Here is a 69,330-nt window from a genome sequence, read left to right as displayed (position 1 = left end):
TCAGGCTGTGTCAATAGCAGGGTCACCATGACTCTCCCCCCTGAATTAAATGTTTTACCCAAGCAAGTCTGAGTAAACTGACAGCACAACACACACACACACACACACACACACACACACACACACACACACAAACACACCCACCTATTATCACCTGTGTTCTGTTTCTTCCAGTGACGCAAGTTCAGGAGACTGTTCAGTGAAATACATTGCATTCGGCACACTGCAGTCAACGTCAACTGACATCATTGTGTGTAAAACAATGATGTGTCCACACACACAAAACAGCCATTATGGTTTATGACCTCAATAAAACCTGTTAAATGCTGACAGCAGACTTTCCTCCTCTCAAGCAATAACACTGATGTCAATTTCCATTCTGTGGCTCCTTTGAAATTTCAATAACTCTCGCCTTAAACGATAACTACACAAAACTGTGCAAAATCATGGATAAGTCAAGGCACACAGTCTGTGTAAGCATTTTAAAGTGGGATAACACCATAGATATTGTACGCACTCTGAACACTTGAGAGCAAGCCTTGCCCATGCCAAGTGTCCCTCACCAACAGAAACAACCTTCACAACTTCATTACAAGATATCCAAAAAACAGAATTAATCACCTTCATAAGGAAGTTACACCAAAAACTGTGGCTCTCACCTCAAACGATAATAACAATGACAACAACAACAACGTCAACAAAGTCAACAACAAGTCACCATTCATCCCCCTTCCCCAAAACTGCTGCTGAGAAGAGGAAGGCCTGAGATGACTGATTAATAAGCACCTTTAATTTATACCTCACACTGTATGAATCATTTTGCATGTTCAGCGGAGCCTTTTCTTGGTGAAAAGTCCCTGCAGGGGGTGAGAGAGAACGTGTGAGCGCCAATCAGCTATAACACAGGGAACGCGGCGGCTTGTCTCACCAGTTTGTCTCGCAAACAGAGTGCCGGTCCTCGTAACTAATGGGGAAACTATGGCAACTGCATCTCACAGTTAGTCGTGGAGCTCTTTTGTCTCGAACCGCTCTTTCTTTACGAGGAGGCGCATGTGGTGTTGTGTGTATTTTTTTCAGGCTTTGAATGGCTGAGTCTTAAATCTTTTAAGCCTCCTTCAACGTACTGTTATTACTTCAGGTTATTAGGATGTATCGAACACAATATACAGGGTAGGGAGTCAGGGCGCGGCACACAGAAAGCACAGGAGATAGTTTACACAAACACACACACACACACACTCACACAGAGAGAGAGACAAACACCTTGAGTCAGAGTATCCTATCTTGATGGCTGCCAAACACAGCGCCTAATTTTGGCACGAGAAGAAGAAGAAGGAAAAAGTCATCTTAAGTCGCTTCAGAATTGTCTCCAAATACCAACACCTTGCTGACAGGTTGCGCACAGCTATTAAAAATGGGTTGACAGACACGCGCACACCTGGAAAAAGGTGGAAGCAGAAACCTGAGCAGCGGAGTAATTGCTTTCACCACCCACAAACTCTGTTCACATTGCCTGTGGTTTAGACACATGCAAATCCCCCCCCCCCCCCCCCCCCTCTCTCTCTCTCTCTCTCTCTCTCTCTCTCTCTCTCTCTCTCTCTCTCTCTCTTTCTCTTTCACTTTAGAGGATGGTTTACGATTTGAATGCCAGGCTTACAACCACGTCTGAAAATGCTCTTTCTCCAGTGGATATGCAAAAGAGAGTCAAAACACTTTGAGTCTGTTTTGAATGGATCCCACTTCAAAACACGATGACACGTTCTAAGGTGTGTTTCTGTGTGCCGTTTGATGCCACGCTGTACCTGTCAGTACCAATCCACTGAGATGAATGCTCTGTGTGGCTGTGCTTCATAACACCTGTCTTCCTATAGCTCACTTTGAACTTTTCCAATGGTGACACACTAATGCAGTCTATAGTACAGTGTTCACCAAACAAATGCACCGACGACACACTATATTGTGCGCTAATGTCACAGAACTTCTCTCCTGTTGAGGCCCAGGAGAATTTCTAAGTGCTACTAAGAAGCTCATGATGCGAGGAAAATTTTATGTTTGCTCTTTCTAAAGACTTCCAACAGGTCCACTCAACCAGACCCAACCCCCCACCCAACCCTCCACCCAAACCCCCACCCAACTCTCCACCCAACCCCCAACCAGTCCTCCACCCAAACCCCCACCCAACCCTCCACCCAACCGTCCACCAGTCCTCCACCCAAACCCCCACCCAACCCTCCACCCAACCCTCCACTCTCCGCCAGTAAAGAAGCTTCTCTCTTACAGCGCAGTGGTAGCACAGAGGGACAGCAAATGCCGCGGCCATCTAGCCGTTCGGCGGCTGTCGGCATGCTGCACCACGATGTCTCAGTGGCACAATGTAACACAAGTTGAGCGTAAAATTGAGTTTTGCATAAAAGACATGCCCACCCCCCCAAAAAATGAGAGGTTCCCCGGCAAGAGGAGCATATCCAATCACTAAGACAGCACCAGTTAACCAGCACTTCCTTCTGACTACTTAATTATTTTAACTTCTAAAAAAACCCCTCTTTTTCTAAAAAAAAACCCCTATCTCTGTTTTTCTTAAAAGCATTTTAGGAATCGTCTGTGCGTATGTATGTGCGTCTGCATGACGGAGATGACAGCCAATTAATTCAAAAGTGGGTGAAGGCGGTTGCGCAGACAGGGTGACTGTAAGTCGGCATTAGTCATGCAGGCTGCCACAGCGGCCACCAGGGAGCTCTCATACATTTTAAAGGTGACGCTAGCAATGTGTGTGTGTATTAGTGTATATCTCTGTGTGTATGTGTGTGTGTGTGTGTGTGTGTGTGTGTGTGTGTGTGTGTGTGTGTGTGTGTGTCTTGGTGTTTGTGTCTGTGTGTCTCGGTGTGTGTGTGTCTCGGTGTGTGTGTGTGTGTGTGTGTGTGTGTGTGTGTGTTAGTGTGTGTCTGTGTGTGTGTGTGTGTGTGTCTTGGTATTTGTGTGTGTGTGTGTGTGTGTGTGTGTGTGTGTGTGTGTGTGTGTGTGTGTGTGTGTGTATGTTAGTGTGTGTGTGTCTGTGTCTGTGTCTGTGTGTGTGTGTGTGTGTGTGTGTGTGTGTGTCGTGTGTGTCTGTGTCTGCACCGTGCCAGGCTCCCGGCTGCCCGCCTGTCGTCTCGTCACCCTCCGGCCCGCTGTGAGATACCCTTGTGGGCAAGACTTTGGCAGCAGGAGTCCAAGGTGTGGCGACTGCATGAGAGAAAGGGGAGGAAAAGTTTCTCCAGAATGCAGACTGTACTTCCTACACCCGCAGAGAACGGCCACGTGCAGACACCTGGACACACGTGCGACTACATGCACATATACACACACACTTCCCTTGAAGCAGTCACTATGAGTTATTTTCTCTCTTTCCATCTCTCTGTTTCTTATTTTCTCTCTCTCTCTCTCTTTCTCTCTCACTCTCTCTTCTTCTTTAGGTTTGCATGTTTGTGTAACAAGCAATCAGCACCACACCTAGGGAAATTTTAGTTCTCTTTGCAAAGGGAGATGAAGGTAAACAATTGGCTTGCATTCAAAAGCCCCGCTTGTACAATCTTATTATGGCCCAACAGATGCAGACGGTACCCAAAAGAGTATAAATTATGTTGTACAAGAAGACGGGGAAATGGTTGGCAACTGCAACAAGAAAAGCACTGGACTCTTTGTAACAGAGTTATAATCGTTTTTCCAACCCAGAAGTGGTATTGGCTTTACATCATCAACTGAAGCACCCGGCACAATCTCACACACTGATACAGACTGCCTCTATGCATCCTGAAAAGGTCACAACCACTTATACATGATGTTATGGTTCGTTAAATTTGAAATGTTTAAAATAAGACATCTGAAGATCACATGAGCATGTCCTGTCAGATCATATCTCTTCTATATCATGCCAAAGCTTGAGCCTGCAGTGTCATAATTGAAATCGATACCACTTTGAGAGCCTTTGAAACGTGTGTCAAAGCCGTATGGATGAAAGAGTTCATACTCAGAAGCATTAAGCCTGGCACGCTTCAAAAAGACGAGGACACCTATAAGCAGAAATGAGAAAGAAACAGTCGAAAGCAAGACTAGCTATTTCTTTATGTGTCTATTTACATGATGGTCAATGTGTGAGTCTTTCTATTAGTCTATCTATCTATCTATCTATCTATCTATCTATCTATCTATCTATCTATCTACAGTACCTATCTATCTATCTATCTATCTATCTATCTATCTATCTATCTGACTGTCTTTCTGTCTAAGAAGTGCAGTTGTTGAGCCATAAATTGAAGTGCTAGTGCACAAAGGCAAATTTCCCCAGGAGTCTATGATGCACACAGTGATTTACCATCGCTATGCTAAACACCACAGACTGATTATGGACATGGGAATGACAGGGACGGAGGGTGGGGTGGGGTGGTGCTTGTCCAGCCAGACAGTGGCATCTTTCATGGAGCGGTGTGTGTGTGTGTGTGTGTGTGTGTGTGTGTGTGTGTGTGTGTGTGTGTGTGTGTGTGTGTGTGTGTGTGCACCCATGCGCTCGCATGCAATAGAAAGAGAAAGAGAGATTGGGAATATATAAAGAGAGATAAATTAGCAGGGAGTGAGAGAGAATTTATATGAGAGGAGTAAAGATATTCAGAGAGAAAAGGAGAGAGGAGGAGGGCGAAAGAGAGACAGAGTGAGATAGACATGAAGGGAGACAGAGAGGCTAAAGCGGCAGAAAACATGAGAAAGAGAAAGAGAGAGAAGGAGGGAAAGTGAGAAGGAGGTGAGAGAAGGAGAGGGAGAGAGATGGAGAGAGAGAGAGTATGTGTGCGTGACAGAGAAAGGGAGAGAAAGAGAGAGAGGATGTGTGTGTGACTGAGAGAGAGAGAGAGAGAGAGAGAGGATGTGTGTGTGACTGAGAGAGAGAGAGAGAGAGAGAGAGGATGTGTGTGTGACTGAGAGAGAGAGAGAGAGAGAGGATGTGTGTGTGACTGAGAGAGAGAGAGAGAGAGAGAGAGAGAGAAATATAGAGAAAGAGAAAGTGAGGTAAAGAAGTGTGAGAAGTATCAGTGCCCTTTAGAGGACCTCTGTCCAAATCAGAAGCACATCCCCAACACCAACACCACTGAGAGCAGGGTGTGCTCCAAAAGCCTGGCTAAAGGGTGCCAGCGCAACAGAAATATCTGCAACCATTTTGGGACAAGGGGAGGGTGCGCGGGGGACAAGGTTGGGGAAGGTGGGGCGGAATTAGACCAGGCCGATCACACAGGGGGCCCCTTACCGGCCCCTTCTGATCCACTTACACGGCACTCCCCAGCTCACGGCTCTGCCAAAACAGGCCATGGAAATCGCTAAATGATCAGAACATTGCATCGGCTCCGCTCCGCCATGACTGAGCTCATTCCTCCACACACCTCCAACAACACAACCCCATTCTTTACTCACACACACACACACACACAGAGACATCTCACACCACATACAAGAGCACTGAACAGATAATCTCACACCACGATCTCACACACACCACATCACCACATCATGATCTCACACCACTCTCACACACACACATACACACACACACACACACACAGACACACACACACACACACACACATGGGTCCACACTTCTCACACCACACCACACCAAGTATAAGTATATATACTCTTTTGATCCCGTGAGGGAAATTCGGTCTCTGCATTTATCCCAATCCGTGAATTAGTGAAACAGACACACACACACACACACACACACACACACACACACAAACCTGCGAGCAATGTCCACAAGCGTTTCCGCTTCATCCCCCTCCACAGCTGCCTGCCCGCTCGGTCACGGCCTCGCTCCTCTCCTCTCGTCTCAGCGTCGTCGCTCAGGGCCAGATTATGGTCGCCGGCATGGCAGCATGGGCACAATTAGCAGACAGGTGCAGGAAATTGCACTCGGCGCAAGCGGTGTCATTCCGCTCACCTACCTGACAGCGAGGCTCAGGCTCATGCCAAATGAACACCTCTGACTGCCACTCAGAATCTACATTTTCAGACACACACACACACACACACACACACACACACACACACACACACAAAAGAGAAAAGAAGGTAGAAAGAAAGAGGAACAGGCAAAATAAAATAGTGTGGGTCCATGAAATTGCTCTTAGACTTTTGGGCAGAACCTTCAAAAAGAGGATTTGATACTCTAGGCATCCTGAGAGGGTCTCTAGGGCTTGACTCCTGAAAGTCAGGTGGGAGGGCTCCCTGTAAAAAAGGCAATGTCTGGGCTGTCTTTTCTTGGCCCACTCGCTTCCTGAGTGCGAGTGATTTATCACAGACGTGCTATTAATCGGTAAGAAAGAAAAATGTGCACTGGATCACACTGAGATTTCCAGTTCAGCTGGAATTGGTGAAAGACTATAACCTTCTAATCGCACTTTGGATAAGGATGTGTTCTTGGACCCAAAAATATAACAATAAATAATTAAGGGTGAGCAGCTTTAATTTTCACTGTGAATGTCACTTTGTTTTTCCGTTCTGCTAATTTCCCTAAGGATATCTACAATGACAGAGGTTGATGAGCAATTGTCGATAGGCAATTAAAAAATTATTGCACATAATTGAGGCCTCCACTGCGAGTGTGATCCTTTCTGATTAAGTTATTTCATTTTTATTCTCAACATCTTAATCATCTATGATATAGTCATCATTGTGTGTTTACAACTGAACCCTCTGTGCCCTCTCGTGTCGCCACAGTTATGTGGAATTAAACATCCGCTCCCTCTCTCGTAATGTGTTTACATGAAAATTAATTACGCTTTTCACTTGACTCCACCTTCATGGGTGGCTTTGTGAGGAGAGGTCAACCAACAGATGAGGAAAGTAAGGAAAATAAAGACAATAGATGATTTTGCTGGGCACACATCAAGAGATGAATGCGACTGTGTAACAATAGCGCTTTCATTGAGGTAACTGAATGGGTTGTAATTATCTATTTTTTCTGATTAACAAAGCATTGTTGCAGGACTTTCGTTTACTGTGCTCCTCATTACAGAGGTCACAAAGGTCAAATGAAAACTCAGTGTTTGCAAATCCTTGAAATCAGACGCTGGCAGTGCAGCATTGCCCTCTATTGGTCGCGGTTGTGACAGACATGTTTTTCCGGGGTGGATGCTGGCTCCTCAAACCCATTCAGCTCAGCTAGAGCTGCACTAAATAAAAACACTTCGTTTTCTGTTGCATATTGTGATCATTTTAAAACTTCATAGAGGTTTGTTTATATGCGCAGTGCATCAACTAAACCAAGGTCATGGGGAAACATTTCAACATCCATTTCAGAGTTGAATCAAAACAAGGCATTTCAACACACATTTCAGAGTGAGGCACCAATCAAGGTAAGATTATTTCACAGGTCACTTAGCATCTTTGGTCAATAACTGACTAAACCGTCTATGTCGGCAGATGCACAACCGATTAAAAGTTTACAAAGAAAAGCCCAGAGATGACGCCATCATATAGCCTATGAACAACATACCTCAATTTCCTCCACATGTAGGATCCCTTAAGCGGTGCATTAGCGGCATCTGGTGGCATCAAGTGATACTACAAGCAATTATACGTCCTCGGTTCGATTTCTTATCTCAGGCTCAGTTTGAGTACGCCATTGTTCTCCATGCCATGGGCCATTAAATCCAATCAAGATCATCACGATTCTCATAGATAATTTTGCTATTCCTCTTTGTTTAATCCGACAGTGACAGTGTCCCCTGTCTGCTTGCGTTAGGCCGTTGTTTGTTACAGGTTACTTGTGATTATTATGCACCGTTGGTAGGGTGGCACTCTTCGAGCTGTCTGCTGTCTCTGCCCGCGTGGCCAAGGTCACGGAGACTGCCAGAAACATCACGCCGGCCATATGTCGCTGAGCTGCTTATCTATTTCGGAACACACTCTTCTACATTGCAACATTATCAGCTGTAACATCGTTTTACTGTAGGCCATTACAAAATACCATCACACCATGGTCTTATAAGCTAGAGTAGGCCAACCTGTGAGCATTAGGCCTCGTATTTTGTATTTATCTAACTGGGGTGTGTGTCCGCACATTATTTTTTCCTTTGATGTGCGCACATACATTTAAAATACATACTGTAAATTTTGGAATTTTGACAATTTATTAATTAATTAGGTCTAGCCTACATGCTGATCTGTTAATACTAGCCTAGTCTACTGATGTGTTTTTTAGTGGCGGTCTGCTATCCAACCGCAGCGAACGTATACTAATTGCAGGGCAATTTCAGAGAGCAAATTATCAGAGTAGCCTACTAATAGTTGATCAATTACTCTCGCAGATGACGTTGATTTAATGAATACTTATTCCGACAAGTATATCTCTATAGTCAAAACTAATGAGGCTACTAATTTTCTTCATTTGCACTGGAAACCCCATATTAAACTTACAGTCACAACCCCTGCGCCCCGGTGCCATCTCCGTAGCTTTGGGTGATTAAAATAATTACATGCACTATGCGTCGACATCAAGGGATGTTTCCCCATAATCGGCCCGTGTTCTCTGTTCCTCTGATACTATCTATTGTGTGAAAAGTGGAAGCATTCGATCTTCTCAGGTCTTTAATTAAACCGCGCAAGGAAAACACACACGCTCCCGTGGTTAGAGGGATCATTTAGCGTTGCTTCACTGGGCTCGGATGAAAGGACCTACGCTCCCCCATCATATTAGCAAGAGGTTGATGGAGCACTTGCGCCTGGCTGAGCCGGCGGACACCTCATGCATCTTTTCCAAGAGAATTGCCAGAAATACAGATAGCCTTTTGCCATTAACTTTTTGCTGTGGTATGCTTAATTATAAAAGTTCTCTGGGTGTTTGCCAGGGCCACATTGGCGGTGTGTTCACACATCGACCCCGGCCATCGTCTAATGGATTAAATGGACTTTTTATTTAGGAGAGGGAGGGGTGTCCTCCTAAGGGACTGTGTGATCTTGTAAAAAAGTGTTCCAAGGGGGCCTCTTTTGGATGACCTTTGATGCTCCTCACACCTTCCGCCGCCCCAGTTGCCACCCTCACTCTCTCCCCACAGCAGATGGGAAGTGCGCCTCGGTATCCTCATTCCATATTCGGCAGGTCTACAGGCTGTTGCGTCGGTTGTGGGGTTGAGAAAATTAAATATTCATGTATAAAAATGAATGGGCACCCCTGGTTGAAGAGCGTGCCCATTTATTCAAGTCGCGCAAGGCTCATTAACCCGCTGACGGGATAGCAGGTCACGCTGATTTCCTTACCAACATTTAACATCTACCGCCTGTCTCTCTCTTTGTCCTGCCCCCTCTTCTTCTCTGTTGGACCCCCTCTTCACACACGTGCAAACACACACACACACACACACACACACGCACACGCACACATACACTAGCACACATATCACACCACATACATACAAAAAAGGCTATTTAGAGATAACACCCTAAATATTGCTAATTTATCTGTTGAACTTATCTCTTCTGCTATTCTTCCCTAAACAATTCAGATACGCTTCAGTGATGATGGGCTATATTATGCACAAGTGCACAGTGTTAATTAATCTACAGGAGTGTGTTTCAGCGAGTGATTAACTCTTCGTCACATGTCAAAACAGAGAAAAAGTGTGAAAGTTAAACTATCCGACGGCGCAGCATATGGGAGGCGCGAGAGTCTGCGTCTCACTGTGCGGCGGGTGCCAAGGGACACCAGCTGACAGAGCTGAAGTTAGCCTCTCATTCATCGCATTGCTCACCCGCAGTTGACTTCAGAAGTTTAGTATGCAGTTGACATGACCTAATGGGTTCATGGGAGTGTCTTTTTCTAGATCTAAAATATAGAAAGTATAAGTTTATTCGCCTACTTGACTATTTTTACAGAACACCACCCCTTATAGTATAGAATCCCGAAAAAAAACGTTTAACTTGATTCGACTCGTTTGCTATATTTTACCTCATGATATCATGATATAAATGATTCATAGCAATGCTAGACGTCAAAATATTTGTTATCCGGGCTCTCCCTGGCGACAGGTGTGTCTTACCACTTGCTTCCCACCTGTTCATTTTATTGCCTCAAACAACGTCTTTGAGATTACTCACTTTTACAGTTTATTTGAAAACGGGCTTATAAATGTATTGAGGTGATTGCTGCAACATCTACCACAGTTTAAACCATAATAACCAATTGTATTTGTTACAAATTACATGACGAAGTTTTTGGTTAAGTGAAGTAAGTTTAACTTCAGTTGTTAGCATTTTACAAAAATACCACAATGGTCTATTAAATCATATTTTTATTGTCTGGAGAGGGTACCATAACATGTGATAAGTGGCCTTTATTGGTGCGCCTTTGAAGTGTAGGCTGTCAACGTAAGCACAATCATATTATGCTTATTTACAAATGATCATTTAAATTAACTTTCGCTGTTATTTCTTCTTTCAGTTCAGCATGGCTTGAAGTAGCCTAACCCTTTATGCAAACAAACAAAAAAGATCAAAATCATGCACCAATTCACCTGTCTTGTGCACCAACCCATTACCTATGTGCAGTCGTTAATTACTGCTGTATTAGTAAAAGAGTTATAAAAGTCAACTTCCTTTTCCCCAGGGAGTCTGTCATTTAGCCTGGCAGATAGGGTGTCTCTGGGCGGAGGAGGGGGGAGGCAGCGGTATAAGGCAAGGGACTCCTGAGGTGGAGTGGGAACACAACTTCACTCAGGACTCAGAACAGACTAAAAGTGTGATCAGAAGAGCTGCGATAAAAATTCAACATTTCACTGGAATTTTGAGGATTTATCTTGGCTTGAGATAAGTCATCACTGCTCTAATTCACAGAATTCTACAGTTTTTGTTTTGTTTTTTAGTTTGTTTTGTTTGTCTTTTCTGCACCTGCAATGTCCTCCAAGGCAAAACATCTTAATTGGTCGGAGGGGAACATTCGGGATCGACTGGCTGAAGAACTTTCGGATCCATCCAGACTTGCACGCAGCGACTCTAGAAATTGGCTATCCCCAACCGCTCCGCTGCACACATACACGTCCACTGCGGGAGTTGCTGTAGGCCAGTATGGGCACGCTACTGTGGACGTCTCCCTGGAAAATTCGACGTCTGGAAATAAAATGAGCGAGAATCCTCTTGGCATTGCCGGGGTCCTGTCTGTAGGTCAGGGAGGCAATACCAAACCGCAAAGCGGGCCACAGAAGCACCGGCGCGTCGCGGCCAACGCCAGGGAGCGCCGGAGGATGCACGGGCTTAACCATGCTTTTGACAAACTTAGGAGTGTTATACCGTCAATGGAGAACGAGAAGAAGCTATCCAAATACGACACACTCCAAATGGCACAGATATACATCAATGAACTGTCCGAGTTGTTAGACGGTGTGGTGCAGTCGGACTGTCGAGGACCGAGAGGGACCTGCATGTCTCAAGACTGCCTGAGACGGGAGAACTCGATTCAGGCGTTCTCACCTGACAGCCTGACGCGAACCGGCCTTGTATACGCGATGGAGCCATCCCAGCCTCCCATACACCTGATGGGAGATGCCCGTGACGCCGAAGACACTGTCGGGCGTTTGCTCATACTGTCCACTTCCAAATCGGATTTTTCGAAGGACAAGAACGAATGTGGAGGGTCCAACGGCAGCGATGGTGAATCTTCGCTCTTAAGTGATGCCGAGGACGGTCACGGCTTGACTCACTGACAGAAAGCCATTTTCAGTGACTTTAAATGGACAAAAATAGAACAAAACTTTAAAATGAATCTGTCTGTGTTATAGTAGACAAAATAAACCAAATAGATACTGTAGAGATCTCTGAGGTTAGTTCACATTATCACATAAATCCGTCAATGGCTTAAAATGCAGTGCAAAACTCCACATCCTTTGAAATGTCTGGATATCTTGATTTAGTATAAATACTCTCATGAATAACCAGGCTCTTTAGTTGCACTTTATTGGCCTCACCATAGTCCAAACCTTAATATAGTCTTTTCTTTTGAAAGTAATGTCTATGGTCATGAACGGTTTCAAAATGAGCTATTTATGTATTTTATTGAGTTGAGTGTCTTTATGTCAAATCAATGAGTTGTTGAATAAAGTAAATCTCATTTTGTATTCATGTCTATCTCTTTTAAACATGTGCTTTACCATAGTGTGTGTCAAGTAGCAGACATATAGGAAGGTCAGGACACTCCTCACCAGTTACCACACAAACATATTAATTCATTTCTTATATCAATTAATTGTTATTTACAACATAGTTGTATTTTTTTATCATAATAGGTCACAGAGCATTGTTCTATAGTTTTTATTTCCCCTAGTCACATGTCAAAGTTTTTCGGATAAAAGGTGCCATCTGAATCTGTTCTTTCTGTGGGGAGAGTAGGTTGGATCTGGAACTTGGCCAGGTCTTTGAACAGGATGTTTGCGAGTGTTTGTTTGAAGTTGACAGGGATCTCGGAGGTGGTGGTGATAACGTGAGCGCCTCCTTCTTCCACACTCCTCGCCCTCTCCCCCTCCTCCTCTCCCTCCTCCTCCTCCTCCACCACCCTCTCCTCTAGTGTCCTGACCAGAGTTCTTCTCTGCGCTGGAGGAGGAGGAAGAGGAGGAGGAGGTGGATGGTCTGCCACTCTGCTGTAGACACAATCCTGCTCCTGGCTGCTTGGCGCCTCCTCGTAACTGTCCTCAAGACCGCTCAGCTTAGAGTAAACCAGAGAATCGTCGTTGGGGTGGTGGCCAGAGTCACTCCCGAGGGAGCTGTACTTCTCCTCCTCGCTCTCGTCCCTGCTGTCGCTGGACGGCAGGCTCGGGAGCATGCTGAGCGGCATCTTGGGCAGGGCCCTCGGCTTTGGCTGCATCTCGATGACGGAGTAGAGGTCCTTGTGAGAGCTGGCGGGTGGCGGTTGGGGTCTCGCGGGGAGCTCTGGCAGGGAGATGTTCCAGCGTGACAGCGCCGCGGGCGCCATCGAGCCCCTGAACGATGGGGGTTTGGGGATAAGCGGCAGAGCCACAGGCTCTGGGGGTGGGGCTGGCCTGGGGTCCAGTCGTCCGCTTTGACGGGCGATGGCCTCCTCCATGGCCCGGTAAATCTCCGGCCCTTGCTTTGATAAGAAAGTAAAGTGGCCCTCTCCAGATTCGGAGCGCCTGCCAGCCTCTATTGTAACACCTCCCTCCTAGGGGAAACATAGAGGTCAGGGGATCTTTTCAACTCCTCTGACAACTCCACAATTATATTTCTATACATGTACATCTTTTTGTTTATGTAAAGCACACTAAATGACCTCTGTGTATGAAATGCGCTATATAAATTAACTTGACTTGACTTGACATAAACAAACAGTCATACCTTTAAAGTCCCAAATCTGCGCAAGAGTCGGTAGGGCCAGCAATAGATGGTCTTTGAAGTCTCAAGGTCCAGGAGAGACAGGGAGTCTGTGTCAGGACAGAGAGCATAGCTGCCTGCCAAACAACACCGCGTCGCAGCCCCTGTCTGTTGAACTTTGACCTGATACTGACCTGGGGAAAGAGAGCAGTGCGGCCAGTTGTCAGAGGGATGAAGAAGACAAAACAGATTGCACAGGAATGATCAGGTCTCGGTAAGCCCAAAGTTGCAGCGAACGCCGGTATCTACAGACACTGTGACCTACAGCAGCACGGAGTGGGTGCCTCGTGCAACCAGTCACCTGATCATGATATGCCAAATGAATGATTTCCATTCATGCACGCTCAATTCATGCACGCCATAGTACATGTTTGCAGCTTCAAGGGTCTTATCAAAAAGCTTAGAGAAAGTTCAGTTTGTGAAGACAAGTGAAATACATGCAGTATGTGGCATGTAGCCCTACATTTATATACATTTCTCAGCCATGGTAACATTGAAAAAAAAGTGTGAGGTGAGCATGCTGTAAATATGAGCATGCTGTAAATGCATTATTTAGGCTAACGCAGGAACTATAAGAACACCCACTTCTAACAACTCCATTAATTCCTCTTTAATTGACTGATGTAAAATGTGGAGAGGATGTTGACATCAAAGGATTATCACCACTCATATTTTCCACTCTAGGCTATTTAGAAATATCCGGTTACTCAAGACAGAGATGTGTGAAACTTACAAGTGATTATTATCTAGCTGGATTCGTTTCCAACAAAATGGTATCTTTTTTTTTACCTGACTTCCAACTTGAATAGAGTTCGTTTTCTGCCATGGATGTGTCTTCTTTGAGTGTTTTCCTTGCATCTGAAGTCCCATCATTTTTCTGTGAATGCATGGAGTTGATAACTGCTTACCAAGATAAACTGAAGCACATCCTCTTTCGCTGCTGTACTCTATCAGTATTTTTTATGGAGAACGGCCAAGCTGGTCATTTCTCAAGACGAGCTAGATGAGGAAGTAAAATGGTTGGCTATCTCAACTTCCCCTATTTATATCAGACGCCTTTTGTAAAACAAAAAACAGAACCCTTAAAATCTAATCTATTCCCACTGCCGCAACCTTTAATTGGCAAACGTTAAAACGATAGATAGGCTATACCATGACCACCACCCCACATGTTAATGTTTAAAGAGAATACATATACAGGACATATAGGCCTTGTTTGCCTACCGGAAATGCCAGTTCACAAAGAGTCTGAAGCCAGTCTTTGACCATCGGCGTGGCGATGGTGTAGGTGCGCTGAGCGGTGTTCAGGTCGAAGGCGCCGAAGTCGGTCGGGCAGCTCTCCTCCGGGGCGAGGACAATGCTAAGGCAGTCGGAGAGACGGATGGCTCGCTTCTCCATCTTCTTCAGGCCCGGAGGCCTGGCTGAACTGGAGAAGCTCAGCGGCCCATCCCGCACATCATACAGCTCTATCCGGCCGATGCCAGAAGAACTGGGCTGGAAAAGTATCATCCAAGTCCTTTTCCAAAACTTCTGTTAAAGGCATAACCCACACACAAACAGCCAGATTAAAGTCAGATCATGTAAAAGGAAATAACAAGGTATTGAGAAATTTTGCCGCACTAAGTAGTTTCTCCAAAGGGACCGAAGAACCAGCCAGCCGAAGGAGGGGGGGCAGCAGAACACCCGTTTGGTCTCCGAACACATGCATGATTCATGCTCATTAAATGGAGGCAATTCAAAACCAATCACAGGAGGGGTTTATAATGTCTGCCTTCCTCCTTTTGCATTATTAATCGTGTAGCAATAACACTGCAGAGCCTTGAGACATTAGTCTCCAAGTAAAGGAGCATTAATTAATCCTCAGTTATTATTTTCCTCACAAAGCACCAAAGTTGGCTCACACACCCTTACTAGGTACATTAATTAATGTAGTCAACACAAGATGGAAGTCACCGATGCATTGCAAGAGCTGTTAAGTCACTGAAGCCACCATCCATATTTCCACCCTCACCATATGCGTTCAATACATCTACACGTAAGAGTAAGTATCTACCCACCTTTCCAAATTTCATTCCTTGAATCATTACCAGGCCTTCCTTTTCTACAACATCCATTGCTTGCCTGCTGTCGGTAACTTCAGCAAAGCGAAGAACAGAGGAAAACCCCTTTGAATGGTCACCCTTGCACGGCCCTCTTAAGCTGAGGGCTGAAGACACTGCAGAGATGTCTGAGCTTGCCTTGTCATGCACACACACACACTCACGCCTTTTCTTAGTGACTACCTCAGAAACTTTCCGTCACGTCTAATTGTGTAAGTCATGCTGATAGTGGAACAAATCATATCAGATTAGGTTACCAACGCCTACCAAGGACAGGAATCTATCAACAGCAGAAGAGGCACCACACATTGCTGTACTTAAAAACTTTATTTACATTTTATTAAGACAGCTTTTCATGAAGCCATAGGTAAGGACAAGAACACAATATGAAGATTAAAGAGATGTATTTTTTCACAATGTTTCACAGCCTGCGATAACTTGCACGGAGGTCAATAGCTTGGCGTTGCATATACACCACACCACACGACCTGAAACAAGCCACCCAAAATTACAAAACCGCAGTTTGCCCTAAAGACGTCACTGAAGTATATAGCCCGTGTGACCATGATCCTGCACTGTACACAACAATTGGTCCAACACCAAAAATACTTTCTTGGTTTTGACCTTGAAGTATTCGACACGACTGCTGACAGAGCCGACTCAGAAGTCCATAGAACTGTGAGCCAGGTAGTCTTTGCGGCCAATGTTGGTGACCTGCTTGGTCTGCACGGCCTCCAGTTTGGGACAGTCTGTAATACGATGGCCCAGACCACCGCAGAACGTACAACCTCTTTCTCCTGAGGGGAACAAACAAACACTTTCTTTCAGACATATTCACAACAAACAAACAATAAAGACAGAAAATTAAAGACGCGGTCACTGTACACTAACACGTTCTATAAGATATGCTGTACACCATATCTAACAGAGCAGGAGATATATATGTACTCACTTATAAACAAACAATCAAAAGAAATACTTTATACATTTCAGTGTAATTTCTCCAGGCAAACTCAGACTTACCTCCAATGTCGAGCATGGTTTCGTCCCCCGTCTGCAGAATCTGAAGAACTGGTGGGACTTTCTGCTTGGCTTCGATTAACAAGGCCTTTAGGTCCATGAGAACAGACTCATCTGTGTAAAAAACACAATTGTGAGTGAGTGTCATCTCAAACTGTAGGGCCATCTGTGGTGAGAAACCTTCTATAGGTTTCTATACCAAATATAACAGTACAAGTGTATTTCTGGTGTAATGGAAATATTAGTCTGGGGCAGGCGTTTAACCACAACCTAACATGCGATCATTTTACTTACCACAGCCCTTGTTGATAAATGTTGTTGCAATTCCAGTCTTCCCCGAACGTCCCGTTCTTCCTATTCTGTGCACTAGGAAACAGACAGGTACATTAATCACATGGCTTCAGCAGTTGACATTTTACAGAAAAACATAAAATGTGATCGTAACAGGTCTTCTGAATGTTTGAGTCATAAGGACCTACCATAGTTCTCAATCTCCTCTGGCATGTCATAGTTGACGACATGCTGTATGGCTGGGAAGTCCAGACCTTTGGAGGCGACGTCAGTGGCCACTAACACATCCTTCTTCCCCTCCTTAAATGCTTCAATGGCTTTGGTTCGCTCCTCTTGATCTGGAAGGCAGGGAAAAAGAAACAATAGAATCTTAGCAGTACTAGTAACAGACAAAAAGAGAACAAGATGTTGGGAACAGGGAGAAGATATGTCAGAGCGCCACCTAGTGACATTCCACCACCTATTTACCTTTCCCTCCATGGATTGCAACAGCTTCCACGCCCTTTAGAAGAAGATACTCATGAATGGCATCCACATCAGCCTTTTTCTCAGCAAATATCAACACCTGTGAGAAGTGAAAAATAAAATGTTAGAGACAAAGATCGAAAAGCTATGTTCAAGTGATGTTTTTGAGAAAGGAAGTCTTACTGGTGGAGGGGTTTTCTGCAGACACTCCAGAAGATACACCATTTTCGCCTCTTCTTTCACATACTCCACTTCCTGTTAACAGATAAAGACATATTTTGGTCATTCTTTCCCCTTCGTTACATCATGGTTTACTAGCATGCTAAGCCAAAACGGCAGAAGTGAACACTGACTGAAATGATGTGCTTGGTTGTGCACATTTGTTGTGAACATTTGCATACTTCTGGGTATGCCTTTGTGAGGCTATATTACCATGGTTTCATGTACAACAGCACAGCACAAAACAACAGCACAGATAAGTGCAGTCTGTGTTTGTGCTCACTAGAAACCCAGCCCATGACCTTGGAGAAACTAGAACTTTACGCTTCCAGTCGGGCAACAGGAGCACATCTATTCCAACAGGTATATAATTGCCCTCAACAGAATTTCTCACCTGAATGACGTCCAAGCTGGCAGCACCTGCTCGGCCCACATTAATAGTGATGGGCTTGACCAGTGCACTCTTGGCAAAGTTCTGAATCTTCTTGGGCATGGTAGCACTGAACAGCAAGGTTTGTCTTTGACCCTGAAAGTCAGTCACATAAAAAAATGTATTCAGGATATATTTGTTAAGACTTTCTTTATTAGGAAGCTGAAAAGTGTAAGAGCCCTCCCCCCTTTCAATGAATGCCCTGTTATTCATTCAACTCAACACCTACCTTGAAATAAGAGAAAATCGTTCGGATGTCCTCTTCAAAACCCATGTCAATCATTCTGTCGGCCTCGTCCAGGGCGAGGTATCGACAGATGTCCAAGCTTATCATCTTCTTCTGGAGCAGGTCCATGAGTCTACCTGGGGTGGCCACCATCATGTGCACTCCACTGTAATGAATAAAACACTTACATTTTACATTTATTCATCTAGCAGACGCTTATATCCTAAACGACTTACAAAAATTAGGAATAATATTCAAGCTACAATGCAGAGGAGACCTTAGGTAGGAATTTTGAAATACTACATCAAATACTTTTACTATAAGATGAGAGTGCAGAAGTTATAAGTAGTTGAGGAGAAAGTGGTAGAAGGAGGAGGTAGAGGAGGGAAGAAGGGGAAGTTCATGTTAGGTGTGTTAGGTTGTTAGAAGAGCAAACATTTCAATTCTGATTTAATGCTGATGCTGCTGCAAATTACATTTACTCATTTAGGCTACGTTTATACGGTGACGATGAAAAGAGAAGACGCAGAAGTGGCGTCTCGTCTGCATTTTTTTATTCGCGTTTAGACGAGCATTCTCAGGGGGAAATCTTTGTTTATATGAAGACGCATGAGTATGTGATATTCGATTGGGTATGCATTCCAGACCGCTGGGTGGTGGTGTGATAGAACCCCGGTACGTCACGCGCAGACATTCTAATTTGACAGTTTAGCCAGAGAGGTAATCAAGGATCTTTGGTTTAGCCGTTTAGACGGAGACGCAACCCGGGTCGTCTTCAAAACTCTACACTCTGGAAGGAGTCTTCAGATTTTTGCGTCTTCAAGCCCCGATGGCGGGGTCGCCGTGTAAACGAAAGGCACTTATGATGAAATATTTTGTCTTCCTCCTTAGCAATCGTTCTCGTATAAACGGCCCCTTAGTCAGAGCAACACCCGGTGTAGTGTGGAAGTCATGATTGTATGAGTGCTCCCTGTGCACTGAACCAACCTGACCAAGGTGGTTTTAGCATTTTGCACAGCAAAGTTTACAAAGCCAATGAGAAACAGATTAAAGATGATGAGAAAATGCATCATTTTTAGATGCATTCATCTAAACAAATTTATGTTATGTCTGAGCCAGGATTTTTATATTTTAGGAACCTCTGGTCCATGTTGTCACTAAGGCTTTTGTGGAGCTTCTACCTACAAAGAAACTTTGGCTCTGCCCTAGGTTGATTCGCATGGTTGGAGTGCAATTTGGTCAACTGTTGTTGTTTTAAATGTGCTATATAAATAAAGTGACTTGACTTGACCTGAAGACTTAGGGCCTGTTTTTTGCGCTGATAGCGCCCTCAACTTAATTTTTTAAAGCGCTTCGGTCAAGAGTTTACTGTTGCTAGGTTATGGTCATCGAGAGAGAAGTGACATTGACAAGCCCAGCACAGTTCTAAAAGTTGAACAGATTTCAACTTTCAGTGCTCTGAGTGCTGCGGAAGGAGGATTTGTATAGAAAACTAGAAAACAGCTGCTGTCGGTGCAAAAAAACGTGACTGGTGGACACAGGCCCTTAATGGGAAGACCTGAAGACTTACTGCTTGACCACCTCCATCTGCTCCTTGACAGACATGCCGCCAATGCACAGGGCAGTGCGCATCTGGGGTGCTCCCTCCTCCTCCAGGAGCTTGCAGTAGTACTCGATGATGCTGTGGGTCTGCCTGGCCAACTCTCTCTGCAAAGAGACACCACATTCACATTGATCTGTGTGATTCAACCTGGCTCTGCCTGGTGCAACAATCTGCTACAGGATCTAGCTATTTAATAGCCAAAACACTATCAACTCAAATCATATGATGGAATGAACAGTAGTAATATAACAGACATAAAAGCATGGGTGCAGCACAGAAATCAAGAACATGAACACTCTCAAAAAAGAGAGTTTAAAATAATCCTATTGTAGACGATACTTACTGAAGGGCATATAATGAGGCCATAGGGCCCCTCACGCTTGTAGAATGGTAACCTCTTCTCCTGTTCTAGGCAGAACATTATTATGGGCAAAGTGAAGACCAGTGTTTTCCCCGAGCCAGTAAACGCAATGCCAATCATGTCTCGCCCAGAGAGACTACAAGCAAACACAAAGGGCCATATAAATTATATCATTCCAAATCGGTTGTCTGATCAGTTATTTCATTTATTTCATGTATTGCAGGAAGCACAAGAGTATGACTGTACTCACATGGTTGGGATCCCTTGGATTTGAATTGGTGTTGGGTGCACAATCCCCTTCTTTTTCAGTCCCTTCAAAATAGCTGCGAGTAGACACCACACACAAATCAGACATTTTTTAGAATTTGAACTCGGAATTGAACTCGGGTCCCAGTGGGCATTTGGACCTGAATGTGGTATTGACACTGTAGCCAGAAATGTTTACATACATAGCATTTAAAAAAAAAACTTAAACCACAAAAGTCAGCGACATGTGGCCCTTAAGATCTCTTACCCTGAGGGAATTTCATCTCCCTGAAGCTCTTGATTGGTAAAGGAACCGCTTCCCCGTCCACAAGAATGTGATACTTCTTCCTCACTCGATCATGCCTGGCTGGGGGCATAGCTAAGATGTACCGTGGGGGCTTCCAACTACACAGGTGGCAGAATATACATTCCATTAACATACAACATTACACTTGACCATGGTTCAGCAAACATTACGAACAAGCCTCAAACTGAAGAATCTTTACCAACCTTGTCTTGATTGGGTCCTCATATGTGATGCCTTTAGCCATTTCCTTCACAGACATCAAAGCTGTAAAGACAATATGTATGACTCGGTTTGACAATCAGTCAGAGGAAAGTAAAACTAAAACAAGATATGTGAGTGTGATTAGGAGTGATGAAGGTACAAAGTCACACTTACCTCTCCCTTCTGCTACACTCTCCAGAATCTTCTCTTCCTCTTTCAGCTGCTTTTCTTTGGCTGACTCTTTGCGAGCTGAAAAAAAAGTCATTTACATCACTTTTCACACTGAATAAATTAAACTAGTGTAATTTCATAGAAAGTAATTATTGCTGAGATAATACTGAGGTGCTTCTTTAGTGTAAACTAAAGTAAACTGTACACACTTGTATAGCCATCCTACAGGTTTAGTAAACAAAAGTATAAAAAAAAAACATCTATCTGAAATGGGTTTTGCCAGTACAATGCACAAAAACCAGTGATGATGTCATCTTACTTTTAGTTAGTTAGTTATCAAAAATAACCAGGCAAAAAATCTCAACACAATCACAGAAGGCCTTGCTCTTCTGTAAAGTGGGTCTTAACAGGGGGCACGGGGCAGGCAAAGCATATCTGCACCTTCTGCCTTCTCCTTGAGGTGCTGGTGCTGGTCCAGCAGGCTTATGTTGGAGCGCGGGCCGAGCCCCTCATCCTCGTCCCTCTGCTCCCCCCCGCTTTCCTTGTTCTCCTCCTCCAGCAGCCCCTTGCCCCGCAGACGCTGGATCTTCTCCAGCTGCACCAGCACGCATACAGAGCAAATAAGAATTGGGTTTTGGAGCATGTTGACACACACAAAAGGAATTGGGTTCCAGTCATTGGTGTTTCTTTAATAGCAAAGACACATATATTATACAATATAATTTGGGGACATTGTTTATATTATTTAAAAGTAGGCCACAATATACAAGTAGTATATACTATGTACAGGACAGGCAATGTACATAATGTGTGGTGTCAAGTGCCAAGACATTATTCAGGTCAGCTATTTATGAAGGTGATAGTATGGGGATTGGGAAAGAAGAATCATGTAAGTAATGGTATATCAAATCTCTAGCTTTGTAATATGTCATTTGTAGCAATGATGGCTGGTGGGAAATGTGTAGCAAAGACATTGGAAGAGGCAGCATGAGAATGGCATCTGAGGGTTTTAGATATACTTTACCATCTGTTTTTTCCTCTCCTTGACTGGAATGTATGGCACGTAGCTTTCATCCTCTGAGCCGGACTTCTCGTCCTCGCCATAACTCCTCTGTTAAGGATGAAGCATAACCGATAGTTGTGCATTACCATAAAGCAGGCCAACGTTACCAGGAGCTACTTTTTGTAACATTAACTGTTAGTATTAGCTATCGGCTACTGTTACTATTACCTAATCGGTTAGAAAACACATGAAACAAGTAGCATAGTAAAGTTAATCTATAAAGGAAGCCACACATCAACTATTACATTACGTTACTTAAGGCGCAACTTGTTAAATTAATTGTTCGCTAACGTTAACGTAACAAACTTGCATAATCAGTTTATGTAGCACTGGCAACGGTTAGCTTGTAAAAGTTAGCTTGGTGGCTTTTTTGAAGTCGCGACAAATATCAACATTGTATCCACAGAGAATCAGACAAACACAGACCATGGACTAACGAGTAATACTGCGACATTGTTTAAAACAGAAATAAATAAGCAGCAGCAGAGCCATACAACTAAAATAAAATTAGCAACATAGCTGTTAGCCATCACATTCAATAGCCATTTAACGTTAGTTCTACCTTTTTAGCTCTGTTTTCAACTTCCATTTTGCGTTTGTAATCACAGATGCGAATGAATTAAACCCGTGACTGATTCATATAACTTAGATGATATAAACGTCCCTGTGTATTTCGCAAATTAAACGAGTGGACACCTCATTTGTAGCAAAACCCTGCCTAACGTAGCACCAGCGTAGCACTCACGTTATCGCCTGTGTTTGTTTCGAAGTTTATACGGATACCTGTGAGGACTATAAAACACGCGTTTTTCTGTAGGAGAGGTTTTTGAGAAGTTCCTGAAGTTCAGGTAGGATATGATAATGTAAAATGGCATTTTATGATCAATTAAATCGAACAGGATTATTATTGTTCTTATATGCATTTACAAAGCCCACAAGCCACATAACACCTGTACTGTTGCAGCTACACTGGTTACCAGTTACCCAGAGAGTCCAGTTTAAGATCTTACTGTTGACATATCTCTCCAAGACAAGGCCCTGCATAACCTTGCTCCCAATTATATCACAAGGATACAAGGATACAAGGAAGTTTATTGTTGGGGGGGGCAAGGGCTGCATAAGAAAGGTGGGGGAGGATTGGGATTGGGCGGGGGGGGGTGCACCAACAAGGAGCACCCAAGAGCAACAGGGGCAAGAAAAAACTCCCCAAGGAAGAAAACTTGGGCAGATCCACGGCTCAAGGGACTAACCCAACTGCCAGGGGTCTTGGTGTGTGTGTTGGGGGGATGACAGGGGAGATGGGATAGTGTGCTGTGTAGGTGGGAGAGGGCAGTGTGCAATATGTGTGTTGGAGAAGCTTCCTCATGAGACAATGTGCTGTGTATGGGGCGGGGCGGGGGGGGGGGGGGCAGTGTGCAGCAAGTATGTAGAGGAGGCTTACTGTAGCAAGCATTGTGCTGTATGTATGTGAGGTGATGACAGTGATGATGTAAGTGTGTGTGTTTTGTGTGTGTGTGTGTTGGGGATGGAGATGGGGGTGGGGGGCAGAAAGGCTAGGCAATCAAGGACATGGGTAGATAGATGGAGGAGAAATCAAAAATAATAAATAAAAAGTTCTATGGAGATGTGCAAAATTTGGAGAAAGTTGCAGAAAGTCACATGTGTCATGTGCTGAGGAGTGAATGAGTGCAAATTCAGTATAGTGTGAATTCAGAGTTGGGAAATGTTTTAGAGTGCTGAGGAGTGAATGTGTGCAAAGTCAGTATAGTGTGAGTTCAGAGTTTGGATGGCCTGGGGATAAAAACTTCTCCTGAGTCTCTCAGTTCTGGCTTTGTGACTACATAGGCGTCTTCTTGATTTCAGCGGTAGGAATAATCCATTGTTAGGATGAGAAAAGTCCTTCAGAATCTTTTGGGCTCTTAGGAGTACTCTTCTGGAATAGATATCTTGTAGAGCAGGGAGTTGAGTTCTTATAGTACGTTCAGCTGAGCGCACTACTCTCTGCAGAGTACTACAATCTTTAACTGTGGAGTTCCCATACCAGGTGATGATGCTACCAGTTAGAACACTCTCAACCGCTGAAGTGTAGAAGGCCTTCATGATGGATGTAGAAACTTTGAATTTCCTTAGCTGACGAAGGAAGTAGAGTCGTTGTCTGGACTTCAGAACATATTGAGTGTTAACAGTCCATGTTAAGTCTTCAGTAATGTGGACACCAAGGTATTTAAAACTTGTGACTCTCTCTACAGGTTGCCCGCTGATCATTAGTGGGGTGTAACTGTAGTTCTGCTGCTTCCTTCTGTAATCCACTACCATTTCCTTGGTTTTATTGATATTCAGTGTCAAGCTGTTAGATTGACACCACTGTGCCACCTCATCAACCTGATCCAAGTAGAGCTGTTCATTGTTGTTACTAATCAGGCCCAAGATCACTGTGTCATCTGCAAACTTGATGATGGAGGTATGACTACTGTTGGCTTTGCAGTCATGTGTGTAGATGTTGTACAGCAGTGGACTCAAAACAGCCTTGGGGAGCACCAGTGCTGATGGTTAATGAGTCAGATGTCAGACCCCCCACTCTAACCACTTGTGAACGGTTGGTGAGGAAGTCAAATATCCAGTGACACAGGGTGGTGTTCAGTCTTAAGGCCTTCATCTTTGTGACCAAGGTGAGAGGTACTATCGTGTTGAATGCTGAACTAAAGTCAATGAACAGCATCCTCACATAATTCCCATTCCCCTCCTCCAGGTGAGTTAAGGTGATGTGCATGAGGTTTGAGATGGCCTCCTCTGTAGACCCGACCTCTTGGAGAGCTACACCCCTTCCCGCTCGCTGCGATCCTCATCAGCTGGTCTGCTCAAGGTGCCCAAGATTAACCTCAGCACCATGGCAAAGAGAGCGTTCTCCCACACAGCCCCAAAGCGGAACTCACTTCCAAACAACATCAGGCAGTGTGAATCCACTGCCCAGTTTACAGTAAAAAGGAACTGAAAACCTATCTCTTTATTTGTTTTATCTGTGAAGAGACCTTGGGTGTTCTGAAAGGCGTTTTTAAATAAAATGTATTATTATTATTTATGATATTTAAAATGTGTTATGAAGGACCTAGGCAACTTTGTGTTCACTGAGCTTTACCTGATTATAACAGTGTTGGAAATAGATAGATAGATAGATACTTTATTGATCCCCAAGGGGAAATTCAAATACTAAATTATAAATCTTAAAGTTCTGTTAAGAGTGCACAACAAAGTCTACTCAAAATCAATTTAATTTCAAGCAGAGGGACGTCTTACACACATCTGTCTGGATGCGTTTACTGGCCCAGTCTCCTGCCTCACTAGAGACTGAGGAAGCTGTAGTCAGCCAGTGTCCAGACAATTTCGGCAGCTGTCCAGACCTCAAACCTAACATCTTCATTATTAAGATGGCCTGCATGTTCAAATGAAAGTGAGACCAAGACAGAGCATCAGAACAGAGTCCCCTGTTGAGTTGGCTTTGGTGGGAAAGTCAGAACCCACTCTGGACTGGGGGGCTAGTCATCTAGACTTTTTGTTGCCACAACTGAAGACCCACAGACTGATAGATCCAGTGGAGAACCTAGAGGAGAGGGTTTGTTTAAAATACAGTCAGCCCCTTGACCTCTTCTGCAGGGGTGACCAGAACTGTGTGTAAGACCACAAGGGTCACGACACACTCACCATCAGTGAGGCATATGCAGAAATGATAGTCTCAGTCTGTTGGTACAACTGCACCCTTTAAAAGATGTCTCAGAACAGATTTGGCCGGGGGAAATTCAGGCCGTGGTTCAAGAGATTATTCAGCACAGCTGACGCTCAGAAACCAAAAGCTGGAACCTTTCACATTCTGAGGATCAACTACTCCTCCTACTGGTTGGTGTTTGTCTGAGAATGTGTATATTCGTGCAAACTAGGCCTACACCTAGATAATATTTTAAAAAATGTCAATTATAATTACTATTTTTTGCCCTGTAGGCATGCTTTGTACCATTTTTTGTTTATGGTAAAGGTAAGTAACTTGGGTTTGGGAACAAATAATACAATAATTGGGGGAACAAAGGTATTCAAATGTAAAAAATAGTCCATACCTCCATGTTCAGTAGATAGAGTTAAATTATTTGTATGACCTTAGTGAATGTAATAAACACATACATCAATAACACAATTCCCTGCATGCTATCAGTCTTCATGAAATGAAAATCTACACCCTAATTCTCTATTCTCCCTGTTGAAGCTAGAAGAGTTGTGTACTACAGAGAATGAGAGAGAGAGGGAGAAAGAGAGAGAGAGAGAGGGAGAGGAGCAAAGACCATTACTGTCAGCTCCACAAACCATACATTTGCAGTGTGCAGAATTTGCAGAATCTGACAGATGCAGGTGATTGATGGTCTGGGCATTAGCTAAAATAGATGGGCAAAACGGCTCTCCCTTCACACCACACACATCTACAGGTATTGATACGTTGATAAAGCATAAATAGAACCTCTCAAAATTGTGGTATTGGACCACTTTCATTTTAGTCCCAAGACAGCATAAAGGGACTGAATGGGTACACACACACACAGTTCTACACCCCTTGCGATTCAAAAGCAAAGTGTGACAGAATTTCTTTACTGCAGAGGCACTGGCCTGCCACATATGTATATATATATACACCTACACAAATCCTCACTACTGTAGTCAAGGGTATCAGGGATTTTGCCACACACATTTGTAATATTACTTAACATAACAATACAATGCTTGGCATTACAAGTCTCAACTTGAGCCGACAGTTGCAACAAAAGTGGTGCTATTTCATTTTCTCAGCGTAATCTTTCTCTCTCGCACACAGACCTATGCACACACACCAACACTCCACTATTTTCTTATTATGCAGATATGCAGGCATAAAGCTTTGTGTGCTCATTGTGATCGCGGTGCTCTTTGTAGTGGCTGGCTGGCTAAACAAGCAGAGGCAACGTCTGTAGTACTGCTGCTGGTTCAGAGGCTGAGAAAGCTTTAAAGACCTGCAGAGCAGCCCAAACACCAGAGGTCTGAGAAAGCTTTAAAGACCTGCAGAGCAGCCCAAACACCAGAGGTCTGAAAAGAACAGGAGTGTTCAGGTAAGAAAGCACACACCACACTTTATTTAGTTTTTTCCCAAAACTGTAATGTTTTAATCTTTCTGCACGAAAGATTTTTCACAGTATCAAAAAGTGAATAATAATAATAATAATAATAATAATAATAAAAAAAAGACAGCCAACATACACTCGGCTGTTGAATGGTATAGTATAAATCTACATTCCAGACGCTGAAGATGTGTTCTAGTCTAATATAACCTTGATAGCATCGGAGATGTTGAGAAATATGAAAAGAGAAGCTCAAATGTATTCGTGTCAAACCTTCAAGCAAATGGAGTTATCAAATAAATTTCCTCAAATCCTGTCGGATACATGTTGTCGGTTGTTTTGTTTTTTTTCCTCAGAGGGAAGGTACAACCTTCCTACTTTGACAGGAGCTTGTAAGTGCAGTGACTTGAACCCAAAATTAAGCAAGCAAACAAACAATACAAACGGGGTCTCAATCACAGTTGCTGTACCTAGTAGGCAGCCAGAAAACTGCAACCACAGTCATGACAAAACAGAGTAGCTCAAAGTATTTGTGAGACATGGAGAGTGAGAAGGACAGCCAGAGAAAGAGCCAGCACATTGGACTCAGGAAGATATGCTGTGGAATGGAAGAATGGAACATTGATTGCATCTACACAGAGAAAGATGAACACGCTAAGTGCAAGGGGATGCCAAAAAGCCTGTTGAGGTGACTGAAGTGTCATTCTTAAACTGATTGAGGCTGGAGTAGCATTGGGGACCAGACCAGCACAACAATATGGAGCATTCATAACATGTGTGGATAAGGGAGTATAACTTAAGTGTGATACAGGACTTCATTTGAATAAAATTAGCTTTGGAATTGACAAGATCAAACAGTGAATTGCACTTGCACTAATTTTTGAAAACACAAAGGGAAATTGCTGTTTTTGTTTTGATTTTTTCCCCTCAAATATACGTACACATTTTGCCTGTATGCATCATGCAAGGAAATCGCCCCTGTATTATCCATGTATAAGTGTTAAAACACAGCCATATATATCATTTTTTAATCAAAGTTTATATTAGTGTTGAATTTTTTGCAAACGTTCATGTTTAAAAAACAAAACAGAAACCATTTCATGTCACAATTTAAAACAGCATGGTACAGTACAAGGGCACTAATCTCCAGAAGCCAACTACTGTCATTGACTCCCATGTATATCTGAAGCATAATTTGACAGATTGGGCAAAAGAAAACTAACAATGTCTCCATGCCTTTCCATGTTTAAAAAACCACAACCCCTCTGCAATGACCAGCATTCAGTCTTTACGGAAGAGATTGTTAAATGTTGAGCTATGGCACAGTCAAAACAGGACAGTTGACTTCTAGTTGTGATTACGGTGCTGTTTGACAGTACAACAGAGAGCAACTTCATCAGTGGTCGTGTTTGGTCAAATGCATAAAAAAAGTCATAATCTGTGATTCAGTGTTCAGTTCTTCAAACTGAGGGAGGTCCCCCAATCTAGACTATGGATTCAGAGAGTGATTGGGTATGGTAGGGCTCATCATGGATGTCGTCATGGATGGATTCTTCTCTTGCAACTGGAAGTACCTTTCAGAGCACACAAGTTAACTGTTAGACATCCAAAGGGGGAAAATAACTGTTAAGATGTGCCACATTTTCTGTGATAAAGAAAAGACAAAAAATGGTTTTATTTTAAATGATAAAAAAGTAAGAATAACTTTTAACACGCATTGTATGAAGCAGACACTTGTATGAAGCAATGAGCCAGAAACCTAAGACATTTCAATGTTTTTTTTTTTTTTTTTGCAATGTTGTAGTTGACAGGACAGCGGCTCCCGCAACATCAACCGCTAGCAGGTTCAGGGATGAGTATGGACATGTTGTTTTTGTGTGTAAAATTCCATTTGTTGGGAGCAAAGAAAAATGACAGTTCCAAGTATGACAGTCTGTGTGAACCCCATGTGTGTGTATGTGTGTGTGTGTGTGTGTGTGTGTGTGTGTGTGTGTTTGTGGGTTTTGATGATGGATCTCAGTCTGGGCTGGTAAGGTCAGGTGTATTGTGTTGAGTACAGTCACGTTGGAAGGTCAGGGAGTAAGGACTCGGTTCTCCGTTTGGCGAGTTTCCATTACTGTGCTGCGTTCGAGGGCATCTTTTTGAGGCTAAAGTTTGACCAGTTAACAGCCACCTTCTGTCGTGTCTGTTTGGCCGAGTCAAGGCAGAACCTGAAGGAAGGGCAAGGGGTGAGAAATAATCTGATGAGATTTGGAGGAAGTGAGGAAGACATGAAGAGTCATACTACCAGAGCAAAACACTGCACACTGAATCAACCTATGCAATCACAGTGTCTCCCACGATCACTGAACAAATTACATGGAGTTTTCATATGGAAAAAACAGCAAAATGAAACAATCCTGAAATGGAGAGTGCAAGGTAAATTCAATACACATTCAGAGGATGACTAAAGAATGTACTGTACAAGTGAAACACAATAAAGTCCTACAACATACACAACACACCAATATGCTGCAAATTGATTTTATACTATAATGCCTATAAGTGGGACATAGATGTGATGCCTTAATGAACAGGCATTCAAGCGCTTTAAAGCTGGAATGTTGATAGCTATATCATTTTAACAGGCATCATGAACCCCTCTAGACTGCACAAAACACGACAAGAAGTTTGTCAGGGCTAAATGAATCAGGAGTGACATCGGTGACTGACCAGCTAAAATGAGACATGCCACAACAGCTAAAATACTATGCCTATTTTTATAGCATGCTGTTTAAGCAGTGGTCAATCATAGTCAAGTCAGTTTTATTTGTATAGTGCATTTAACATGCAGATTGCAACCCAAAGCGCTCCACCTACAAGACATTGATACATAACAAAAGATGCCGGACGGAGCGGCGTAGTCGCCAGCGTACCCGTGACACCAAGACAGACAACAAACAAAATTGACAAATGATAAAATAAATAAATAATAAGAACGTAAAAAAAACATTCCATGTCAACATCTAACCGGCTTGGTTAGATGCAATCATGGTTGTGTTAGGCATGCAGCCCTTGATACACCATAGATCAGTGGTAGAATATCACTTCAGAAGTTTGATACTGTACATCATAGATCAGTGGTAGAATATCAAGTTTTCGACAGGGAAACTCACTGAAGAAGAAGAACAGGCCAGCGAACCCTTCTTCTTTTTCGGTGAGCTTTTTTTTTGGCAAACGGAGTGCATTACCAACATCTGCTGGACTGAGGTGTAATGACAAGTGTACCCTTTAGCCTCGTTCTGGCCTCCGGTGAATAAGGCGAATGGGGCTGGTCTTTCGATATCGAAATATCGATATATCGTATTGCCACTTGAGCAATATATCGTATCGCCACTGCTGCCAAATATTAATGCTTTAATAATAAAATATCAGGCTGTGCAAAAATGACTGACTATTGCGATATTTTTTATCATTGTCTGCTGAATTATCAGTAAAATGTGATCTACATATTATACTGCCCAGGTGGTACAAGGCAAATTGTTTTTCAAGCTCTACTTTCACATTTTCGGTAAAAGGCATCATATCGCAAAAGTATTGCAATATATCGTAATATGTATTGTATGCCAATATATTGGTGATGTATTGTATCGTGACCCATGTATTGTGATGCGTATAGTATCGTGAGGTCCTTGCCAATACACAGCCCTAGTAAATAATGTTAAATAACACTTTTCTAATACTAATGCATTTCTGTCATTAAAATTAATAAGAAAATGTAGGGGCTATATAATCAACATGTACATAATTCTCTATCTCAGAAATGCTGTATTGCATGATAGGAAATCTGATGCACTCCCACTGTTCCAAAACTCCAGAACACTAATGATGGTAATTCAATCTGTCTGCCCCGGAACCAGCTGGATCAAAAGACTGGTGTTGTCACAGACTTATGTCTGACAAGCCTAAAATAGGCCCAAAAACTTGAACAAAAAAAAGAAAAAAGTAACTTTGATGTAGACAGCATTTACACTCATATTTTAAATCACCAATGCAGTCTCCCCTAGACAGCCTTGTGCATGTTAACATGGTGCATGTTAAGGTAAATCCTGATTAAATAGTATGCCTTACGGAATATACATTGACAAACTTGACCTTTAAGATTTTTTGTAATACATCAAGCAACTCCAAAATTGCCCTCACCTCTTGAAGTACTCAACTTCACGATCAATCTCATCCATTTCTGTTGGATCAACGTCTTTGGGGAGGAACACATCATCTATAACATTGACACAAAATTAACTGTTGTTAGAACTGCACCAATACAATAAACACATACAATACAAAGACATTGGGCCTGTACTACGAAGCGGGGTTTCTGGCTTATCTGGGTAACTTCGAGAGTAACTTGATCACGTGTGGCGTAACTTCCCGATTAACCCGTACTACGAAAGGTGGATAGGTTTTAACCGAGGTATGCTGCCATGGCAATTTACGCTGCATCTCAAACCTGCTCCGACCAGGTTATGTTCTTGGTTAACCCGAGGTTTCCGTTAACCACACCCTTTATAAGTACCACCCCTCCACTAACAATTTCTCCCGAGACATGTCGGCGTACCTGGATGATCCATTCGACATTGGAGCGCAAATCGTGAGGGACCCTCTTCGCAGTGCAAGGGGTTTTAGAGACCGCCAGATAATATATATAGCCTACCCGGACGATATTCTCTATGAAGATATAGATTGTCAGCCGAGGGAATTCGTTATCTTTGTCAGATGATCTAGGAAGACATCTCATAGCAATGCCCGTACGTGGACATTCATGTATTCAATCGGTGATGCAAGAATACTGTATGTCTGAAAATAAATCGGACATAGGCCTACAGTATGCTGAACATCTGAGCAAGAATAGCCTAAAATAAATCGGACATAGCCTCCAGTAGGCCTAATAAATAAAAATCACCATTTTAACAAACTTGTTGAATTGAATGTCATATTACTGTACCCTGCACATAAAGGCTACACATTTCCACAGCACCAGAATCCGACCGAATGCCTCCCTCAACCCCTTCCATAATCGGCCTTCCACTATTATTTGCGATGGCCAACTCCTCTGCTACTGTAAAACACTCTGGTGCCTTTCCTCCTACAGTAGTGTTCGAAGACACCTGTTTCTTGTTAGCTGTAAAACAGAGGCCAAGTGAAGGCTATAAGCTAGGCCTACATGATTTCATAATTAAGAAATATTAATGCAAGCTATAACTAGGCCTATATAAACCCACTATTCTGAATAATGTTTTTGTGTTTCATTTTCACCTGGTGCCATGTGCGTTTGGCAATGGTGTTGCATCTGAAATGTTCACAGGATTAGGCATACACTAAATCAGTCAATGGGGGCTACTTAAACATTCAATTATCCTTATTACTGTAATCTATATGCCCACTTCTGAATTGGGTTGCATCTGTAGGCCTTTCTATGAACTCAAATTAGGCTATTTAATTATTTCAACTCATTTCAGACATTCAGCAAGCTACTAATCCTCCGTAACACATATTTGAAGAACATGTGGGAATAAAACTTTACTTTTAGGCATTTAGGCTACCCGATCTGTAATACGTTGCTCACTGCCGACGTATTTGATTTTTGTCGTAGAGTGGGTTTTAATTCCTCATAACTTGTCATAATAATTGTGCATTCCTCATCCGTAAAATAAGGTGATCACGTCATCATTGAAAGTGGTGACTTGCGCTGCAACCCGCCCCTTTTATGTGAACGCGCACAGGTTAACCCCGGCTCAACAAATCAACTTCATAATCAGCGTCGTAGTACCGATTAACACCACTTAAGATAACCAGGTTTTGTCAACCCTGGTTTAACAAAGTAACCCTGGGTTACATCTGGGTAGGTTAAGCTCCCTTCGTAGTACAGGCCCATTGACATACAAAACAAATGTTTTAGCCAAAAATGTATGCATTCATATACATCACATATAGCCACCAAGATGTGTACACCAGGTGCATATCATTTTGTCAGAAAAACTTAACATAACTTAACATAATAATTACAAGGACAGACATGCTGGATTTTAATCTTAGCTACGGTACTAATCATAATTCATATGTTATGATTTCACTCTTCCATGTGTTCCACTGTTTTTGTTTGTCATAAAGATAAACTAATTGTTAGTTTCATGCCATGTGCTAACTCCATTTGCCTCCCAGGGGTAATTGGCCTTACCGATAGCACTGCTGGATTTGTCTGGCTTGTTCTTGCTCTTCTTATTCTTGCCCTTAGGCTGCTGCTGCTGCTGCTGCTGTTGGGAGTGTGCTAGAGTGCTGGCGTTGGCTTTGCCTTCGGGGTCTTGTTCCAACCTGCTCCCCCGAGCGTCCCCGTCGTTCTTCCCTCTCGCCGTGCTGGAGGCGGAGTTGGGAATGCCGCTCACAGAGCCGTTTTGCTGCTGCTGCTGCTTGGGTGCTTTGGAGTCATCCGTCTTCTTGTGTCCATTCCTCTGGCTCTCAGATGTGGCCTGGCCCTGAGAGGCCTGCTTTGAGCCACCCTTGGAGGGTTTCTCAGCGTCTGCTGCCACGACTGGCCGGCTTTCAGGGCCCTTCTGCAACTCTTGTCCCGCTTTGGCGGGTTTGGCTGCGTTGTGCTCCTGCTGGGAATGCGTCTCCTGCTGTTGTCTCTGCTGCTGCTGCTTCTTGCCCTTCTTCGTCTTGGCTCCGGCGCCAGTGGTGTTCTTGGCGTCGGGGGCCTCGTCCTTGGGCTTGGCTGGCGGGGCCGGCCCCGGCTCGGTGGCTTCGGAGCCCGCCGCCGGACTCCTCTCGGGGGATCGGATACGGATGAGCTTGGACAGGCTCGGGGTGGAGTTGAGCCGCTGGATGTCCTTGGCGGTCGCAGGGTCATTGGCAGCGGTGGAGGCGTTTGTGGTGGTTGTAGTAGCCGCGGCGGCGGCGGCGGCAGCAGCAGCAGCGGCGGCGTCCTCCCAGCCGTTGACCAGCTCCAGGTCCCTCTTGAGGTCACGCAGCGAGAGCGGCGCCATGTCCAGGTCAATGGGCTGCAGGTCGGACGAGCCGTTGAGGTGCGACAGCAGGTGGTTGCCCTCTAGCGTGGCCGCCTTCTTGGGGAAGTCGTTGACGTCCAGGTTGAGGTCGTACATGCTGAAGGACGCCCGGATGGAGTCCTTGATGGTGTTCTTGATCTCCTCCAGACGGCTGGTCAGGAAGCTGTTGACCCGCTCCAGCTCCAGCTGAGGCCACTCCAGCAGCCGACTGGCCTCGCCGTCCGGGGCCTCGCCGTCCTCGCCGGGCTCCGTTGGGGAGTCGCGCTGGTCGCACGACATAGCCTCGTCCATGTTAGTCTGTTGAGCCCTCTCCTTCTCCTGAAAGGACACAGTGCACAGACACAGTTAATCATTATTGAGTCTGTAAATGGCTGTGGTGAACAAGCATGGATGTATACAGTACAAGCCTGACTTTTAGAGCAGTTAGAAATGTCATTGTTGGCACATGTGGTTTTGATCAGAAATACCCCCCCCCCCCCACACACACACACATATTTTGCAAACAAAACCTCAGCTGTCAAAATACAGGGGGGTAGTTTCATGCCAAATGCTACATTCATCAAATCGTGATATGAACATGACTGACTTCAATTATTTGGCATTGTGCAGATTTACAAAAAGACAAAGCAAATGCATTCTGAATGTGTGCGGGACAAGAGAGAGAAAGTGGCAGTACTTTTTTCTTCTGTTTGTGCCTGGCTCTCTTGGCCGCCTTGGCGCTGTTCACGGGCTTGGGCTCGGAGCTGTTGATGAAGTCGAGCAGCTCGTCCACGTCCCGGTGGTCGGCGCTGGGCACGGCCGGGTCCGAGTCCTGTCTCTGCGGCACCTCCTCTTTGCGTCGGGTCAGCCGCGTACGCAGCTTCTCGCGGATCTCGGCGTAGTTCCGACTGGTCGGTGCTGCAGGAGGCTGAAGAAGAGAGAAAGAGGCAAATAATTGACTGTCAATATGTTGTTTTTTTGGTAGGCTGAGCAGGAGCCCATCTGGGATGGGAGAGTTATGTTAATGGGTTTCTTATTGCACTGCTCATTTTCAAACACGTCTCGGTTGGGAGACAAGATGTCTCGCAGCAAAGCAAGAGAAGTAACACAAGCCAGTCAGACAGCGTAAAACTGGAGATACAAGTCATATGCTTATAACAAGGTTATTTTATGATAGTTGAGTGGTGCAAAGTGTTCTAACAGCATGAGAACTTTCCCACAAACTTTTTTTCTACCCTAACTATTCTCTACTATACAACTTCACTATGCTAGACTCTTCTTTTCAACCCTAACTATTCTCTACTATGGGTCGACCAATTATCGGCCTGGCCGATTATTAGGGCCGATATTTAGCATTTTTATAATAATTGGTATCGGTCATTTTTTCCACCGATAAGCCGATATTGAAATGGATAAAGAATGAAACGCGCTACTTTGTCTGTAAAGCGTCTCTCACTCCCTGAATTTGCTACTCTGTGGTCAAGAGCATTTTCCCGCCCACTACACCGTCTGATTTGTTAGTTAGCACGAATGCAGCCAATCAGGATTGAAGACTGAACACAGACAAAGTTTAGGATTCTCACTGAGGTAGACTGGGCTTCAGCTGTAGCCTAAGGAGCTATTTTTCAAAGGTAAGGAAGGTAGCCTACATTGCTGAAGTTGCAGTGAATCACAATCATCTACACTGAAGTTACAAAAAGACCACTTTGTAAGCTATTGTCTCTTTGATCCGGATCAATAAGTAAAGCACCCACTTCCTTCATTTAGCGAATTCCCGATTGATGCACGTTACTGATGCTGTTTACTAGTTATCCCACAAACTTGGGTGCTGCGCGTCGGGACTCGGGAGTTCTCTGCTTCTGCCTCGTTCGTTAATTGTGAATAACGGGACACCTCTGCGGACATAGTACAGACAAGTCCTAAATTATGCGATAGCAAACGTCAAAAAGTCTAATTGCTCCTTTTTGAAACGGACTGTCAGAAAAGACTACATGCACCCTGGGCCAACCGTAATTTAATCCGACCTGAACAAAATCGCGTCCTGAGCTGGCTATTAACGTGCCTTTTAGGCTCTCAAAAGTGTAGCTTATAGCCTACACATGGACACAAATTGCATGCTTAAATAGCCTAAGAACTATTTTGAAACTGTTTTGTTAAACTATTCAACTGTAACACTTGCCATCACGCATGCACCCCTTCCTCTCCCTCTCCCTCTTCATCTCCCTCTCCCTCTCGTGCACTCACACACATGATGGCAAAGCATCCTCTTTGTGACAGGTCCCTTAACAAGCACATAGCCCATTGTGCAGGCCTACTCTATGAAAATAATTGCTTTCACTCAGCTCTTGGATTAACATGATACGCAGGATTTACACTTGCAAAGTGATGCAAGTTGATAGACAATTGTGTATCAAAAGAAAAGTTTGCATAATTAAATGATTTTGAATTAAATTTTTGCAGCATATAGCCTTTACTATCTACCCCCCTTTTTGACAACTGACATATCGGTTTTACATATCGGTTATCGGCCTCCTGTTTTGGTAATAATTGATATCGTATCGGCCCTGAAAAAAACATATTGGTCGATCCCTATTCTCTACTATACAACTTCACTATGCTAGACTCTTCTTTTCTACCCTAACTATTCTCTACTATACAACTTCACTATGCTAGACTCTTCAGTGTCACTCGGGCACAGAGCACCCTCTCCCTAAAACCTATCCCCATGAACACATCAGCATTGTGTCTAGGTACCGCGTTGTGTCCAAAGAACTCGCAGTAGCAGCAGTCACAGTATTTGCCATCCTTCTGATTGGTGGAAGAGGATGCACAGGAACTCCTCTCCGAGCTGCTGTCCTCGTCGTCGCCCTCCTCCAGCTCACACGGAGGGTGGCACAGTGTCCCGTTGGCCGTTGCCAGCTTGTGTCCTTTACACGCCTGGTCCCTGAGCAGACAGAGAGGCAGAAGAACTTAGAAAACCTCTTCAGAAAAGTTCAAATAAGAATACTGTTTCCCTCTCAGTCATGTTCCATTATTGTCTAAAAATAAAGTGTCAACTCGGAAATTCATATTTTCTAAATCTTTTAAAAAAGTTTCAAAGGCTGAAACAAAAACAAAGCAAAAAAAAAAAAAAGAGTATATTCTGAATTCATATCTTCCACAAATTCCCCACTATTTTTAGAGACAAACTAAAGCAAAGATAAACCTCATCTCCCACTGCACACAGACATCAGAGGCAAAAGAAAATAAATCACCTAAATAGATAATTCAACTATACTTAACATTCAAGGATAGACCACGTCAGCTAATATAGACAACACACACGTACAAGGTAAGTTCCAGTTTTGGGATGATGCAATAAAATCTACCTGCACGTTGCGGCCCCTGCCGTCACAACCTGGCCTGCGTTAAGGGCGGCCACGATTCCGTTGTGGCCGTTGCACGGGTGGTTACAGCCCATGATGGGAGTGGCCAGCTTGCCATGCTGCGAGTTGACTGTGGGAATGTGGGAGTTCTTGCAGGTGCCGGCTTTGTGCAGGGCGTTGGGGCCCTCCGACCCGGCAGGGGGGTGCTTGGATGGTGGGGCGTGCAGGCTTCCAGGTGTTAGGGGGGAGAAGGGGGCGTGCGAGGGTGCCAGACCCGAGCTGGCGGAGCCTGCGTGAACGTGCTGACCGCCACCGCCGCTGCCAGAGGTCTGCTTGGGCTGCAGCAGCGAGGAATGCTGGGAGGAGAGGCCGGTGGGACTGTTAGGCGGCACCGACAGGTCCGAGTGTTGGTGGTGGTCGGCTGGGTGGAACGCTTCTCCTTAGGAACAAAGAAACCAGAGGGACATCTCAATCGAGCTCTAAACGCTAGCAAGTACAGTAGTTTGCTTTGGGGTCAACAGCAAATCTATTCATCAATCAGAAGAGCCTCAAGGCTCAATCTGCAAAGCCAAAGACAGACTTTTAAGACAACAGAATGTGACAACAGGTGTGCTGCATTCTACTGAAAACACAACATTTGCAACACCCTCACAGCAACTTTAAATGTTCACTTTCACAACAAAGTAACATTTACCACTATGTTCACAACAACTTTAAAGTTACACTTAAACAACTGTTTCTATATAGCCTTCATATCTTTCTTTACATTAAATGCTTTCACTAAACTCACCTGGAGGGGTTGGTCGCCTGCACATTGTTTTGAAGTGTTTAGGGGTGGTCTTGTGGAGGTCTGCAGAGGTAGACAGTGGTGAACCAGGAGACGTTGCACTGGAATTCTGGGATGCTGGATGACTGTAGGGACAGACCTTAGGCCCTGTCACTTTAGGGGCTTTCCCAGGAGCATCGTGACATGATCTCTTCTCGTGACAACTTGGTCCCACAGTTCCACCTGTCAAAAACACCACCAGAAACATTAACTGGGTCCAGAATAAATTATTTTAGTTAAGACAACCTTCCTCAAGACCAAATAAACTTTCACAGGATACTTTAAATCACTTCTTAAATGTACACATAAAAATATTCCTCTCATTATTCCTATTTTTAGTCAACTTTAGCATGGGTTCACATACTTTTTCTTGCCACTATCTTCCAAGAACAATTTTTTTTTAAAAGTTGTGTTTCCAAACTAAAACGCCTTGTAACAGAGAATGGTTTTAAAGTAACTTGTTATGAGTGCTATTGCATTCGACAGACTCTCTCGTTTCCTGACGATGCCATCCTGTGCCGATAGCTGACCTTGTTGCGAGTGCGAGGCAGCGTTGTGGGTGCAGTGCTGTGGCACGCCGCCACCGTTGCTGTGGGCGGAACTCCACAGGCCCGAGAGCTTGTGCGCCGACAGGAAGGAGCTGGGGTCCCAGTCCACCGAACTCTGCTCGGGGAAACCGTTGCCACAGGTCTGCGACTTACAGGTGGAGGAGTGTGACAAGGACGCCTTCAAAATCAGGGGGGAAAAAGCACACAAGTCAGGTAAGACGGGTAAATGTTTTTCATATAAGCTTAAGTTCTACAACCAAGAAGAGTGAATGCTCAAATTTCAAGTAATCATCATTCACATCATACCATACCATAGCATTGTGTTAGCGTTATGGACGTGACAGTTTTGCGTGGAATTGCCCATAATATTAAAAATAAAGTCAGGAAAATCCACTTAAATAAAGTTAAAAGTGACTGAAACATACACTCAATGTGTTATCAATAACTGGAAGGTATTCCTGCAACATAAATCTGCCAATACAACATTATTGCACAAAAATGAGTAATCGTGTCAACAGATGGTGCAGTCACATTGTGTTTGGACAACACCCTGGAAACCATTCTAAATGTAATAACACCACAAAAGCCCGTTAAGACACAGCAAGCCCCACTCATGGTCCCGCGCACACACACACCGGAGTAACCTGCTCCTGCACTGCCCTCCTCTCGTCCTCCTCCACGCTCTTTTTGCAGCTCTGGCAGATCCACAGTGGCACTTCGCCCAGCAGAGAAGGCACCGAGTCCGCTTGTTTACGGCCTGGGACCTCCCGAAGGAGAGCCTGAGGCAGCGCAGGCACCGCGTCTGCCAACTTGGGAGCGGGGAGCCCGTTCACAGAACTTGCCCCCCAATCCTTGAACTCTCGATGGCACAGCAAGCAGCAAGTATGCATTGACTGAATAAAATATAGAATAAAATATATTAACATGGGCAAATAACTGCGTGAATACTTTAAATACTAAAGGCAAGGCGCACTACTTCAGGGCAAAACATGTAAATGAGCTTTCTTGACTATTTCAAATTGTCAAATTTCTCAACCAGTCAATCAGATACACAGTCCATGCTTATGGCTAACCTCGACTCTTGGGGTTGCACACTGAAATGCAAGGTAGATTCAACCTTGACGTTGAGGACGTTCAGAAATGTATTCAAAACGCAGATGAAGCACATTCATCAAACGTCGATAAAAGACAAGCAATTAATGAAGCGACTATGACTGCGTCAAGACAGACTTCAATGTCTCGAGTTTCTGACATTCCGTACACACTAGTATTTGGATTAACATGCAATCAAGCGTAAAGAGAAACTACACTCTCACATTGCCATGATTATGTCACCTTCAGATAAACTACACACCATTTACTCATATGCAAAACTTGGGTGAAGAGACGAGGACATTTACTCGTAAAGTTCCTGCTGCTTCTGAACAAGGTTTACCAAGAAGTGTCGCGATTAGATGTTGGGGCTGGAGAACAAGCATGAACAGATATAGCTAGCTAACTAACTTACCTACCTATTTGGCGGATGTTAGCTTGCTTGCTAGCTAGCTAGTCATCACAGTCTAGATGCGCAAGACTGCTAGCTAGCACCTTCGCTTCAAGTGAGAAAATCTATCCAGTCCGTCGCCCTGGCGGTATGATCTTGTACGATGTGCTGTGAGCAAGGCTGCTATTTGGCGTTTATTTATTTATTTAACGTTATTGGAGCTAACAAGGTATTGCTCCGCCCGATCGAAGTAGCTACAAACAGATCACATTAAGAACAAACTGTATTACATTTCCGTCCCCAACCAATCGCAATCCTGCCCAAAACTCTGCTGATTGTAGCAACTTATATGGATACAGGCTGAAATGGTAATTCGATTGATTATTTGAAATGCCAGTTAGCGAATTACTTTAGCTAGCTGGTTAGCTACCCTACCTGATTCGCCCTGGCCAGTCTATCCACTCCTGCATCTCCACCGCCACCAGCGCCAGCTGCAACGCCGGGAGAGACAGGGCTCTTCGATAAGGTCTGCTGCTGTCCGGACAATGCATCCTTCTGACCGACTCCTTGCTGTTTGCTTTTCTTCCTTGCCATCGCGAAAGTCTCCTTAGTACCCTTTGGCCCAGTTTGCACCAGTTAACAGGTTCAATAAGACACACTTTCGATTCTTCTAGCACCACAAATGTTCCCTATCTTCTCTAGGCAAGACAACAGTCAATATGGCGGAGGGCTGGCACACTGGCGAGTTCAGAGGTCAGGTATAGTACTGGCAACATGGCTTCCGTTGAAAAATATTGCGTGAAGTTTTCAGGCTCCATGTTGACTGATGGCAATTTTTTTTACAGGTAACCACAGGGCTAGGCCCGATTGATAGTACATTTGATATTAAACTACTATAATGTTGAACACACATAACTTTAGCACCCACACATAGTACTCTTCTTAGGCCTATACTCTTATAATTAATAAGATACACTATTAACCAGAACACTAATTGCTGAAAGAGGAACAGAAACAGGTCCCCATAGGTTATGTAACACTAAACGAATCTTGACTTTTGCATTCCTGTTTCTCTCTTTGTCTTTGTTTTTGTGTCTGGTAGGCTATATGTTGTTTTTAACAGTTCTTTCTAATGCACTCTCACATGAAATATTTATGTAGGCTTATACATAATTGTAGAGGTATAGCCGCTGTTAGTGCTACAGCCTGATAAGTGAGTTAAATCTCAGAGTGCCCACACTGTAACTTTTACATAGCCTTACGTTACTTTACAAATCAATGAGGCTAGCGTAAAATTATCAAATCTAAAGTGAAAAAGATGTAGGCTATTTGAAGGCATGTTGTGTAAAAGCATTTTACTCAGATATTTATATTATGCCATTTATTATTTCTTCTAACTCAAGCTCATTGGCCTTGGCTCATTTGGACCCGAGTGTAATAATTGTAGTGCTATGTACCTTAACTGTGTCCTCCATCTAACTGGGCCTGCTGTGTATGTGTGTGTGTGTGTGTGTGTGTGTGTGTGGGTGTCTGAGTGTAGGTGTCTGTGTGCGGGAATGCTGTCTTTCTGCACCTGCTATTCCCACACAAAGTTACAAAATTTGTACATTTCAATCACTTTCACCTGTTCTGATTAAGTTCTAAGAAATAAGTACCAATAATGATCAAAAATTTAGTTTCTATTTTTTCACCTTTTTTATAATTGAATTTCCTAATTTTCTTACAAAAAAAATGAAAATGAGTGTAAAATAAGTGATCTCACAGGGGTAAAGGGCAAAAATGGACCATAAATGATGTCTATAGCATTGGTAATTGAGTAAAGTAAACATCTGTTAAGTATTTTTACATAAATTGTTATGGCTGTATTGATTTAAAAGCCTAATGTAGTGGGTCCACCAGTCCTGGGAACATTGTCGGAGTAACAAAAATATGAACACCTTACAAGAGTTAAAGCAACACCAAAGAACTTTTCCTCTGTCACACGCACCATTTGTTTATCCAGCCCCGGCTTTGCAAATAACAATGCCCACAGACAAGGTAGAGCATGTTGCATGATTTTATGAAAGTATGATGTATTGCGACATCAGATGCAAGTCAAATTTTAGTTTCTTATGTCTCATTCCATCGAGCTACAGATCCGCTACCCGATCCGGCAAACTTACATAGTGCGGTTATAGGCGATAGAGGGCTGCGAAGCGAATGCAGAAAGTGCCGTTCACCCTGTTATGAGTGGATGAACCACTGAAACGATTTTGGAAACATTATTTTAAGGTACAAAAAACTCTTTGGTGTTGCTTTAAGTATCTTAACACAAATCAAGAAAGTAAGAAGTAAGAGGTTTTTTAGGCCATCCAATTAGCCTGGGCTTATTATTATTTTTATTTTTTTAAACTTTATGATGTACAGATGACACCCTCTAAAGGTCATCTGTAGCTTGTATGGTTTCTGAGTTTTAAAGGGTATTAACATATGTGTGTGTGTATGTGTGTGTGTGTACAAGTGTGTAGGCCCTAAGCATAGTAGTGAGTGTTTTGAGGAGTGTACAATGCAAAACTCTCCTTGTATTGGGACATATGCAGCCTGGTTGAATATAAAGAAAGACCATTTGTTTGGTGACCTGACATGTTTGACTTCTTTATGGTGAAAAGTTTACACTAGTGAATAAGGATCCAATTCATGGCTTTCTATTGAGTGGCCACTTGGTGATGCAATTACCTTGACTATCAAGTGGTGGCAGCAGCTCTGCGACAAATTGAGTTTCATTTCATTTCATGACCATTTCAGACCATTACATATTTATTTCTAGAAGTATTTTCTCTTTTCTCTCTACGATTCTAGCAATAACTGTCTACCCAGGAAATATACTTCTCCACAATAATTAACACGCCTCTAATTAAAACGATTGGTTCTGGCTGACATGGCAACATTGTAAGGATATTTCACATTATAAACGTTTGAAATGAGGCCATTGTAAGGGTACAAAAATGCTTTTCAGAGAAAAATGTATAGGCTAGGCCTACTTATGTAAATGCATCTACTTTAACATGGTTCATTTTTTTTATTTTTACTTAAATGGTCAAAACCACAAAAAACGAGTGACCCTACCGAACTTTTCGCTTTACCCAACTTCAACTTGTCCTCATCGCACACTGCCCTATTACGCGCTCCTGCGGTGGCGGAGTGAAGATGGCGGATATAGTGGGAGCTGGACTGTCAGATGAAAAAGAGGCAGAAAACGACAAGAGAGGGGAGAAATGCGTATGGTACAGAGGTACAAGGATGGGTGAAATAAACACACAAGATACGGCCGAGACCCTGGGTTTTTACGAGAGGCGCACTGTTAAAAATGATCATCATGACACCCCAGGTGAGTTTGTGGTTCGAGCTGGCAGAACCATCTTCTTCTGACAACCGACCTTCCAACGTGGCTTAACGTTATAGATTGGGTGTGAGAGCGGGTCTTAAATTGTCATTGTAACCTTTAGTATTATTGTGTGATTCGCATAAGTGTCGTTTATGGTGTCCAGCGGTTTTCCCCGAGGAGATGCATGTGTGAGGCCGGATAAACCATTCAGTAGCAGCGATGATAATTGCGTGTTGTTATTGAGAGTTCGTTAGCGTTGTGCTAGCATAGTTGAAGTAGCAAGCTAACGAGCTAACATATGACATAACATACGAACTGTACTGCCCTTACCTCAAATGCTCCCAGTTTGTCTGTGTTTGAACTAACATTAAGTTCCCTTCTGTACTTAACGTCTGTATTAGTTAACGCCCGGACCCATGAAGTTAGTTGCCATGATTTCAAAACAGCCGACGTCGACATTAAGTGACAGAGACTGAGCAATACTTGATGAGGAATGTCTTACAGCTGCTAATTTTACGAAAGTGTTTTTTTCTTTTCTTTGTCCGTGCGATACGGCGATGCATGCTAACTTCGAGTCGAATTTGAATCTGAATTTTGACATCGTTGTTGTGCAATCAGGTCAAAGTTAGATATGATGTCACTAACTAGTCGTATCTGTTTCTCTTTACGAAGTGCCAAAGCATGGTTTCTTGACTTAATTCTTTGCGACAGACTTATTGGAAGCAAACACTGCTGACAGACGTTAGGGATTGTCTGTTGGTGTTTTCAAAGGGGTCCTCAATGCGCCAGACGAACTAGAAATAATCTTTCTGTGCATGGGGTCAAATGGGGCAACAGCCAGCGGGTGTTAGCAGCCGGTGCTGTTTATCCCCACATTTACAGTCTCAACAATTCAATACAGCACGTAATGATAGGTCCGATCACTGAAGCATTTGCTTTCATTCCCATACAGTGTAGCCTAATACACATATAACAGCAAGCTTTTGTCGTAAACGTACATAGTATTGTAAGGAATGGAGTTACAGTAGTCACACTAACCATCACATACATCAACAGAAATTAAAATGCTAATTTAAATATTTTTAATGTCAAACTATAAACATCAAATGCCATCAGATCAATGCATTTCTGCAGTACTGGTCTTCCAGGGCCTGAGCATACTAGGCCTTGTTCTCTGGGTTTTAAGCCAAAAGTTTATGAATGCTGCAACAGTATTTTCAGCATAACGACTTTTACCATGTTGCTTCGTGTTGTGTCACTGGGGTAACGTTGTTGTCTCTCCTCTTGTAGACACGGACCCATCTCTGCTGCGGTTCATGTGTGCAGAACTAACCAGGGGCTACTTCCTGGAGCACAACGAAGCAAAGTACACAGAGCGCCGAGAGAGAGTGTACACATGCATGAGAATCCCTGGGGAGCTGGAAAGGGTAAGACACACACACACACACTCACTCACTCACTCACTCACTCACACGCCAACAGATGCATGCCTATCCAATGCAACACATTTAAATAAGCAAAGCCTACGGTATGTGCATGAGCATACACTTTATTAAAGGAGAATTCCGGTGTGATATTGACCTAAAGTGTGTTGAAACATGATACCGAGTGTGAACGTATGTCTCAAAGCTCATCTCAGCTTGTCCAAAAATAATTCTGTGGAAATGCATGGATTCCGGTTGCTTCCAGTAGCAGCAACTGGAATCCATGCATTTCCACTGAATTATTTTTGGAATCTGTTCCCTTATCATACCTGTTCATTCGTACTCGTCGCTCGACTTATCGTGGCTAAATTTAAGATGGCGGCGAACGGTAGACTTCATGAAGGTACTGTCTGTATAAATCGTCTTGTAAATAAACTACCAGTGCTTTTTCAGAGTTCTCAATGTCTCGTTTTAAATCTTAAGGCCCTCGGAAGTCTACCAATGAAGTATGGAGCTACTTTGAGCCTCGTAAATGGTGTAAAACAGTGATTTATTTACATGGCTAGGCCGATGCCCGAGGCACCCCCATCGAAAAACTGTTGGTATGCATCAGCTAACTAGTGCCAGATTTCTAAGTGCAGGGGACAAGCCGAGATGAGCTATGATACATACGTTCACACTCCGTATCATGTTTCAACACACTTTAGGTCAGTATCTCACCGGAATTCTCCTTTAAGTAAGTACTGACTTCTGGCTCTTTCCAGTGAGTTTGATAGGTGATGCCTATACACCATTGATGAGAACACACAAAAAACAATGGGACTTTTTTGAGTGAGAATTCCTTGAACACCTGAGGAAAAAGTCCTTCCTTACATACACACGTATGGATGTCATTCACCACACAAGCAAGTTCACATGTATACGGTACATGTACTAAACATGGCAGAGGCCACGTGTGCAGGTATTTCAACATAGGTCTTAGTTCATGTGAGCCTTGATAAGATAGAGTAGCTTTAGCTTTGTTAGAGTAATTGTTGGTAAAGACCCCAGATCAGTGAAGTCTTAGGATGTTGACCTGGAACATGTCAACAAAATGGTGTGTGTGTGTGTGTGTGTGTGTGGGGGGGGGGTGGGGGGGGGGGGGGGGGTGTTGGTGTACAAGAAAGACCAACATTATTTTCCATATACAAGTTCATCTGCAGCATGAAGAATCCTATTCTGCAAAAAAGATGAAGAATTAATTGAAATAGAAGAGTAAATAAATAGAAGAAGAGTAAATGATTTCATCTTATCATAAACACATTTGTTTGCCCAGAGACAGATGCAGTGACTGGAAAGCAGCCATTAGATGGCGTGGTTGTTAAATAAAGCCAAACATCCTTCAATGACAAATCTATCCCAGTTCTAAACTCAGCAGTACATTTAGATTGTTGTCACACACACACACACACACACACACACACACACACACACACACACACACACACACACACACACACATATATTGTCTTCTCTGACAGAGACCTTCTAAATTCTCTCAGATCTCCTCCACTTGGAGTCGTAAATACCTCCTGACCACTCAAACAAAAAAAACAAAAGAGTTACTGAAAACATCTTCGCCCCCCCCCCCCCCCCCCCCCCCCCCTTACATTTCAGACCGTTACTTATTCCACATCAGTTGATGCTTCAGAACAAGCAGCTTACGAATCACAGAAGGTTTTCTTTTGTTATCAGTAGCCTACCTCTTCACTCAGAGTAGGAAGTGCCAATAATGTTATCAGGAGGGGGGGGGGGGGGTCATTCATGCCCTATCACCCCTGAAATGGCTGGTGTCAGTTGGTATTTTTCCTTTGAAAAGGTAGTATTATGTGCATGTGCATTTTTCTGCTAGTGCCAAGGGTGCTGGTTACGTTTGTATCATGCCTTAAAACAAGGTTATCTTTGTGTTGTTGCCATAATTGGCATCCCCTGCCAGTCTGCTCTTCCTCCTCCATGGCGATGAAGGATTAATTGGGTCCCTTGAGCAGAGTCTCAGCGAGCGCTTGTACTCTCTTTAACCGAGTTTTGCAGGCTAACCGATTTGGCTGTAGTTGGAAACCAACTGGTTTTAGAAGTCAATTATTTCCTCCTCTGGTGGCTGGTGGGTAGCTGTCTTTCGCTAAGTGAGAAAAGGAGCTTTCTAGCCTACACACTCATTCACCAGTGCTTATATTATAGATCAGGCTATGCTTGCCATCATATTTCTTCATATTTCATCTCCTTTAAAGATAAAAATAATATTGAGAGAAGATATCCATTTCAGCAATAGTTAAAGTAACTGTTGTCAACGTGCACACTACCAGGTCAAATATACAGTAGGCACAGTGTAGGGCACAGTGTAGGGCACAGTGTAGGGCACAGTTTCGGTCATGCAGACAGTTGAAAACTAGGATTTTTCGGCCTGCGTTATTAATTTATTGATTTGAGGTTTTTTCTCTTGTGTCGTCCAGCTGATGACCTTTGGCGTGTTCCTGTGTCTCGATGCCTTCCTCTACGTGTTCACTCTTCTGCCCCTGCGGACCTTCCTGGCCCTGCTGCGCTTCCTCACCATACCCTGCTGTGGCCTTGGGTGAGACTCTCTCTCTCTCACACACACACACACACACACACACACACACACACACACACACACACACACACATATGCAAACTTACACTCACACTTACACTCTCTCACAGACATTCACTCACAGGCACACACACACACACACACACTTTCTCTCACGCAATCTCTCTGTTTCTATGTGACTACCAAGGGCATATTTACACACACAAATACATTTTCCACACATCCATACATCTCACAACTGCAATATAATTATATTGAATCAACACTCCCAGACATTGTTTCCATTGTAGAGCCCAGGTAATGTACCCTCTTGACTGATCTGTTTATTTTTCTCTAATGTATGCTAGTGTTCGTATTGTTGATCTTCCTTTGTTTCTACGCGACATTGAAAAATACCCCAGGAGAGATAATCATTTCCAGACGTTAAACACAAAGCCTATACTGGAGTAAAGCCACCTCAGATGTCCCTGATTTCGTTGACATTAACTCTCAGAGCCAGTTTCCTGTACGTGGGTTTAGCCTTGTCCTAGTCTGAAAGAGAACTTCAATGAGGAATTCCACGCAAGTCTACAACTAGGTGTAGTCTGGGACTGAGCTTAATCCACCCCCAGGAAACCGGTCCATAATGTAAGTGGGTGAAGGCCAAACTAATGATCTCTCATACATCTCCTCCTACCCAATTGTTCCTTCCCATGTGTGTGTGGGGCCTAATGGCCTGTGTTCTTCTGCTCTTCCTCTGCAGGGCAAATGTATGCCCATACTGCAACAGGAGCAGGTAGGCGCCGCAGTGCCTGTGTTCGATCCCAGTGTCTGCATCATTCATCCATGCCATTTGTCAGCTGTGTGACTGGGGGGGGCTGCTAGGCTTCTGTTTGGGGTTGATGTCGGGGACCACAGACCTCGCTAACATTGTTGTCAGGTTGTCAAATGTGTTCTAGGTGTGTATTATGTATAGCTTGGGGGTAGGGGTAGGGGTTGTTGCTCCCAGTGGATTGCTCCCCACCAACCCCTCCTCAACCATTACCCCCACCTCTGCAACCCCTCCTCAACCATTACCCCCCCCCCCCCCCCCTCTGCAACCCCTCCTCAACCATCCCCCCCCCCCCCCCCCCCCCCCCCTCTGCAACCCCTCCTCAACCATTACCCCCCACTTCTGCAGCACCGTTTCTCATTGCTTACCTCCCATCTATAAACTCCCTCTCCATAATGAAGAGAAATCATGGGTTGTCTATGAAATTTTATGCCAAATGCGAAACCCCTGGTTTCTAGGCAGATGAAAAAGTAATGGAGAAAAAAAAACCCAGAATAAATCATGCTACCTTCCAGAACTTTCTTTCTTCTCTCTCTCTCTCTCTCTCTCACTGAACTTTCTTGCTGCATACAGAAGGCCTGTTCTGGATCTTTTTGTTTCTGGGGAAGGGGGTCTCTGGGGCCCCAGCTCTTGCCTGTTGGCCTGCGGGGCCCTGCCGGCTGTAGCTGCTACAGTAGCCGCGGCCCATGTGTGAAAGATTGGAGAGGGCACTTTTCTGGGAAGAAAAAACCACACACACACACACACGTCCATACACACACTAACACACACACAAATCCATACACACACTAACAGACTCTCACTCACTCACTCACACACACACACACACACACACACACACAGCATTGGCAGATGGCTCCTGTAGCCTCCAGCATTGCGGTCTGCACACTGTTGTTTTCTTATGCTCTACAGCAGGGAGGAGCAGAGCTCACTCACTCACTCACTCACTCACTCACACACACACACACACACACACACACACACTCTATAGCACAGTTGGGTTTCCATGTCAGCTCTTTGGCAGTGTTATTTTACACTGGTATTAGGAGGCACTACTCTTGCTTACCATGGGAGGTATTTGAGGGCCCATGGTGACTGAAGCGATGGTCATGATGATGATGCCATGTAGAGTATCCTCTCTTGTATAATGCCATCAAACATATAGGCTATACGGCTCAGCAGCGTTTCTATAGATGATGCATTATGAGAAATATCCACTCAGTTTAGCTGTGGGTTATGAGGCTCCTAAGCTGATTGAGTGTGATGGGAATTACTATGTAAAGCAGTCGCCCATATGCAGCAAGCAGTCCGTATGCAACTCGGCCTAACGCTAATTTTCTGCTGGTGAATTTTCAGCAAGCTGAGAGCTTTGCATTAGCTAAAGGATTTGCTGCACACCCTTTAGGTGCCTGTAATGTGGCTTGTCATGCAGTAGGCTACGCTGGGGATTTTCCCGCTGCATCCAGTCAGGTCCATGTCAGGGCTGATGTGGCGCGCTGCTCTCGGCATGTCTTGCATCATGTCACACTCACATCTTTGCATGTGCTCATTTAGTTTTGTAACATCAAAGCTCAAAGATTGCAGCTTCAGTTTGTTGGAATGATGGTGGAGTTGTGTTTTTTCTTATGTTTTCCATTTTATCTTGTGAATACAACATGTCTGCACTGAACTCAAATATTGAATATTATACCAGCTTTATTTTTTTATTTTTGCAAGCTCTCAAACAGAATTAGACTTTCTGGACTTTAAAAAAAAATATTTTTAAATGTGTTTTATTTATCGTCAGCAACACCCCAGACACTCACATCAATATTGCACTGTGATCTTGTGCATTGATGCAGGTTGGCTGGCGTGTTGGTTTTATTTTTACCCCGTGTTTATGTTGGTTTATGCCTGAACAGTTTCCCATTCCTTGGATAAATGTTGGATAAATAAATATAAGACCGTCCACAGAAGGTAGCAGGACAGGGAAAATAGATTGCTGGCTGTACAGGTCAAGCACACGCATCTTCTGACAATAGGTCAGATCTCGACTATGACCTCATGCACATATGTGAGTGAAGGAGTCAGTTAAGCAGCTACTCGGTCCCTCAAACTACAAAGAGGCGTGTGTGCGCGTGTGTGTGTGCGTGTGCGTGTGCGTGTGCGTGTGCGTGTGCGTGTGCGTGTGCGTGTGCGCGTGCGTGTGCGCGTGCGCGTGCGCGTGCGCGTGCGCGTGTGCGTGTGTGTGTGTGTAAGAGAGAGACACACACGTGCTACATTCATGCTGCATTCACATTACAGCCGCCTGTGCTTACACCATCTCCTTTAATAAGGAGTCATCGCACTATGTTTGCTTACAAGTTGAAATACACACTGACCCCAGCCAAGGCATCCTGCAGATACAGCATGCAGACACACACGTGCCTGCTAACAGAAGAACGCGAGTGGTCACAGACACACTATCGGGTTCAGACTGGACACTAGAGCCGAGGTCAAAAGGTCGGCCGCTATTAGGTTAAAGCAGGACTCTAGTGCCAGCCTCACAGCCGTGATCAGTGTCCTGCCAGAATGGCATACCAGGGACGCCCTCGCTCCACCCCACCCCCATGTGGCCAATTATGTGTTTGCAGTTTAGCAGCGTTAAGGCAAAGGTATAAGTATAAGTATACTCTTTTAATCCCGTGAGGGAAATTTGGTCTCTGCATTTATCCCAATCCGTGAATTAGTGAAACACACTCAGCACACGGTGAACACAAAGTGAGGTAAAGCAAACACAATCCCGACGCAGTGAGCTGCCTGCTACAGCGGCGCTCTGGGGGCAGTGAGGTGAGGTTAGGTGCCTTGCTCAAGGGCACTTCAGCCGTTCCTACTGGTCGGGGTTCGAACCGGCAACCCTCCGTTTACAAGTCCGAAGCGCTAAGCGCTAGGCCACGGCTGCCCCACAAAAAAAAAGGTGAAGGGGGAACCACACAGGCCACTTGGGTCTGCATGTCTTCACACTTGAGTGAGTGGTGGTCTATGTTTGTGATGTTGACTACTTGAAATGTTTCTCTGGAAAGCTGATGTGTTTCATGGTTTGCTTCATTGAGGTGGTGGACACAAGCTAAATCTTTCAGCATATATTGGAGTTTCCCCCAAATCGACTTCATCGGTCATGGAATCAAGCCTAGTCCAAAACAAATGTTTTCATTGCTGACGTTGCAAGTTTGCTTTTGGTCTAGGACTAGGCTTAATTCCATGTGTTGGAAACTGGCCCTATGTGTGATAGAACTAAGTTATAATCTTCCGATCTACTTCTTTTAAAATGGCTTTTATAGTTCAACCAACCATCAGAGGTGCTGTCTGGAATGGTTTGTCATTTGCAAGGTGATTCATTCATTGAATTGGTTATGATGTGTCTGAGTTCAGCTGACATTAATGGCTACAGACAAGACAGTAGTTCTTGACGGTTCTGTCAAAATATTCACCGTTCATTTTAAAGATGAGTTTTACAGGTCAGTGACCCAGATATCAGACAAAGAGCAGAGGCTCACTCTGAAGTGCTGGTTGTGTATCTGTAGTCTCCATTGTCTTCATGTCTGGAAATGGGATGTCCTTATGACATATCAGAAAGTTTAATGGTGATATAAAGATTATATATGGGACCTACTTTAAGTGGAGTGTGTTGACTGGCCCCTTTTGAATGCCTTAAATATTGTAATAGGAGAGAAGAAAAGTATTTTTAAGGGCACCACACAATGCATTATTTAGTGTTACGCAGTGAAGCTTGAAATAGTTGATGAGCCTCCCCCGCTTAAAGTTTCTCAAAAATTTCTTGGAGAAGTCATTATTTTGGCTGCTTTGTGTGTTCTCCCCCAAGCAAGACGTAGGTGTGACTCCTCCTGTGATGTTGTGAGGGAGTTATTTCAAGAATTAATGAGACGCCACAATTAGTCAAGCACCCCCCACCCCCCCCACCCCTCTGACCGCCTGCTCCAAAATGTGACACACACGCACACGCACACACACACACAACAGCTCTCTCGCATACATACACATTTCTTTGTGTGTGTGTGTGTGTAGAATATTGCCCATTGAATCGTGTCCTTGTTCTGCCTGAGAAGTATGTTTTGTTCTGTCTGTGTTCATATTGTGGACTCCTTTATTCGGTGTTTGTCCTTGCTCTTCATGCTGAGCTCATTTGGTTTGGACGTGTTTGTTACCACAGCAGTTGTCAGTCACTGTTCTGTTTCCATCATTGGCACATTCATATTCACTGACTGTTGTTCAGTTGTTGTCTTGTGGGAAGGGAAGTGTTGTGCAAGCCTTCTAGAGGACAGACAGTAGTATGTAGTAACTTAGTTCAGACTTTTAGAAGTATACTGAGCTCAATAAGGCCTATAGCTAATCACACCTTCCTGGAGCATCTGTATATTGGAGACAGGTGTTAGCATGCCACTCAGATAGAGTTAAGGAGATTAAGCCATTAACAAGTATGGCTACATCCAATCTAATAGAGAGAATGGAGTAATCCATATGAGCGACTTACTTAAACATACGTCTCAATTTCTCCTCCCTTTTCTCTCTCTGTCTCTGTGTGTGTGTGTGTGTGTGTGTGTGTGTGTGTGATCTCAGTGGAGCACGTCTGCTGCAGCCTGCCCAGGTGTGTGACCTGCTGAAGGGGCTGATCCTGATCCTGTGCTTCTGCATGATGCACTATGTGGACTACTCCATGATGTATCACCTGATCAGAGGCCAGTCTGTCATCAAGCTCTACATCATCTACAACATGCTGGAGGTACTGTGTGTTTGTGTGTGTGTGTGTGTGTCTGTGTGTCTGTGTGTGTGTGTCTGTGTCTGTGTCTGTGTCTGTGTGTGTGGACACCTGCCACCGTATTACAAGGGTGCTAAGTGATATCTTTTGACTTGGTATGCGTCTGCTTTGGAAATGTAAAAATTGACCTTTGTCATGCATTCATTCATTCATTCATTCAGTCATGTCGGGGTGATGGAGGGCTGAAAAGCGAAACTTAAACGGTCATTTATTTCTCTTGTTTTCCTTCTTTGCTTTCTTTCTTTACTCAAGTCTGACATGTCACCTGTTCTTTCTTTACTCAAGTCTAACATGTCACCTGTTCTTTCTTTACTCAAGTCTAACATGTCCTCTGTTTCTTTCTTTACTCAAGTCTAACATGTCCTCTGTTTCTTTCTTTACTCAAGTCTAACATGTCCTCTGTTTCTTTCTTTACTCAAGTCTAACATGTCACCTGTTTCTTTCTTTACTCAAGTCTAACATGTCCTCTGTTTCTTTCTTTACTCAAGTCTAACATGTCCTCTGTTTCTTTCTTTACTCAAGTCTAACATGTCACCTGTTTCTTTCTTTACTCAAGTCTGACATGTCCTCTGTTTCTTTCTTTACTCAAGTCTGACATGTCCTCTGTTTCTTTCTTTACTCAAGTCTAACATGTCCTCTGTTCTCTCTGGTTTGTCAGGTGGCAGATCGCCTCTTCTCGTCCTTTGGTCAGGACATCCTGGACGCGCTCTATTGGACGGCCACGGAGCCCAAGTCCAGGAAGAGGGCGCACATAGGAGTGATCCCTCACTTCTTCATGGCGCTGTGCTATGTCTGTATCCTGTCCACCCTGTGCCCAAAGTTCAAAGTTCAAATCCTGCCCTCACATGTTACTTCAGTGACGGATCTAGACCTTAAGTGCAGAGACGAGATGTGCACCAAGTGTACTGTAATTAAGCACATACTATTAATTGCTATGATGTGAATATATTATAATGACCTTGTGTCTTTGCTATGCTGTCTTTGCGCTGGTGACCTTGTGTCTTTGCTATGCTGTCTTTGCGCTGGTGACCTTGTGTCTTTGCTGTGCTGTCTTTGCTCTGGGTGACCTTGTGTCTTTGCTGTGCTGTCTGAGCCATGGCTGGTGTTTTTTCTGAGCCCCTTCCCTCTCAGTCCTCCACGCCATCCTCATCATGGTACAGGCCTCCACGCTCAACGTGGCCTTCAACTCCCACAACAAATCACTGCTCACCATCATGATGTCCAACAACGTAAGTCACTGGAATAGCCGAGAAGGAGCCTTTCACTACTGTTGGCAATCATGTTTTGACAAGTCTAATAGTCATGTACACAGGGACATAGAGATATTTGTACATGGATAGATGTCTGTGCGTGTTTGTGTGTGAGAGAGAGAGAGAGTGAGATAGAGAGACTCAAGACATAGGCTTTCATTCAGGATGTGCAACTCAGGGCAGGGGGTTGCATGAAGAAAGCTTAAGTAAGGAACTGAAAGTGATTGTAAGCAGTTGTGTACTAAAGTGTAGTGTGACTAGTGTGATGGATGGTGTAAGATGGCATTGCAGATTCATTCACGTTTTATCATGGCGAGTGTGCTCAACATGTTACATGTTGAACTGCATGCCAAGGCTACATCTTCTTGTGTGTGTCTGTGTGTGTGTGTGCGTGTGTGTTTATCCCACAGTTTGTGGAGATCAAAGGAAGTGTCTTCAAGAAGTTTGAGAAAAACAACCTATTCCAGATGTCAAACAGTGGTAAGTTCAGGCAGCAGCTTCCTTCCTAACACAGCCCCTTCAAGGAGTGCCTCAGTCAGAACCGTACATACATCCACAGCAGAGCCATCCTGCGGCTTACGATAAGAGCCAAGCCACAAAGCAGATGATAGATGATTGGATGGATATTTATATCTCCCTTATTGCTCCCTTTGATATGCTAATCACATATGCCTTGAGTAGGCTGCTTCCGCCCAATCCTACGCAGGCTGTAGATGTATAGATGTATGGATGTATGGATATATTGATGCGTATTCAGCACAGGCGGCCTGTTCTTATCTCTGCCTCCTGCTGACTGGAGACCCAAATAGGACTCCGTCCTAATTGCCTCCTGGGAAGTCACCCCGACTCGCCCGGCTCCACTGGTTGGCTTAATTGAGCAGTTAAGGTGTCCAATTAGCTCAGCCCAGGGTGGATCCCATGTGACCTGAATAAAGCCGGGCTACATCGAGATTCTTGGAAGTCGTAGATGCTCTAAATCTTCTCTCACAGAATTTGTTCACATTGTAGTGGTTTATCATATGTTGTGTGTGTTTGTTTGTTTGTTTGTTTGTTTGTTTACAGATATAAAGGAAAGGTTTACTAACTATGTCCTTCTGCTGATTGTTTGTCTTCGCAACATGGAGCAGTTCTCATGGAATTCAGGTAACACCCATCAAAGTCATCTTAACATGAGCATTATCCTACCCAATCCCAACCCCAATCCCGAACCCTTAATCTCAATCATGAATTGTAGTTGGCAGACTAGTGTCGGGAGAGAGATTGTTTATAGTCTGAACATCTGTGGATAGTTCTAGAGGACCTTTCCTAAATCAAATGTGATCTAGAACACTTTCAGGTCTCCATGCAGGCACTGTCATCAGGTCTTGTAATTCTGTTTAGGTCATAAATGTATTATTTTAACAAAACAGTTAAACCCAAAAATGACACGTATCCAGTTCCCAGGGTTTGCATAACAATAGTCCCACCTTTCTGTACCTGCTTGCAGACTTACTTTAAGTAGAAATGTCACAGTCTCTGGCGTTATCTTTCCCTGGCAGAGCTAAGTCAGCGTTTAGACCCTGTTTATTATGGGAATAAAAGGTGTCAGCGCATTTCAGACATGACAGCCTCAAATCCGAGTTCATTTGCAAAGCCTTTAAAACACCAAAGCTTTTGAAACCCTGCTTTACACCCTGCTAATTTGTTCAATAAGCTTTAGTTGTCAGTATATTTGTACTCGAGTGTTATTATTTAGCTCCCCTAGTAATCATTGTTTATGTCTACTAGGTTTGTGTTTATGTGTGGTTGTAATACAAATCGTCTTGTTATGGACCCTAGGTAAAATGGAATGATAACATTGATTGATTGATTGATTGATTGATTGATTGATTGATTGATTGATTGATAACCTTTCACGGTCACACGGACATCAACAAACTATCTGTTGTCACTCTGTTTACTACAATTTCTGGTTAAGTTTAGGGGTTGGATTTAGCTATGATGATGTTCAGTAATTGGTCAACAACAGTTTTACCTACTGGACTTGAATAGTGACAGATGATCTGTTAAGTATCTGTTGGCGGACTACCAAAGTTAAGTGTTACCCACATACAGAGCCTTTACAGATAGTTTATTGAAATTCAAGTTAAAGTTCATCCATATTTTTTTATTAACAGAGTGTCAAATGAGTTTGTTTGTAATCTTGTCTATAGATCATCCGAGTACAGTTTGCCCTTTGATGTTAGTATTTCATGTCAATGATAATGATGTTGTTGTGACTTGATAGTGATGGTAGTATGATTGTAATACTGTGATGGTATACCACTAGGAGAGACAGTTTGATATACAGGAGACATACTTAATATATGTTTCTTGATTGCAGATCACCTGTGGGTCCTCTTACCGGATGTGTTCATGGTCATTTTGTCCGAGATGGCCGTGGATGTGGTCAAGCATGCTTTTATCACAAAGTTCAACGATATCACTGCAGATGTAAGAAACAAGCCACACATTCAGATAACACTTGCAAGGGTACACACACACACACACACACACACACACACACACACACACACACACACACACACACACACACACACACACACACACACTGCATAACCATGGCCCAGGGGCACTAATTTGAGCAAGCATGGGTTTATTTTAAGTGTTTTCTCCAGGCGTAGAATTTGAACATTAAACTGTGTAAACTCTGCTTGCTACTCTGATAGAGCTGCATATGCTTGCCAGGGCTGACTTGCTCAGTGTGTTTCTAAACATTTGAAGTGGTCTGTTTCAGTCTTGCATTAAAATATGCACTTTGTTTAAATACACATTATGCTCTTTAATAAATGCTTTCGATTTATTTTGAAAGGTTTCATTGTCACAGTTTCTGTGAGGCTGTAAATTTGACCAATTATCTGCATTGCAAATACTAAGCTCCACCAGTGAAACAAACAACTTGGAAATTAAGTTATTAACAGATAAGTACCTGCAGTTTGTGCCAAATGTCTTGATTTGTGATTCTCTGTCTGCAGGTCTACAGTGAATACAAAGCCAGCCTGGCTTTCGAACTGATCAGCAGTCGACAGCAAAACGTATGGAGCTAAATTTGGTCGTATAAGCAAGCTTGTGTGTGTGTGTGTGTGTGAGTGTGTCTGTGTCTGTGTGCGCACGCGCGTGAGGATGTGCGTGTATGAGGATGTGTGTGTGAGAGAGGATGTGCATGTGTGTGTCCTTATGTGTTGACGTGTGTGTGTGTGTTCTCAGGCCTACACTGACTACAGTGACTCGGTGGCCAGGAGAATGGGCTTCATCCCCCTGCCTCTCGCTGTGCTGGTGAGCACGCTTTTTTATTAACATTTAACATTTTTTATTAGAAAAGATTGAGATGTTACATTTACAGTCACATTTAACTTGAACATACACGCCACAAACAGTGGATAAATAGTGATGGAGATTAAAGATAGCAGTTACATGGTCAGCCATTTGTGCTCAGTGTTGAATGCAGATATGCTTACCGACTGAGTGGCCTCTGTCCATTCCATACTCTCTGCGTCCACTGTGCTTGTCTTGCACATGTTTTCTGATAACGTATGGATTGAAATGGACTGATCAATGTTCGGGCCAAAATGGAGCTTAAATCAGGATTGAGACAGGGTGTTTGCAGCGTGATCCGTAAATCAGGATTGAGACAGGGTGTTTGCAGCGTGATCCGTAAATCAGGATTGAGACAAGGTGTTTGCAGCATGATCCGTAGATCAGGATTGAGACAGGGTGTTTGCGGCGTGATCCATAGATCAGGATTGAGACGGGGTGTTTGCAGTGTGATCCTGAAAGTGTGTGCTTTTTGTGTGATTTTGAAATGTGTGTTTCCTTTGCTGCCAACAGCTGATACGGGTGGTGATAAGCTCTGTAAAAATCCAGGGGGCGCTGTCCACTGTGTGCTTGCTGCTTTTCTACCTGGGGTGAGACATGCACATTGGGAAACACACACATACAGGAAGTAGAACATGATAATCCAATCATTTCACCCTGTCTGTGTGTTTAAATGCACATGTTTGTGTGTGTGTGTGTGTGTGTGCGTGTGCGTGTGTGCGTGCATCAAGGCTGATCACACTGAAAGTGCTGAACAGCATAGTGCTCCTGGGGAAGTCATGTAAGTACGTGCGGCAGGCCAAGATGGAGCAGAAGCTGTTTGAGAAGCACCCCAGCCAACAGAGAAACACCACCACCCCAGCCAAGACGGCCAGCAAGCCCAGCAGGCCCAAGCCCAGCAGCACACCAGGTGGGTCGGGCAGACATCTCACGGGTCCACTCTGTGGACACCTACAGTTACTAACAACACGGTGGACATTCAGACCGTTCCGACAGAGGACATTCGTACAATTACAGTGGTGTAGTTCCTTTTCATACTGCATGATCAAACATGTATTAAAATCACAGGACGAACATAAGAAAGTTAGCCAGATGTTTTGTCTTAGCACCATCATCCAAAACGCCATCATTAGCAAAAAGATGCCCAGTGATTTTGATAAACATTTATTTCCTGGATGTCTTAAAAATGACCTGGTATAGATTCCTATTCTCAGCTTCTGTCAGACCCAGAACATGAAGTAAATAATGATCTTAGTCATGAGCACCATGAAGGTCTCCAGGAAGCTATCCTCTCTGCATGCTAATACCATCATCTATTCTGGTAGACGGTGTAAATCCTTTATTAATGGCAATGCTTTGATCTTCTCTGAAGTTTGTAGTGGGGTTCTCATCTATACTTCAATATGTGTATGTTTATGAAACCTGAGTAGAAGGTTGTGTTGCCTCGCGCTTACAGCCTAAACCTTATGAGTTTAGTTTCATCTCAAGTCATTACACTGCTAACTAATCCAAACCTTTTGGGTGCCCTTGTTGCATCCCATCAGCGACACCCCCTAACCCAAGTGAATCTTTTTGGAGGGGGTCCTTGCCTCATTGAACATAGTGAAGATTGTGCAATAGCAGTATTGTGATGCTATGTCACTTCAACAGGACAGTGTGTGTGCAATGGCAGTATTGTGATGCTATGTCACTTCAACAGGACAGTGTGTGTGCAATGGCAGTATTGTGATGCTATGTCACTTCAAAAGGACAGTGTGTGTGGAATAGCAGTATTGTGATGCTATGTCACTTCAACAGGACAGTGTCTGTGCAATAGCAGTATTGTGATGCTATTTCACTTCAACAGGACAGTGTGTGTGCAATGGCGGTATTGTGATGCTATGTCACTTCAACAGGACAGCGTGTGAGCACAGAGGTCTTCAGGTATAACATTTCTCATCATAAATTGTAGACGATGGTGAGGCCAATTGCCCTCTGGTGCGCTGGGATCTGATAACTGTACCCAAGACCGATTGATGGAAAAGCATGCAGGCCCCTTGTCTTCCCCATGTGTCCAGACATACACAGGCATGTGTGCGTGCCGGAGCCTTGTGATTGAGTGGAAGTGACGTGTATTCAGGGAAAAGCTGTGAGGCGAAACCAATGCATATTAGCCCTGTGACTGGCATCTTCAGACAGGCCGTTCCACACACACTGAAGCATGTCAGTGGATCATGTATGACTGATGACCCCAAACATGGCAGCCTGGAGGCCTTTGTGTGTGTGTGTGTGTGTGTGTGGGCCAATGGACCCAACATGCTCTGCAGCTCCCACTGCTCCTGCTCTCTCTTCTCCTTCTTTCTCTCCTCACCCTCTCATCCCTTTCTCCTCTACTCTACTCTCCTCTCTTCTCTCATTCTCTTTTTTCATTCTTTCCTCTTTCTTTTTTTAAATTCTTTTCCTCTTCTCTCTCCTCTCTCCTTCTCTCTTCCTTCCTCCTTTCTCTCTCACTCCCTCTATCTAACACTCTCTCTCTCTTTATCACTTTCTCTCTATCACTCTCTCTCTATCTCTCTCTTTCTCTCTCTTGCTCCCTCTCCTCACCTCTCATTTCCCCGATGCTCTCTCTTGTTTCTCCCTCTCCTCTGATCTCTCCTCTCCTCTCCTCTCCAGAGCTCCTCCTCTCCTCTCCTTTTCTCGCATCACCTCTTCTCTGATCTCCTCTCCTCTCCTTTCCTCGCCTCACCTCTCCTCTGATCTCCTCCTCTCCTCTCTCCTCACCTCTCCTCTCCTCCCCTCTGATCTCCTCCTCTCCTCTCCTCTCCTCTGATCTCCTCCTCTCCTCTCCTTTCCTCTCCTCTCCTTTCCTCCTCTCCTCTCCTCTCCTTTGAGCTCTTCCTCTCCTCACCTCTCCCCGGCTCTGATCTCCTACTCTCCTTACCTCTCCTAGCGAGGGCTGAGGGGAGAGGCCAGTGCCACCGTGGAGCTGCGAGTGGCGCTCAGAAAGCAGAGGGCACAGGCCTGTCAGAGCGTCTCACGTCAGAGATCAGTGGCCTCACTGCAGGCCTCTCGCTGCCAAAGCTCTCCTTAACCACGCTACTGTATTTAAGAGAGGGCCCCGCTGGAAGACATATATATGCACACAGGCACACACACACATATGCGCACACACACACACATACTAACACACACACATACACAACGAAGTCCAGCAAACACTCCACTCTTAGGGGGTGATGAAAGTGGTAAAAGCAGCATTTCAATTTTTTATATATATATATATATATATATATATATATATATATATATATATATATATATATATATATAAAAAATTGAAATGCTGCTTTTACCAGCATTTATATATATGTATGTGTGTGTGTGTGTGTGTTTTGAGCAGTGGCCCCTCAGAGGACAGATTGCTGGAGTGTGGCATGCTTTTCTCCCTACATGTGCTCTTCCTCTGTCTCATGCACTCTTCCAGCGTGTCATTTATTGTATGTAGAGTAATTGGTTGAGTCGATATGAAGATTAACTGCCAATCAATGGGAATTATGTTGTACCCCCAAATTAATAGTGTATTCTGTTAGCGGAGTTTTTATTACGAGCCATTGGTGGATGAATGGCTATACGGTGATGTTCAATGGTCAGCTGCTAAGTTTGTGACCCTCTTGGATTTTTTTTTTTTCATTCAATGTTTCTTTCTTTTAACTACTCCCGTCTTTTACTCTCCACCTTCGCTTCCAGACACTCCCAAAGTCGAGCGTCCCGTCATCTCCATCACGAAGCAGCCGATGCCTCGTGCTGAGATCATCACCCCTGCACCTTCACCCGTCGTCAAGGACGCCGAGCCCGTTACGACACCGCCCGAAACTCCGTCCCCAAAAGCAGAGGACGCCGACGCCGACGCCACCACACCTCCAGACTCCCCAGAGCTGAAGCACCGCTCGCCCAAGAAGGACCTGCTGGAGATCGACCGCTTCACGATATGCGGAAACCGCATCGGCTGAGCTGGCCAACGCTTCCTCATCCTGGGGCCGTGCACACAGAGCCAAAGACCCGCACAGATGGAGATAAGGTGGGGGCACGAGGCATGAGGACATAGCCAATTATTCTCCAGCTAAGTTATCACTTGTGCCATTTCAATCCTGTGCTCATTCACCCCGCCTAAGATTGCAGTGCCTCAGAGATCATCACAGTCACAAGGGGGGCATGGTGACTGCCAACGAGCATTCCAATAGCAACAGTGGGATTCTGTAGTCATAGAAATGCTGTGTGTACACAGAAGGTCTGCCTCTGGTTGGTGGACAAGAGACAAGAGCTCCTTGAGGTATTCCTCTGCTGTGCTTAAAGTGATGACTGGTGACAGTAGAAGCTACACAAACAGAAGACCTGGCGAAGAGCAAAATGACCTGAATGGACGTTAAACTTTTATTAGAAAATATCTCATTTTAGGCCCTAGACATTCAATTAGAAACAGAATGTATTAATATGTTAATGTAATATTTATGTAATATTCAAGATTTACTATTTACCAAAATATTTTCTATGGGAAATGAAGGATAATATATTTTCTGTGCTATTTTGTGCTCTAGTACAGTAGTAGGCAATATCTAGGCACTGCTTACTAAAGCACTTGGCCTTTTTCATAGGCCCTGATGTCTGCCATTCATGTTCAAGGAACTACCGTAGGCGTTTTAGAAGCAACTGAAACATTTTTAATATAAAATGCTGCCAAAATGAATGCTTTCATTGTCAGGATGCTAAAAACTTCAGGATAAATGTCATAATTGCTGCAAGAAGTGTTCTTAAAACCTTCGCCCAGACAATGCTGGATATTTCACACGCAGTGCAGTGTTATAATGTCCAATAGGTTTAGCTGCTTATCAATAACAACACTATGAGGTACCAGAGAGTTTTTGTCAGGACTAAATGGTGAGAATTTGCACTTTTTTTACCACGTTGTCTTAATCTTGACTCTGCTAGTGTTCATAACCATCGGTTTCCAGGTTCAATTTCTTGTAACATTTTTGGTTTACATCATCTGAGACAATGAATGAAACTCTTTTTTTTTTGTTGGTATTTGTAATCCAAGATGAGTTTATTTTTGACGGTGATGGTCTGACTTGGTGTCAGACCTAATTGTCCCACAAATTTTGATAAGGGTTGTTTACATTGTGTTCCCCCCAAGTAATTTGGAAAGATTATCTAACCAACATATGTTACCTTTTCTATGATTACCACTCTTATAATTATGCTAACTGAAACTGAACAATATTGTTTCTGTACCAGCACATCGCTGTGGTAACTACTGTTGGTGCAGATGCGATCACTGTTTGAAGCAGTGGCCATGTTTACGTTCTTGGCCAGATCCGTCTGGATTCCCAGAATAGACAACAAAGTTGACTTGAAAAGGTGGTCTGATGTGTTTTAGTCATTTTCGTTGAATGTGATTTGAAAACAGGAACTACGCATTTGTGTTGGCAACAACCACATTGTCTAATTTATTTTCTGTCATTTTAGTAATTAAGTATTTGTTAATGACTGCCGGTAATACAGGACGGTGGAAATTGTGTATGGGAGTTGTCACTGAGCTCTGAAATATTTTTTTAACCTCTTCAAATGTGACAGGTACTGAAAATATATGTGTCAATAATTATATGTGTTCATGTTTAATAACATGTTTTAATGTTTTGTGGATGACAAATAAACATTGTTTTGTAATCTCTTGTGGATAGATTTGTATCTGTACCAGGGATGGAAATTAAATATTTTGTCCACCTGTCTCTGTGGCTGGTGGATTCCAAAATCTTTTTCACCACCAGCCACTGGAGATACGGAAATGAAAATGTGATATCTGGATTATAGTAACCTAAATGATCACGGTTATCAACAACATTGCGATACGATTAAAATGTGCTGCTTTTTTCTTTAAACCTACCACCAATGTTGGACAGAACTCAAACTTGGCCTGGTAGTTATTATAGGTAACTTCAAATTTACCCTACTGATAACTAAATAACATTACATGATCCCTACGTGACATCTGACTGTATTTGTGGTATGCTAGCTCTATCTTACCTGCCACAGTGGCTGGTAAGTTGACCAAATTCTCCTGCATGTGGCTGGTGCTAATCTCCACCCCTGCTCTGTACCCTCTGTGTGTCTACTCAAATCCCACATCTGAGACCTATAGACCTGTTCAGGTGCACCTCAAAAAATTAGAATATTATGGACAAGTTTTTTTGTTTTGTTTCCTTGTTTTTTTTTTTTTTGTTTCAATGGTTTCTTTAGCCTTTAATCTCACAGTCTGGTCAGGGCAATGGACTTTCCCACAATATTCAAATTTTTTGTGCACCTGTTTTATGCTAAACAGCAAAGTGTTAGGACTAGCTTTTATGTATAGCCAATGAACTACATTTGTTTTCTATTCAAGCAAATATCAAATAGATAGAACTGACATTAAATTTAATTAATGTTTCGGAACAAGGCATGTACTATTCCGGGGAAGGCTGCAATCTTTGCTTTTGTTTTTCAGTTAATCTCAGTGTTGTATATAGGTGAGAGGGTGAATGCCTGCCTTTGTATCAATGACATCCATTGTCCTAATCCCATCAGATAATTATCACGGCTCAGCACCTGTGACCCAAGAGACCCGTTCCTAAGCCTCCCTCGGCCTCCCTTAAAACACTGCCCCATAGTGGTGGACAGGACAGGCTACTACACCTGAGGCTCAGCCCGCTAACTCCAGTGTTGCTCTCCCCTTAATCTATCACCCAGGCTCCATGACAACCTTACTGGCCACGCTAGAGTCCAGTGACTCATGTAGAGAAGGTGTCGTAAACCCATCCATCCTCAGAGCCAAAGCCCCCCGCCTTACACTCCCACTTCCACTTCACGCAAGCACACACTGACAAACACACACACGCACATGCACATACACACCTCCAGGTCCTTCAGGTGGCTAATCGCTAAGCTCCTTAGCCCTCCTTGCCCTGTGTCCTTCAGCACTCCTCACTGGTTCAGCTTCCAGGAAGTGTTCAGGCAGTCTAGCGGGAGCTACCCAGTGACTCACTTAGTGCTGCATCTTGTCTCAGTTAGAAAGAGTCCTCTTAGAGACTCACTTAGTCCTGCATATTGTCTCAGTTAGAAAGAGTCCTCTTAGAGACTCACTTAGTCCTGCGTATTGTCTCAGTTGGAAAGAGTCCTCGTAGTCTCACTTAGTCCTGCGTCCTGCGTATTGTCTCAGTTGGAAAGAGTCCTCTTAGTGACTCACTTAGTGCTGCATATTGTCTCAGTTGGAAAGAGTCCTCTTAGTGACTCACTTAGTCCTGCGTCCTGCGTATTGTCTCAGTTGTTTCACAGGTGGAAACACTCCATCTACACCTGTCTCTCTCTTGTCCCCCTCTACTCTCTCCCCCTTTCCTCTGCTATCTCTCCTCCTTTTCTTCCTCTGCTCTCCTCCTTTTCTTCCTCTGCTCTCCTCCTTTTCCTCCTCTGCTCTCTCCTCCTTTTCTTCCTCCTCCTGCTCCTCCTTTTCCTCCTCTGCTCTCTCCTCCTTTTCCTCTGCTCTCTCCTCCTTTTCTTCCTCCTCCTGCTCCTCCTTTTCCTCCTCTGCTCTCTCCTCCTTTTCTTCCTCTGTTCTCTCCTTCTTTTCCTCCTCTGTCTCTCTTCATCACTCCATCTGTAACCTCACTCATACACGTCATAGCTATGCCCCTTTAGTAGAGCTCTGGTTTTACATACATACACTAGGCTACTCTGGTTACTCCCTCATAGTAGTCGCGCATGTGCAATCGTGTGGTTGCGTTTGGGTGATCACTGCCCATGTTCCATCACACTGTACGGGCTTCTTTTCTCTGTTAGATCAATCATGGTCTCCAGTCACATACAAAGTTAGTTCATTCAACAAACTATGCAGGGTTGCTGTGCAGGGTGATACAGACGGCTGATAGCAGTCTTGTCCAAACACAGTCTCTGATGTGCGACCGTTAGTTTAGGCTGCGGTCTCATTGACCCCTGTTCACAAAACATTCTGCCACACTGGCAGTCTTTGCTGCATTGTTTAATCTGTGACAGAAACGAGAAAAAAAGAATGATGCCTTGATGGGGAGCACAGGAATACAAATCGACACAACACATCTGACTAACTGATCGACAATTAATAAATTAATCTGATTGCAACAATTCATTGATTAATCGATTAGTTGTTGATTATTGAATTAATTGTCATCTGTCTTGGTAATCATTGATTGGTTTATCATTTGTTAAGGAAATTACCTCAAAATTCTCTGATTTGACCTCCTTAAGCCTAATGTCCAAAATGCTTTTCCTACTCCTCTGTGACGGTAAACTAAGTGCATTTGGCCTTTTGAGGGCTTATTCTTGCACTTAGGGAAAATGCTCATCGACATTTTTTTTTACCATTCCCTGGCCTGTTATCCATTACTACTCAATTAATCGAGGAAATAATAGACAGATTAATTGACTATAAAAATAAATGTTAGTTTTCCTAATGAGGATTGTTTCACACAATTGACATATGAACTATGCTTTTGGCACCACAAAACACCAACAGGGAATGAGTCACTCAAATTCTGAAATGACTTGGTACCCTGACTGGCTGGCAGATACCATAGCAGGGAGGAAGCCATCAGAATGGCCAGTTATGTAACAGGGTCGTTTTATCACCTTCATTGGCAACTGCTGTGACAATTCTTTGATGCTATGATGACATCTAATAATAACTCTGCTGTCCCAGTGTGCCACTATTTAATATCAAGTCACATTCTTCCACCACCATGGAGTCAGAGGAGGTGCAGAGTTTGTGCTTGTTAGCTGTTAATTAGGCCTACACATGTAGATGGAAAACATTTTAGCCTCCTACTGTGAACCCTGGTCTAGCTATCAGTCTGAGAGCGGAGAGCTCATCGCCCACCCGTCTGTTCAGGAAGGAAGGAATCGACATGTTCAGTTTGTAATTCTATTTTTTCATGTAGGCCTATTTTTTTTTTTATGTAATTCATATTTTTCATGTAGGCCTACATGCATTCTCACTCTTGTTGCACAGGCCTATAGTGCTAACATTGACATGCTTGGTATTTCTTTATTTCTAAATGAAAAATGGTGAACTCAAAAGTGAACAAATATGTTGACCAACAGGTTTGCATTTGGATTCTCTAGCTGGATCCTCTAGCTGCTTCCCTTTCCCACCATTAGGGGGCGCGCTTCCCGCGTGGTCTCTCGCTACCGTTCTCCCAGCAACGGAATCTAGCTCCTGCGAGAGAGCAGAGGTGGGGTTGCGCGCGGCGCGCTCACGCAGCCTGCGAGACGCGCCTCCAGCATAGATGCTCGCTCGCAGTTTACTCGGTGCGGTGCGGAGACTCGAAGGGAGACGAGGAGCTGCACACTGAGCGTATTGCCTATGCCGCTGAGGAGCTGGCGATTGCGGGAGCGATGAGACACATGAATCCCTCGCTGGGCAGCAGGACATGAGACCTGCCGTCCACCACTTTACCCCCTAGTGCTTTGGCCCCTCTTTAATCCCAGTTGCCTTGCAGAATAATTTACGCGCTATCTAGTCATAGACAGGTTGTAGGTGTTTGCTTGTAGCATACCAATTCCTCCTGGGATTTTGTTTTTTCTCTGCTAATATTATCTGACCGGCAAGAACGATGGCTTGGAAAGCGGGACTGCTGCTCTTATGCTGGGGGTTGACGTCTGGCGAAGTTGACGTCCAAGCAGCGGAACCAGAGAGCCCCTCATCTCCAGCAAGAACTTTGGATTTCGGCTACGTTCCAGCCGGAGTTTACGAGACCGTGGCCCACTATGAGCCGGGGCCGATAGGGATTCTATTCCACATGGTCCATGCTTTCCTCTACGTTGTCCAGCCCAATCCATTCCCTGAAGGTAAGCCCACTTCTCTTTTAACGTGATACCGGAGTGATGAGCTTCATGCACCGACAGACTGTTTCACTGAAACACCAGAACCGAATTTGAGCGAGCGGTACTTGACAGGATGGTCTCAGTGTGCCATGCCAGTAGCGGCGGCGGCAGCACAGAAGCAAGTGTAGGCTAATGTCATTAAATCCGTTTCACTTCGCACGAAGAGCATGAAAATCTGTACCACGTTTTCATGAACAGTGACGGGCTGCAATCTCCCTCTCTATAGGTGATGGAAATGTGCGACCGTGTTCTGTGCTCATTGAACCCTTCATAATATGCTCATCGCGCATACATTATTGTGTCTTATGAGTTATGGGACTCATTAAATTCTATCTTTATTTTATGACTCATCCTTGGTTGCCTGCCCCTGTCTTACTGACTAATAAAGGGCAATTACGCCCTATCAAAACGTTACACAGAGTTTCTTTCAGGCATTAAGCATTCTCTGTGAAATCCAAGAAACGTTTGATATTTTATAGACTATAGAATTGATTGCACATTTTAAAACATACTACGACCACTAAGACCGCCTCCCACACTAAACTGAACTGCAAGCACAGGTAGGCTGTTCGAATTAAACACGGGTGACATTGGAGCGGGTACCCGTCGTACCTCTGGGCTGCGTCTCTCTGTGCTTATCAATAGACAAATCTAGAGATTAGGCCAGGGGGCCCTCTGACTCACCTTCTTAATGAAGTAATCCTATAATCTGCAATGCCATATGTTGCTGCGCTTTTATTTTCCAATGGGTTCCAGTGTGAAGCAGCCTGCACTTGGCAAGAACGACACAACCTGATAGTGGTTAATTGGAAATTAATTAGATTAAAGGGATTGTTATGAAATTAATCCATGTTATGCAGGTAGAATATTAGATTGATTAAGACAGATGCTTATGCAGGCAAGTGATCAGGAATGATTATGTTATAGATTTGAGCCTTTTGTAGAGGTTAATTTATTTCCTCCATACTAGCAATATCAGAGCTCTTGCACCTAGCCTCTGACCACATTATATGGTTTCTGCAGTTGCTTGATTGTTTACTTTCAGACCACATAAACCAGTTGAGGCCCACTGTCATATTTAACTAGGGCAACGATAATCCATCTCTCTGGATGAGTCACAAGGCGGTTTGTATGGAGTGGACCCACTGAGCATCGGGAGCAGAGCGGTGGGAATATTGCACATGGCCATTGGAGGCCCTCATGATTCATCTCCCCTGTGTACGGAACACATTTCACCGTCCACTGAATATGACATCATATCAGATGCCCATGGCTCGCTGACGCCAAGGCTGTGTTTGCAAGGCAAGGGAAGGGCAGGCTGTGAC

General features: G+C 43.9%; 6 protein-coding genes across 19 annotated transcripts in view; 3 read left to right on the top strand and 3 right to left on the bottom strand.

Moving 5' to 3' along the window:
- Positions 1 to 10,723: 10,723 nt before the first annotated feature.
- atoh1b (atonal bHLH transcription factor 1b) lies at positions 10,724 to 11,720 on the top strand. The gene has a single exon (XM_042075475.1). It carries the CDS (start codon positions 10,914 to 10,916, stop codon positions 11,718 to 11,720), a length of 807 nt encoding a protein of 268 aa, XP_041931409.1. The 5' UTR covers positions 10,724 to 10,913.
- Positions 11,721 to 11,953: 233 nt separating this feature from the next.
- On the bottom strand, positions 11,954 to 15,701 carry dok3 (docking protein 3). The gene is made up of 5 exons (XM_042075423.1): positions 15,456 to 15,701; positions 14,623 to 14,928; positions 14,188 to 14,275; positions 13,363 to 13,532; positions 11,954 to 13,189 (listed from the first exon to the last, which is right to left on the bottom strand). Exons 1-5 carry the CDS (start codon positions 15,510 to 15,512, stop codon positions 12,338 to 12,340), a joined length of 1,473 nt encoding a protein of 490 aa, XP_041931357.1. The 5' UTR covers positions 15,513 to 15,701; the 3' UTR covers positions 11,954 to 12,337.
- A 108-nt stretch (positions 15,702 to 15,809) lies between these two features.
- LOC121694961 (probable ATP-dependent RNA helicase DDX41) lies at positions 15,810 to 22,864 on the bottom strand. The gene is made up of 17 exons (XM_042075401.1): positions 22,663 to 22,864; positions 22,062 to 22,148; positions 21,479 to 21,632; positions 21,041 to 21,115; positions 20,869 to 20,929; positions 20,627 to 20,763; positions 20,363 to 20,435; positions 20,095 to 20,248; positions 19,719 to 19,855; positions 18,152 to 18,314; positions 17,887 to 18,018; positions 17,457 to 17,528; positions 17,277 to 17,373; positions 16,997 to 17,146; positions 16,812 to 16,883; positions 16,521 to 16,631; positions 15,810 to 16,294 (listed from the first exon to the last, which is right to left on the bottom strand). Exons 1-17 carry the CDS (start codon positions 22,687 to 22,689, stop codon positions 16,158 to 16,160), a joined length of 1,839 nt encoding a protein of 612 aa, XP_041931335.1. The 5' UTR covers positions 22,690 to 22,864; the 3' UTR covers positions 15,810 to 16,157.
- Positions 22,865 to 29,005: 6,141 nt separating this feature from the next.
- Positions 29,006 to 41,366, bottom strand: fam193b (family with sequence similarity 193 member B). The gene is made up of 10 exons (XM_042075372.1): positions 40,912 to 41,366; positions 39,629 to 39,886; positions 38,976 to 39,171; positions 38,410 to 38,628; positions 37,623 to 38,058; positions 37,009 to 37,198; positions 34,952 to 35,182; positions 33,450 to 34,593; positions 31,415 to 31,490; positions 29,006 to 29,442 (listed from the first exon to the last, which is right to left on the bottom strand). The coding sequence occupies exons 1-10, from the start codon at positions 41,068 to 41,070 to the stop codon at positions 29,346 to 29,348; spliced, it is 3,006 nt and encodes a 1,001-aa protein (XP_041931306.1). The 5' UTR covers positions 41,071 to 41,366; the 3' UTR covers positions 29,006 to 29,345.
- Positions 41,367 to 43,280: 1,914 nt separating this feature from the next.
- On the top strand, positions 43,281 to 63,784 carry tapt1a (transmembrane anterior posterior transformation 1a). Of its 2 annotated transcripts, XM_042075402.1 has the most exons (15): positions 43,281 to 43,843; positions 45,131 to 45,267; positions 47,754 to 47,872; positions 48,614 to 48,646; positions 53,279 to 53,441; positions 54,136 to 54,271; positions 54,609 to 54,706; positions 55,138 to 55,207; positions 55,790 to 55,870; positions 57,090 to 57,199; positions 57,742 to 57,801; positions 57,974 to 58,042; positions 58,595 to 58,671; positions 58,813 to 58,991; positions 61,808 to 63,784. In XM_042075402.1, exons 1-15 carry the CDS (start codon positions 43,663 to 43,665, stop codon positions 62,068 to 62,070), a joined length of 1,776 nt encoding a protein of 591 aa, XP_041931336.1. In that variant the 5' UTR covers positions 43,281 to 43,662; the 3' UTR covers positions 62,071 to 63,784. The 2 variants fall into 2 exon arrangements, with proteins under 2 accessions (XP_041931336.1, XP_041931338.1); XM_042075404.1 differs by lacking the exon at positions 48,614 to 48,646 and having other exon boundaries at positions 43,333 to 43,843.
- Positions 63,785 to 67,377: 3,593 nt separating this feature from the next.
- prom1a (prominin 1a) overlaps positions 67,378 to 69,330 on the top strand; it is a 73,285-nt gene continuing 71,332 nt past the window's right edge. For 8 of the 13 annotated variants that reach the window (XM_042075376.1, XM_042075379.1, XM_042075375.1 and 5 more), the window contains exon 1: positions 67,379 to 67,969. In XM_042075376.1, the coding sequence (XP_041931310.1) occupies positions 67,735 to 67,969 (235 nt within the window). In that variant the 5' untranslated portion in view covers positions 67,379 to 67,734. Of the gene's footprint in view, positions 67,970 to 69,330 lie in introns of all 13 variants that reach the window. The other 5 variants (XM_042075374.1, XM_042075373.1, XM_042075381.1 and 2 more) reach the window with 3 other exon arrangements.

This window comes from Alosa sapidissima, chromosome 20, assembly GCF_018492685.1.
Source record: "Alosa sapidissima isolate fAloSap1 chromosome 20, fAloSap1.pri, whole genome shotgun sequence".
NCBI lineage: Eukaryota > Metazoa > Chordata > Actinopteri > Clupeiformes > Clupeidae > Alosa > Alosa sapidissima.
Note: the sequence above shows the minus strand (reverse complement) of the source record. Positions and strands in the feature narration are given on the sequence as shown.

Coding starts and splice junctions, on each gene's coding strand:
- atoh1b (XM_042075475.1), top strand. CDS start 10,914: ATGTCCTCCAAGGCAAAACATCTTAATTGGTCGGAGGGGAACATTCGG.
- fam193b (XM_042075372.1), bottom strand. CDS start 41,070: ATGGCAAGGAAGAAAAGCAAACAGCAAGGAGTCGGTCAGAAGGATGCA. Junction 39,887..40,911: donor GACTGGCCAGGGCGAATCAG/GTAGGGTAGCTA, acceptor TATTTTATTCAG/TCAATGCATACTTGCTGCTT. Junction 31,491..33,449: donor CAAATCCAGCAGTGCTATCG/GTAAGGCCAATT, acceptor TCAATGTTATAG/ATGATGTGTTCCTCCCCAAA.
- tapt1a (XM_042075402.1), top strand. CDS start 43,663: ATGGCGGATATAGTGGGAGCTGGACTGTCAGATGAAAAAGAGGCAGAA. Junction 45,268..47,753: donor TCCCTGGGGAGCTGGAAAGG/GTAAGACACACA, acceptor TGTGTCGTCCAG/CTGATGACCTTTGGCGTGTT. Junction 58,043..58,594: donor CCCTGCCTCTCGCTGTGCTG/GTGAGCACGCTT, acceptor TGCTGCCAACAG/CTGATACGGGTGGTGATAAG.
- LOC121694961 (XM_042075401.1), bottom strand. CDS start 22,689: ATGGAAGTTGAAAACAGAGCTAAAAAG. Junction 20,436..20,626: donor GGAGATGAAATTCCCTCAGG/GTAAGAGATCTT, acceptor GTCTACTCGCAG/CTATTTTGAAGGGACTGAAA. Junction 17,374..17,456: donor TGCAGAAAACCCCTCCACCA/GTAAGACTTCCT, acceptor CACTTCTCACAG/GTGTTGATATTTGCTGAGAA.
- dok3 (XM_042075423.1), bottom strand. CDS start 15,512: ATGGATGTTGTAGAAAAGGAAGGCCTGGTAATGATTCAAGGAATGAAA. Junction 14,276..14,622: donor TTTGTGAACTGGCATTTCCG/GTAGGCAAACAA, acceptor ATGCATTCACAG/AAAAATGATGGGACTTCAGA. Junction 13,190..13,362: donor GCAGATTTGGGACTTTAAAG/GTATGACTGTTT, acceptor TGTTTCCCCTAG/GAGGGAGGTGTTACAATAGA.